We start from the raw sequence: 72,089 nt of genomic DNA on the forward strand, positions 1-72,089 counted from the left end.
GCTAGAAGTCCTAATGTTATTAGTACGTAAACCTTCACACAAATCTTTGTAAAGGACACATTCTGTAAGAAGCCCTGTCTTCTCTGTTGAGTCCGGTTGGTGACATTTCAATTTGAAGGTGTTCTTGACAACCCTTACTTCTATGGATGCTGGATTCGTCTTATATAGCTTAGTTTGTGCCATGGGTTAATCTATTATTGATGGAGGCACCTGGAAGAGATCTATTATGTAGAATACCCAAGGCTGTGAAGAAATTACTACCTTTCAGGAAAGTATTGAGATTTGCCTTCTACGTCACTGCTGCGCACTCAAAAATCTTGACAATCCATGAAGTAAGAATGGGTGATGCGGACGATTAGATATTGCCGCTGTGCAACCTTTTCATCCAAAACAGCAATGTGCTTCAATCAAATTCTTCTAACAAGACTTCTCGACAAGTTTTCGATTCAATGTATTGTTCTTTGAGAGAGCTTGAGCTCAGGGTATCCCAATGCCTTGACGTGCAGTGACGGCTCCTGAAAACATTCATGCTCACAACTCGCTCGCTCATCAAATTAGTAACATTATCGTGTCTGACTGGAGGAATGCCAGCATGGGCAGCATACCGCGGTGTCTGTGCATGATTGTTTATCTCATGACCTCATACGAAGCAATAGGGTGTCTATGCGACAGAATTGTAATGTGTCGACTATAGCAAAACATATGAGTGGCGTACAAGCTCACACAACTTAGACAATAACAGGGTCTGCAGAGGAAAAATAAGATAACAAATAATGCAGTGTATTTCCCCAAAATGATGGAGATTTTGACTCGCATAACGGGAAATGCGAAAGTGATATGATCTAAAAATGTAGTAATGCAGATAAATATTAGATGAAAGTATGTGCAAATTAAGTGAGAAATCATTTTCAAACCAGATTTATCTATCCACACGATACCCAAACTGACACGAAAGTATGATATCGTACACATAAAGTAACGCGCATCATCCCCGAATGTGTTATAATATGCAATGATGGAGAGCCATATAGGCCTACTTTACGTCACAGATAAAAATGATGTCGTATGTTACTATTAAACGTTTGCTTTCTGTGTAACGTAGTCCAACGCATATGATGTATCTTGCATTTATAAGCCATTTCTTCATCGATGTTTCGTGATGTTCATTTGTTCTGTTGGTGGTAATGTGTGTGACCAGGGAGGTGGGATTATCCCACCTCCCTGGTATGACGTTAGCTGCAATAGGCTGCCTGCGATTCTTCTTGATCTTACCAAGACAGCAAAGTGTCCCATCTCTGTGGTGGAGATTGTGCAATGCTCCACTGTGATATAAGAAAACTTCTTGTTTTAGCATACATCTATAAATGATAACAACCCAGCACTCTTAGCTACCGATATGCTTCATTTCCAATTAATTTCTTTCGGTAGGATAGCTGGATTAAGTCCTCTTCTAGTTATAGTGTATCGGTTCGTCGCGATGTAACAAACTGTGACGATATAGGTACATGAGACTGACGTCATTTATAACCAGTGGGTTTATTCATAGTGTACGAGAACTTGTGTGCTCTACATTTAGGTTACGAAAAATGCTTTGAAGTCTGCAAACACCATAATACTTTCCGAGGCTTATGGACTGCGACAATGGACAGTCATAAGTCAAGTGCATCGATGCACCATTACACCAGGTCAGTTTGTTTTTTGGATGTATATCATTTCAATTGTTGAAGTTGATCCATGATCCAAACGATGACGGGACGTTCGTCGCACCGCCATCTCTTCCACCACAAAAATTTAAATCGTAAACGACAGACGTAAACATGGCTTTCATCGTATTTATTCAAGCTGATTGGATTTCAACAACTCGATAAGATATTGGTATCATAACGACCATATTATGTGATTATAGTTCCAAATATGAAATTGAATAGGATTCATGAACGCAAATTATTATTTTTGAATAAACCGAATGGGGATTCAAATTCCTTTCAAAATTGCTGATTTTATTTTTATCGAATCATCCGATCCGATCGAATTACTTTATCGAGATCGGTTTCACGAGACCAGACCTAGAATTTTTGCCGGTAATTCAAAAGGAGAAAATAACAAACAAAAAGAGAAACTCACGCGGACAACAAGAACTGAACCAAGAAATGGGAGATGCGGGGTTTGTTTCTTCAGCTAACGAACTTCATTACGATTGATTTACAGAAACCCCGGTGTATTGGACTTCAGCCGAAATCTCCGCGTCCCGATAGGCTTATTGTGTTACTCCTCCGTCTGGCCTCCAGCACATTAACTTGCGTACGAAGTGGAACAAGGAGCGCGTCTTAATTTTCTACATGTGTGGTTCTAGAACCCGCTGGAATTCATATACCCCGGAGTTGAATTCAAAGGGAAATCTTGATTGATTTTAGTGAGATCGGTTCCAGAAGGACGTACTGGTCCTCCCCGCTTGACGCGAACATACGTAGAGGAAAACATGTCAAGTTGATTGTTTCAGCCCCTTGTCAGCTATGCGCGGGGGCTTTCCACCCTTCCTCAAAACGTGCACTCTATTTCGAAATGAGGCATTCCGCCATAACGATGTGAATATGATAGGTGTCTGGTTGTGGTAGTGAAAGTATTTCAACAACTGGGTTACAGAAGAAAACAACCAAACGATGCTTATCATTAAACACATTTATGCCATGTGACTGACTTTTATAGTTTGCGTGCATGGCGGAGAGTTCAAAGTGTGGGACCGTCGCTTTTAAGGTGACATTGGAACCGTCGCAAAAAGAGAACACAACAAAAACAAAATATAAATATTCTCTTTCATTGTAAGGTTAGTGGTCACAATATAAAATGAATTATCTTGAAGCTAGATGCCATCAGAGATTAGAATCTATGAAAACGAGATTAAAAGCTGGCTTCGTTGAGTGTCAAAGGATTCGGGAACTTGAAGATAACGATTTAATGACTACAATTTTGTGTGGGTATCGTATGTTTGCACTGTGTCCCTCACTTAGCAAGAATAGTACATTAAAGGCTGTTGCTATGGTTACTTCTATTGATGACTCATTCATATTCTGTTCGGCAAAAGTTTCTAAACATTCTTGTCTCGTCTACCAGTGCCCACTGAAAGTGGAGACGGGACACACATGGCGTCCGTCTTTTGTCTATTAAAGTAACCGTAAGACTCGGTTGTGACACTTAGGCCTACTCCAATTGCTGCAAACATTGGAAAGAGAACATGGGTCAAAAGTCATTAAAGATCTTTATGTTACAGATTATCTGCAATTCTTGAAACTTTTCAACTCTATTGTCGCACAGTGAAATATGGTTTTGTTGATCAAATTGACAAAATTATGTTTCTTCTCTTCAAGTATTCAATGTACGACGGAAAGCTCCCGCCCCTATTTTTTTTTTTTTTTTTTTTTTGCAAACCGCTTTTGATTTTTGTTCCATACATCCATTTTACATTAATAGCGTATTAAATCCCTATCACATTATTTTGTCATTCCATTGCCACCTATAACTGCGTCAAACAACAGACAACATCGCAGGCGACAGTTTTAATTTTCATGTTTCCAGGTTTTGTAACGCTTTTATGTAGATCTTTTATGACGTCACGTCTCTTTTTCCGGTTTGATTTTACTACACAGAGAATTTCTTGCGATAATCATGAACGTGAAGTGAAATTTCTCATCAAGTAATGCTTTTATCTCTAACTTTATTTTCCTTTCATTTCATCTGTTAAAAAAAAAAATCAGATAAAAAACAGACAAATCTGCAAAACAAGGTAACAAAATAAAAACCTGTATTGGCTAAACCATGTCAGAGAGTGGTGGAATCAACAGAAACCTAAATGACTTTTTTAAAAGTTTCATTTCAAACCAAAATGATTTAAATATGAATATACATGGAGAGAGAGACAAACGCAGTAAGGAAGACGGTGAACATTACAATGGAAAAATATGCAAGAAGGTCGGCATGTATTCATAAAGCAAGAACGTAATAGTATATAGTATAAATTATTTTTTGAAGAGCCTGAAAAATTAATCTCTCAAAGTTGAAAGACGGGGTAAAGGTAAGGCATTTTATTCATTTATATATACATTTTAGACCTTTTAGTCGTTCATCTCGAAATATCAAAATTATAGGGAATAGGAATAAAGACATCATACTTTGTCTATTATTTTTCTTTCATTTTTCTGGTGGTGAACAGGTGAGAATCTTGCAGAAGTAGTTGGGTTTGGAGATGGGAAAAAGATACATCAGAAATATAACAAGGCCTTCGTATAGTAAGAGATTTATTTGTGTCCCAGTGAGGACTGTTGTCTTAAAATGGCCCCAGGGCCGTCAAGTATAGCTGATGGATGTGGTGATTTGTTGTCGAGACTTGTTATCAAATATGATAGCTGAGAGCATCTTCGTTACTGCCGAAACACCACCCTAGACAATATTAAATATATTGAATAGAAAAGGAAAAAGAATAAACACACCAAAGAGTTTTGAGATCGTGTATAACATCTACACATTTTAGCTTACCGAACGGATCAAAGTTAAAAATGAAACTATGAATGAATTTATTTCAAATGATTTTCCCATCCTTGACATAAAAATGCATTATTGAGTTGAGCAAACTGGTTTAGTCAATGCTTAGGTTGTAAATCCATTCTTTAGAATACTCGAGATTGTCATAGGATAAAAGGTTTCAATAAAATTGACACTCTTTACAGCTGTAATGAAGCGTGCAACTATTATAACCCTTCGGATTTCATCAGACTCGGGGGTAAATATCTCCCATTCAATGTATCACTGTCAAAAAGTATAATTTAAACAAATTTAGAATTTGAAATGGCAATTGCCTCCATACAGTAATAGATCACCTGCTATTGACCATTAATTTTGTTATTATTATTTCTTGGTAACCAGAGGCTACAAGTATGATGGTATTACCATCATGATTGCAAAAGGGGAATACGGTGCCCTTGAAAAGGAAGAACAAAAACAAACAAACAAACAAACAAACCTTGCAGTGCTTGATACATGGTAATTGAGCAATTTTCAAATGAGTATGCAGCCAGTAATTACAACTATATACATCAGTAAGGGGAAGAAAATTCAATTTTTCGTGATTGTTTAAATTTGATTTGATTTGATTTATTCATTCTTTGTATGACATTCCTTTACAATTCCTCTTTTTTCCAGCGATATGATCAAATCATCAAAATCAGTTGTCACATGGGAGATACATGGGAAAGACATTTCATCATAACTCGTTTCTGCATCCATGAACACTGGAAACTAAATTCTTCAAAGACTGGTTGGATATTGGAAAAATATTTCAAATCTTTTTATATCATCCTAACTATGCTTTCATGGCAGTATTCACAGATTACTCATTATTCAAAATCCTCAAATTTTGTTCATGAAACATAAGTGTAAATTCAATAAAATGAACAGTATCTTTTTCGTTCTCCTTGTCTAAGGATGACTCAATCTCAAAGGATCTACAAGACAGACATACATCAGAGATAGGCACAGGTTACGTGCATGAGATAAGTAGACATTATCACTCCTCCTCGATATATATATATATATATATATATAATTCTCTTCATGACTCAGTAGAATCAGGGAGGTGGAAAAAGATTCCACCTCCCTGGTAGAATAAGATAATCATTCATTACTTCTTAATAGAAACAGTTCATTGTGTCAATGAGGCACTTAAAAACAAACAAAAACAAAAACAAAACAAAAAGGCACATGTACTGAAAATGACAAACTGTATGTAACGCGATTTACACATTTTAACTGTTAGGGAAATGGAAATTCAAGACGTTTTAAGAAAGATTATCAGCAATTGAATCTCAATTGTACTCTTTCTTTGCTCGCTTACGACGTCTGACTAGGCCAATCTTCCTTTCAACGTTCATTTCTGACCCTCGATGAGGTTGTTTGTCGACAAGTAAAATGAATCACCGTCAGTTGGTAATGCGGACAGTATACCAAGTCACGTATTGTTTTTGTTCTCGGGATATAAGTTTTCCTATTCCCTTCCTTTTATTTTTGTTTTCCTGTAGAAGGATTCAAAAGTGATTGAAGTGCTGACGACAGCTGTGCAGTGATATTATATTACAAAGGGGGTGGTGGTAACGATATTCAGCAATGTATATGGAAACTTGTAATGATGATATTATACCAAACTGTGGAGATGTATTCGCAGTCTCTGTATATTGTGCCAACTGTGCCATTTTCATGTGAATGTACATTATGTAACTGTTATTGTCATTTGGCTGAATAGATGAATGAATGAATGAATAAATAGATAGATAAATAAATAAGTAAATAATAATGATGATTATGATGATGATAATGATAATAATAATGACAATGATAATAATAATAACAACAAAAATAACAACAATAATAGACATAAAAATAATAATGATAATGTTACTGTCCGTTATGTAAATTTTAAAATTGTCTTCAAAAACCAGCGTCATGTATATTTGTACAATCTTGCACTTTTTCAAATGTTTATATGGTAGATGGTTTAAGGCTTCATGACTAAGCCTGCACTGAAAAAAAAAATATCATATTGAGAATCCTCAAACATAGAACAGGTAACTATCTGACGTGCTCTGACGAAGCATGAAATAATTGTTTTATAGTTTGCGTCACCAACCTCTCCCTCCCTAACTGTCCCCAAAACTAAATAACTAAAAAGAAAAGAGACCAAAAGCTTTCTTTGACGTTGCAATTGAAAGAAATAATACTATTCCTGATGAAAATGCATGTTAGTGTTACAAAAGTTCATATTGGGCGTTTGCATAGATTTCCTCCATCAGGAGGGCAACCAACGCGGGGTGCTGTTCGTTATTCCGAAGGTTCGCTATTCCGAAAGGTCATTATTCCGAAGGGTCGTTAATTCGAAACACGCAATTCCCTATACCTAGAGGTTCGTTAATCCGAAAATGAAAAAGGGTTCGTTAATCCGAAAATTTGTGGCGTTATTCCGAAGGTTCGTTATTCCGAAGATTGGTTAATCCGAAAATGAAATTCGGAACAATGAACCTTCGGAATAACGAATCTTAGGAATAAAGAGCCTTCGGAATAACGAACCTTCGGAATAACGAGCTGCAACCAATACGATTGAAAGATGTATATCCAGTCCTCTTTAGGCGCCCCCCTGATATAGTTATATCTGTCCAAATATACCGTCGATGTTATAACGGTCTTACGTTGGTCCTTTAAATGAAGTATTCTGTTCGCCTGCCTCTCGTATTGGTCACAGGATAAGTTGAAAGATGTGAACTGTCACCATGGTCCTCTCGGTTTAATTAAACTTTGGAGTGCAGGTAATGCACACGTGGCGGATGAAAGGTAATTCTTTCATTATAATGAAGGGCATGAAACTGTGAGGACGGCCAGCGGATAATTCAGATGGTAATGTGGAATGACAGATGTTTAACGTGGTGAGAAATGAAGGGCAGGGTTCACACACTTCTTGTGAAATCTTGTCATATCTAATATCAGTTGTGTTTATCTTTAAATCTCTCTTTCTCTCTTCTTGGTATACCCCTTGTTTTTCTCTCTGTATGTTTGTCTGTTTGTCTGTCTGTCTGGGATCAGTTTGTCTCTCTAACTTTCCAACGTACATCTGTTTCTGCTATGATGTCAGCATGGCTTCCAGTATCGTCGCCGTCACTCTCAAATCGTTGAAGAACCGAGGTCTTTCCCTTCATAGCTCAGTCGATTACACCACGGTGCAGTTATGTGGCAGTGCCCTGATGATGGCTGTAAGTGAGATGAAGTCATAGAATTTTGAGAATATATTATTAAGAATTTCCCACGTTAAAGGACAATTTGATCTATAGCAAACAATAACCACGGACGTTCCGCTCTGGGCGAGTTTATTCCCAGCGTACCACCGTAATTGGTTTCTCCTTCTAACCTGGAACACTCCCTCTTTGTTGTCTGCGCCGCTCTTTATCTAATAATTCGTCTACTTCATCAATTGAAGCCTCGCTGGTTGCATAGCACCAGAATACTTCGGGTTATGTCTTTACAACAGACGTGGCTTCGCAATCATCCATTTAGCAATCGTTGTTAATTGCACCTCTCTGACACGAATTTGAAAAATTAAAAGACGGTCAGGAATTGTTAGGTTTCTCTAATGCTACTTGCAAATTGATAACAATCATCTTCATTTTATTGTCACATTCGCTCCACGCCATTGTTGGCAAAGGAATGTTTGTTCTTCTCAAATTTTAAGCGATGTCATGATAACGAACGAGAACAATGTTTCTTTGAGATCAGAGAAAAGAAGAGAATTTACGGTGATTACGATTCGAATTTGTAGGCCAAATCGGATCTGAGAGCTTTTTACAGACGTATTATATCGGCGACTGCAGGATTTTTTTTTTTAAGAATATGGCATTGGTATTCCCTATAATATGACATGATCATTTTAATTAGAAAGTGAGGATTAAAGTAGTCGAATACAAAAACGACTCAGAGGAAACCTTAAAGGTTACAAGAATTGTCTTCAAGTCTTTAAGGACATCACACTTTTCAGACAAGAAATCACGATCTCAGAAAAAAAGGAAATGTGTCTACATCCACTGCTTAATACGACCTTATTTAAGAATTGACAAGTCACCAATTCAGTGACGTCAGAACGTAAGCGTGATTAACTGAACTGTGTTCGCAAAAGAAGTGACTGTATCAGTTCTACAAGATCAATAATAAAGTTAACAACAACACATGGAGTCGGAAATGATGGGCAGATATACACGGGGTTTAAATTTGAAAAACTCACAGACGTAGATATGCACGTGGAATATGATCGTCATCTGCATAGATCATTTCTTAGTCTCATATATACATGTATATCATATACTTTTTAAAGACAATCTCATCGCAAAGTTCCCGGGTTCTCTTCACTACATACATAAATTCAATTAATTTATTTATTTGTTTATTTATTTATTTATTTATTTATTTATTTATTTATTTATTTATTTATCTATTCATTTATTTATTCATACCTTTTTTATTTTTTATATTCTTTTTTTTTTACAATCTGAAGTCTGCAACGGGCACCATTTTTTCCCTGGATGATTTTTTTTTCTCCTCATTCTTCTTCTTTTTCTTTTTGCACCGTACGACTGTAAAAAGTCGTTTAAGCCACTATCTAACATTATGAAGCAGTGATGAAATAAATGTTCGAATTACCACATTTGATGTACAGTGCATAGTTCAGTTGTAGCTGCACCAAAGAACATCCTACCGTACAAAAATTTTACAATAAAGTCGCTAATATTAGGAGATATCACTAATTTTCTCAGTAAACCGTAATTGTTGACGGTTTAGGTCAAAAATAAAACTATTGTTAACATTTTGCATATCTAACAATACTTGACATTGATTATGCTGATTGCCATTTTCATGTTCGTTATTTTTACCCCTTACTCACAGTTTGGAACTATTTTGAAGCAGTAAAGCTGTTTTGGTTTTTTTTTTTCATTTGCAAATGTCATGAAAGGAGACTGGTGGAGAGACATGTATTTCTGCAGTTGTCAACTTGTTTCTTTTTGCTCTGTTATGATAACGTGGAACAAGAGAGTAATATCTTGTTATGGTATCCCAGTTGTTACCAAGGATTTCGTTCCTGTTTTTCCCAAATGTTCCATCTCCCAGATGTGAAAGTGAGTTGAGTGACGATGGCTGGCTCTGAGCTCGATGAATGTTAATTCATGTCACATTGAACCTGATGCTCACATGGGCGGCCATGTCTCGAGATCGTGTGTTTCTCTATAGCAAAACCTTCCAAAAACTCCTCTCTGTCTGAAAGTGAAACTGAGCATCGCAGGGTATGATAGATTTTGCGAAAGGAATAAATATCAAGATGTCACTGTGAGACCTTGAATTCACATGTTTCGATGCTTGTGTACGCCACCAAAACAAGTCGAAAACTAAGCGTTTGGTATCGACAGCATTTTGTAGAGTTGTACGATTCTTTGAGCAGAGTATTGACTACATTAACATGCTGAATTACCTCTATAAGTATTATCTTTTTTGTTGAAGTGGCATACACACCTGCTTTATGAAGTCTATTAAAGGTCGATGACAATAAGATGATGTTTGTGCAAATCTTTGCATGTTTGAAGAATGACCTTGATTTTGCAAATGAACCAAGGGGCGATGCTAATCAAACATGAAAACAGAACTCAGGTTGTAGTGGCAGGATAGGCAAAAGGTAAAACACACCAGAAATTCCATAAGCCTGATACCAAGAAAATGGTTCTTAAGACGAGATCTATACCAAGCCAAAATTTGAGAGACAGGGAGAGAGGGGGAAAGGGAAGGAGAGAAGGGAATAAGCTGTGTGCAGAGTGCAGGGCATGGCTCTCCCTCTCAGCTCCTTACTCTCGAGACAGCGATCACGTGTGTATTATTTACTCAACGAACAGATTTTCTGTGCGCGACGATCTGGCGAGCTCGTGTAGCGTGACAGATTCCGATCACTAGCAGACGACCGAGACATCGATACTCCGTGGTCTTAACGCCTCTCTTGTATCACATACGTGCCTCCAATTTTTGTCTGAGAGATGTGAAGAATTTGAAATACTTTACTGCTGGACTTGAGGAGAATCCAGTTGGTCTGAATTTGTTCATGGAGCTATGGTGTGTGACGTCAGACTCGTAGATGCAGCGTCTTGAGCTCTGGTATACAATGTATCGTCTTGGGATATAGAAGGCAAAGCGGGGAATCTTGGTGCACTCACTCCACCGGCGTTCAGGGGTCTTATGGAATCTTGATCGTTTCTCGTTATACTGTTTAGCGGGAGAGCCATGCGCGCCAACTCCGTCTGGTTACTCTACCTTTGTTTGCTGGCCGAATTCTCCTGCCAACCAAAACTTGTGTAAGTGTATCATCCTGCTTTGCTCATTTACATCTCAACTGTGTATGATATCAAAAGAAATCCCCTGCATGGGGCTATGACAATGATTCATTAGATGACTTGTTACATGAAAATCACGTGGTTTAGATTAAAAACCGATGAGTAGCGCGTTTAGAATTGACCTTGCCCTTAAGATAAGGGTAAATAATCAGGGATCTCCATCCCGCGGAAAGCACACTAACGACAGGATCCAGAATGGTCAGGGGATCTAAAGTGTCATCTCGGTGACTTCTCGGTTGATAGTTGCTCTTACTCACAAAAGTCATTTGTCGGCTAACTAGGTCTAAGTGGGAACGCTCATGCTTTAATATCCACATTTCTCGCTGTCCCTTCTATCGAAGAAAGACATCTTGAATGGCACGAAAATTGCTGGATTTACTTCTCCTCATGAAGTCATAATTCGTAGTCAAGGTTATGCCAATGTTTGCGTTGTTGATCTGGTCCCCAGTGGAGGAAATCCGCGGTTGATTCTTGCCCCTCCCGGGAACCCATCTTAATAGCCTCAATTGGAACGGGACTGCACCCCGGAGCTTGGCGTGGTCAGCCCCGATGCACTCATCGGACGCCAAGTCCCGCAGGCTTTTGGCGGAACTAGTCCTGATTTCCCTATTAAACTGGGCATTTCTTCGCATTACAGGAATGACTGCCAAAAGCATAGTGCGTTCACCTCAAGAACTTCGCTCACGGACACAACTTATGCGGTAACACAAACCAGGGAAGAAAACTTTCAAAACTTATTCTTTTACACCTGAAAGTTGCAATGATTTTGTATCTTACTATACCACTCCGTTTGATGTCAATACAGCTGCAGTCAATGTCTCCGACATAATGAGGAGTGATTTGATGCTAAAGAGGGGCAAACTCTCACCCCTTCTTGCCGTACGGACCATCCCCGGAGGTCGCGCCCTCGGGATGAGCAATAATCAGTTCGCAAAAAACATGGATGCATGAGAAATATTTTGTATCAATGTTGACTCATAGGTATGCCGTGAAAAAGATACTCGCTCCTATATAGCCCAGCAGGGAAAATTCTGTCAGCATTGTGAATCAGTTGTTCGTATACGCGTATTTTTTGATTGTGCACTCGTTCCTGTAAGACGTAGTTGTAGGAAAGACTTAGGAGATTGAAATGAGTAAAGATTTTTTGTTCTCACATTCATGTGCCTAAAGATGTTTGGAGGAACATTGTTCGAAATTAAAGTAGGCACATTATGTTCAGCACAAAGATGAACGGTGTCACAATGACTCGGTAAAACATGGGAGACGCCATTCATGTAAAAACATCTCCCGTGAAGGTTTACTTCCACTTATTGACACTCTCACAAATGTAAAAGGTGAAAGCGAAACGTAAGACAGATTTGTTTGCTCTAGGATTTTCGTCCAACTTTAAAAGCACAAACAGAACTTCTATTGCCAGGACAACCGAAGAAAAAGATCCGTTGCATTGCCGTTTAATTGACGAGACTCTTTGACTATGGACTGCATTCCAAAGATCTCTGATGAATCGTAACTTTACGAAAGCACGTAATTGACAGATCAAAGTTTTGCTTTTCGAAAACACAGACCAACTCACTATAGGGAAAACGCAAGAATCAGCTTGGTTAGTGACGTATCATTCATAACAAGGTGTGAAATTATCCTTGTTAATTTAGTACAAAATAAGGAATAAATTTTGCAGTGGCCAGACTTATAGCGACTTTTCAACGAAGTACAATAAAAACAGACATCTCAGTATTTTTGTATAGAGCTTATGAAGATTAGACCGACACAATCATGTACAATAGAAGTGAGGATCGGATGAATGAGATGTATAGATGATGTTTGTAAGTATTCACACACACACACACACACACACACACACACACACACACACACAAAGATATGGGGTTTTGTTTCTGTGTGTATGTATGGATGGCATTGGATGGATGCACGTAATGCTGAACAGTGTGTTGATTATGCACAAGCTGCGTATCTAGCTAGGCGGCGCCTCTTTGAGAAAAAAGAACGCCAATCGCTGTCTACATGCACCGACCAAAGTACCAGAGTGAAAGTGTTCATTATTAGTAAGTCAAGCTGTCTATCAATCTATGCACCTTATATCTATATTGTATTGTGCCAATGTGTGTAATAATGAAATATTACTTTGTACGTTTTCACATACACTACATCCAGCACAAATTTCGTGTTCCTGTATTCACATACCTCATGCTTTTGTTTATAGCATGACTTAAGACTGCTATTCTACCACACCTTTGACCTGTACTTTACTTTAGCTCATTATTATTCGTTAATGTGATTATCAATCAATTATGCAACAATATGCCAAGGTTTTTCTAGCTGATACCGAGTGATGATGACACCCCACTGATAAAATGATTGTCAAGTCAGATTCGCGATGATGTTGCGGAACAAGAGCTGATTTCGACCAGCCGATTGTTGTTGTTTTTTCCGTCATGTCGAATGTACTCTTGCTTTAGTGTATAGACATAGATTTTAGTATTTTCCACGGTCAGTAAAGAAGTAAGCGCAATCAAGTGCAAGTTAACACGGAGCTCTGTTTTCAACGATTGTTGTCACCCCCTCCTCTCTTACCACCTTATCGGCATTCAGGCAATGACAGGCAGCCGAGTTGTTTTGCGAAGATGTCCTACCATACTGTCGGTCGGCTCGCCGATTCTGTTTGTAAACCTTGAGCACATTTATCAATTTCCCCACAGGTTGTGAGTAACTCAGGTGGAATGTTCAAACTGGGCTTTGACTTCTATTTTTCGTAATGATTACTGCAGTCTGTGCCGATTCGTTTTGGACGAGGACTCTTGGCTTATCATTTCCTGGCCTCTAGTCTCATGTTACCTCACTAATCTCTCTCAAAGGTCACTGACCTGAATTTTAAAAAGTCTAAAGTTCTAATTTCTTTCCTCATGACATTTAGTCAAAATGTGACTCAATACAAAAAAATTAAGAAATAATTGTTTATAATATCAAGTCCCACGCCCCCAAAGGAGAGATTAAAGACTAAACCGGTGTCTGTGAAATGATTGTTTAATGATATGTCTTTTGAAGCTTGAAGGTGCATCATGTATCTTAGCTTTACAACCAATCACATTTTGATTATATTTTTTACATATTTGGCATAAGCATATTTTGTATTACCATATGTTTTGAACATTTACTTTTTTCTAAATGAAAGCGAATAAATCAAATTAATTGAAATGAAATGAAGGTGCTATGTTATAACCCTTTGTACGACATAAATGCAGCTATCTAACATCTGAAGGTGATTCCTTTGTTATAGGCATAAAGAAGTGCTCTATCGAAATGTAAATATGTAAAACATGGTATATGTAGAGCCATTCTAGAGCTCGTCAAACTGCAGTATGTTTGATACATCCTGCAGTTTGACCAGCTCTAGTGTGTGGCTCAAGCCTTTGAATAGCTTAACTTTGACAAGAATCCTTTCATAAGAATAACTTTTATAAGAATCATTTGAGTTGTTCACAGTATAGGCCGTACAAGCATGCTTTTTAGTTGACCTCTCAATTCTTTTTTTTTTCTCGAATCATAACTTTGTATTTCATAATGATTGTGATATGATTCTTGATTTAACTATGCTGTGTTATGTTTTGTTGGAAAAAAGAATGAAAGTAAATTGAATTGAATTGAAATGAACTTAAGGAGAACAAACATGGCGACATATCTCCTCAATTTTCAGTCCCTCTGTATACCATCTTCCACTGATGCGCCTCTTCGACTTTGTGCTGACGCAATTAGCTCTCACATATCAATAATTTACCCTCATAATCCTCTCTAACTCTTTAGTAATAAAGTCAGTTCCACGAGGAGGCAATAAAAGTTAGGAAAACGAACCGCTTCGTGAAAGTCTCTTGCGTTACTAATGTGACCGCGTCGGAGTGGTATGCGCCTCATGTATTTTGATGGAGTGTGAAACTTCAAATCATTTTAAATTACGATACCTGTACACTTGACGTCTTCCATGCACTCTGAGTACCCCAGGCGGTATGCAGGTCAGATCGAAAGTGTTGTTATGATTTTCAGCCCTTTTCAGCTAAGAATTGACCCAGTCTCTACCATTTTATTCTGATTTCACATATTCATTAAAAGTTTGTCGGTAAAAGAATAATTGTTTTAAACACATAAAGTCATGACATAGTCATTTAGGCGAAGTTGTGAATTCTTAGTTGCCATAGTTTCAAGACTGTTCCATCCCTGCAGAGTGATATACTATTAGTTTTAGTGCTTTATTTCAGGGACGAAAGGCTGACCTTCATGAATAGGCTTGTAAGACACTGATCTCTTCATCTTGCCAAAATGTATACATACGTGACATGTATGTAGTTAGCGTTTTAATCAGTACCTGCTCCATATGCCGTATAATACAGCTTTGTATCCAGACAAGAATAAAATCAATAGGTGACCAAATTGGTTGTCTGTGAGTGTGACTGTGTGAATGCAGTTACAAATGCGACAACTGCTTCCCGGTTTGGATGACAGGAGTGAATTGTTGAAGCCATGACCTTGTTCTATTTGACAATGACAAAATGAAAACGTGGCATCACATTTGCAATCAAATCTTCAATTCATTACTAGACATTCATTTTTAAGGCATGTTATTGTGGCCTACAGGTTTTGTTACTGTCTTGTCGTATCGAAAGCCTCGGTACAAAAACCATTAACTATGAATTAGAGCAAATCTGTCAACAAGGATGTACATGCATGGTCCCCTCATACATTTCAAAACTATTTGTCCTTAAGCTGAAAGATCATATTAATTCTTTTAAGATTAACTTCATAGTCTCCTCTTCATCAAGGTCTTTAGGAATGTAGAAAAAAAAAACAAAAGATGTAAAGGATCATGATTATACTGCTGCCCAAATAAATTTGGTGATGGGAAGAATTAGCTAATATGTACATATAATTGGAAATTATGAACATCCTCCCGTTAATAAGGGCAACCACCTTTCCAGCGTGTATAGGGTGCAACTTTGATTTAATGCCCATCTATCCACCAGAAAAAAAAAAAGATATCCACATCAATTCAGGAATCTGTAAACGTGATGTTAATAAAAGTCACGTGAAAAAAAATGTCTCTCTACTGGCAGAGCACAACGCTTTCAGGGTGTAGGGGAGGGCAGACAAATTCATAAAACCACTAATGATCGTTTCTTTGACGATTTTGTCAACTAATTTGGAGTTTATAACCGTGCCCCTCAAACATCATTAATAATAATTGGTTGATATTCGGAAGCCACGTCAAGGCATTGAAAAATCTAAGTTGAATCAACCGGTTCCTTCTGACAAATGGCAATTCACCATATTTGTATTGGGTGGCAAACCTGGTTCCTGTAAGCAAAAGGTTAAATGACATTCCAAAGAGGTTGCCGTCATTAATATGCTATTTGAATGAACCGTGGATTTTAAGAGACCAATTAGAAAATTTTATGATGTGAAGGTTTATAGCTTTACAACATGATGGTTCCAGACATACAATAGTAAAGTTTAAAGTTCAAAGCGAGGATTATATGCAGTATACCAACGTAATACTATGCTCCAAGTGTGTGGTTGCGTTTGAACCAAAAACAAACAAAAAACAAGGATCTGATTCATTGAATCTGACTTGAATTTTGATTTTTTTTCCCTCCCTAGAACGAATTCGGAAGGGTAACTTATCATAATAGCTATAGTGTTAACACGTATGCCCATGGGAAGTGATGCAATATCTGATTACTGTTGAAAATCTGTTACGACACAAAAAATGGGCTTGTTTGGTTGTTTATTGTTGCTGCTTTTTTGTTTTGTTGTCTTCACAGTTTTTCTTTGTGTGTACGTTTGTGTGAGCGTTCCCCCACCCCGATAATATTTGATTTCTGTAGCAGATCCCATACGGAATAATTATTTGAGCTTATATCCAAGGTATACAAGAGAACTCTCTGTGATGTGATGTGTGTGTGTGTGTGTGTGTGTGTGTGTATGTGTGCGTTTGTGACGGTCATGTAACATGTGCAGAATCATAAGCATTATTTCTATGCCGCTCTGGTACAATTTTGTTATCATTATTGTAGATGTCGTTCACTGATTGTTTCTATTTTTCTTCCTTCACTGATTGTTTCTATTTTTCTTCCTTAATCAAATGTCTATTTGGACATGTCGACCACAAACTACGCATGCAAATGCATACAGCAAGAGAAAACGGAAAGTTATATCATCTGAAACGAATCAAATCGAAGGAAACCACTTATGGATATTGTGCCTCTGTTCAAATACTGTCCACCTAGCGCGTACTTGATTGTGTTTCTGTGTATAAAAAAAAAGGTCTTTGTATCAATCAATCGAATGATTTTTTTTTTTTGCGTCGTTATTTGTCATTTGTTGATGAAATATTTCCCCACAATGAATTCATCTACTCTATAAACTATTATACGCAACTTCTACTGATTCGAGTGATTGAAATGATTTTTGTCATCTGCTCCTAACACAGGGCTCTTTCGTCGGTGGTGGCGCTCGGAGCCAACGTCATCTGCAGTCGAATCCCCGGACTAGCCCCCAGACAGCGCGCCATTTGCCAGAGCAAACCCGACGCCATCGTGGCCATCGGTGAGGGCACACAGAAGGCCGTCAGGGAGTGCCGCTACCAGTTCAGGAATGGCAGGTGGAACTGCACGCTTCCCCAACAGGACAATGTGCTCTTCGCGCAGGAGGTCCCTGCTGGTAGGTCGATGCCGCACGCGAATGAAAGACAATTAGTGCTATGTATTGCTGCATTTTAAATCCTTATTCTCTAATAATCGTGGGGCCTATCACTGATCCACATTGCTCCTCTGTATCAAGGTCGCTCGGAAGTTCGTCTTGATGACTGTGAACAAATACATTAACTAATGGTGTCATATCAAGAATGCACAAAGTGCACTCAGTGATAGAGTATGAATACTGCGAGACGCGTATAAACATAAAGGGAGGGGATTCTGCAGTATTCTTTCTTTAACAGACAGTTGTCATTATCACAACTCAGCTGCTAACAAATGTATGGAGATGTATGATTAGTATTTAATAATTACATAATGATTATCATAACATCTGCGACGTATCTGCTTGAAGAAAAATTTAAGTTTCAGACATACCGTCAGGGCACTTTTACACTAATTTGGTCCGTAACACTCATGACTCCTGACTGCAGTTCAAAATCCAATCTGCTAAGATAAAGTCATCATCGCTTTGTATACTCCCGCGACCTCGATTGTTGTTACTGTTGGAGATGCTGTTGTTTATGTAGCTTCAAGTCGAAGGGAAAGCATTGCAAATGGAATCGCCGACACAGTATTGCCCCGAGAGTTTCATACTTTTCCTCCCGTTTTGTATCATTACTGTAAACCGATTCCCGGGTAGGAAATCGCGAGGCGGCCTTCCGCAAAGCCATCACGTCGGCCGGCATCACGCACGCCATCACCGAGGCATGTATGCAGGGCAACCTCACCAACTGCAGCTGCGACCGAAGCAAAGAGACGGGCGTCACCGACGAGGGATGGCGGTGGGGCGGCTGCAGCGCCGACGTCAAGTATGGACTCCGATTCTCAAGGCTCTTCCTCGATGCTGGCGAGGTGGCGAACAATGCCAGGACGCTCATGAACCTTCACAACAATGAAGTTGGCAGAAAGGTAAAGAACAGACTGACAAAAGGAGATTCTCGATGACAATCATGTTCGTTAGACGGCTAACTGATTAAAGGTCTTTGTATCAATTAATCGAATTATTATTATTATTATTTTTTTTGGTTGAAGATTTGTGTAGTAAGCATAAAACTTCTACTCCTTCTCTGATCATACCAACAGCACAAAGTAGATCTTTAAAACGAAGGCTCCTCAACCGTGCCAACGCAAACGGGATAGAATGATATACGTATAATATATTTCGTACATTCATGACATTGCCTTCAGAACCCCGATGGTTCTCTGTAAAGCGCATGGAGATATCTCATAATTTCAAAGGAAACCAGTTAAAGGAGGATTCTTTTTTTGTGTGTGCTGAACTGAGATAATATGACAATCGTGATTCTGTGACACAAAAATTTGAACTAGCTCTTATCAATTTAACGCAAGTCCCAAGTCTATTCCTGAGTATCATGTGTTAAAGAAATAAAAACGAGTCACCCCTTTTCCCGTAAACTCCCTTATCCGGTGAGTTGGGCGGTGAGTTGGCTCAGTCGGTAGCGCTTCTGCCTCACGATCACGCGACCCGGGTTCGAAGCCGAGTCTGGACTGAGCAATGTTGTGTGTAAGCATACCGTCCCCTCTAGCAAGAGGCAAAACACTCTGTCCCTCGGATAGGACATAAAATGGAGGTCCCCTGTGTGAGAGAGTAACAGCTCATGCACGTTTAAGATCCAGCTTCATTCATTCATCGCAAAGAGCAGGGTATTTAACCCGGTGAAGTGGTCCCGCAACTCACATCCAACTGGACCCCATGGAAGACCAGCTTCGCATAGCTGAATATGGGCTATCCAGCCATCTTCTCAGATGGAAATGAACAAACAAACAAACACATCCCTGTGGTTGTGGCCGATGATCTTCGTGGTTTCATTACCTCAAGGCACGAAAAGATCTCGTCGTTGAGTTGCAGTAAATCAGGTTTTTGATAAAACTTTTGAATTGTGAAAAGTAATTTCTCTCTCGTGTTAGAAATCAGACATTCTAATAAGAGTGAGAAAAGGTATATTATACTTCAAGGGGAAAAAAAAATCTAACACCACCAACAAAAAATCTCTGAGTTGTCACTGTCCTTGTATTATATAACGCAAAAAACAAAACAAAACAAAACAAACCAAAACACCAAAATTACACCACATGATAATTGGGGAAAATAACAATGTTATGAGCAAATGCTATATTAATATCGTTATGAGCAAGTTTTAAGTTGTTTTCTGTTCTACATGACCACAACAAACGCAATACTCACATTAAAAATACAACCTATATACATCACTTTAAGGTTAGGTAATACCCTTAGAGCTTTGTAAAGTTTTGGTCGAAATGCTTGCGTGCCTTATACACCAGACAATGTAAGGCACTGCAAATACCAAGCAGACAGTTAAAGATTGCTGTTACAAACAGACCAGTTGTCGTCAGCACGCACATTTTAACAAAGCTCCCCTCTATAATGACATATAGCATTGTGTATCAATTAGTTTTCATCAACTGAATTCAATGGACTGAGTAATAACAACACGCCGTTCTTCGCAGACCGACAAACCGTGATTATGGCGACTTGTCTAAGGTTTCCTCGACCATCGACGACGCTTATTCATCCGCAAAGCAATTACATCCGCTTTTGTTTGAAGAGAAAGAGGGAAGAGACTTGGCAAGATGGAGAAAGGTTGGGGAAAGATTCCCAAGAGGAGTAGCAGTCATTGTATTCTGCTATCCAATTACAGACATATTACTGGCACTGGGGTTCATAAACACACACACACACACGCACACAAGAGAATGAGAGAGGGGAGAAAAAAAAAGGATAGTGCTTAAAGCAAGGCAGCCAATTGGGCGAAATGTTCTAGGTGATATATTGGTTTGCCAAGTGATAACATTACCGTTATTATTATTATTATTATTTTTTGCTATCGCGCCAAATAGCGACTTATTTCTATCAAGTTACATATAAATTCAACATTTTGATGTTCACCTAATTGCCGTACTTATGTACATGTATATTGTTACATAATATATGCAACCTTTTTTTTTTCAGTAGCATGCTTTGACATAGTAACACCATCATCAATCAAGATGTCTAAGATGGTTTTAAGAAACTAATATGACATAACGGTATTTAAAGTTTACAAGAATGTGGCAGTAAATAAGAAGTGTTTCGTATAATGAGTATGGTCTTAGACAAGAAAACAAAAAACTTCTTAAATCACAAACACCAAACATTCGTAACGTAGTTCACCATGTAAGAGGAATGAGATATGCAAAGCACTCTTTACTTTGAGACACTGATTTGTCCCGTGGTGATTGACCCGCGCTTTACTTCACGTTGCGTATATGAATTTGATTAAACTTTTGTTTGATTGTTTGACGACGTATAGCATACGCGTCTCCGTAGGACTATTCGAGATACCTTCCTACTTTGGTGGCCAGTCTTTCGTTATGTCTGTCATTGTTATGTAAAGTAGCTCGATTGAATCATTTTTTTTTTTTTTTGGTGATAAACAATTTTCTGCAACTTCAGAGACATTCATGATTTTGTTCTTTTATGATATATTTGTCAACTCTTCTTTCGCAGGTCGTAGAGGACCACGTCGATATGGAGTGTAAATGTCATGGTGTGTCCGGCTCGTGCACAACTAAAACTTGCTGGACAACGCTGCCCAGCTTCCGGTCAGTAGGCAACATACTTATGGAGAAGTATGAGAGAACTCTACAGGTGGAGCCCGTAAAGGCCAAGCGAACGCGGAGCCCCACTTTTCTGAAAGTCAAAGACGCACACAATTACAGGAAGCCTCGATTGTCGCACTTGGTCTTCCTGCACCGCTCGCCAAACTACTGCGAGTTGGACGAGAGGAACGGATCGCTTGGGACCGTGGGGCGAAGGTGCAACCGGACGTCGACATCGACGGACAGCTGCGACCTCATGTGCTGCGGCAGGGGCTACAACACGCACCAGTACACGCGAATATGGCAGTGCAACTGCAAATTTTACTGGTGTTGTTACGTCAGATGCAATCAGTGCAGTGAACAGACTGAAGAATACACGTGCAAATGACGGTAAAAGATTGACGATATAATGACAATGATGGCGATGACGATGATGGCGATGACGATTACGAGAAAGATGACGTACAAAAAAGCCACGGATTTGTCATCCGTAAAAGTTTACCAACCATAACCTTTGGCTTTCTTTTGTCATAAGACTACGCTCGTAACTTCGCATAAAGGGATAATAGGTTCCCATTTGTAGAGTTTTTGCAAATCTCGCAACATCTAGAGTTAAGCAATATTAGGAACATATTGTAGGTACCCCTTGAATCACTAACAGGATAGAAATCCTCCATTCGGCAACTCAGCAGCTATCCTCTGGTCTAGGATTGCCGATGTCTTCTGTTTTTCTATATTTCAAGTACGACATCTCAGTCAGTGTCTGATATTCTCTCACGTCCTTTGTTTGTATTATCCCCAACACGCCTTGCCCGGCATCAAATCCGAGAAATAATCAAAAGCCATTGCGTAATATGTTCCTTCACTAATCGTGCAGGATTAGAGGCTAAAAAATCAGATAGAGATGACCAAATCAGTGTGCCCTTTTTCAATTTGCTTCCATCCTGTGTGTACATGTGTGTGTCTTATTCCATTGGACTTCCCGCAGTAAATAATAGTAAATAATGGATTCAATAGCTCACTTCATCGTTTGTGAAAGCATAATGTAACATGGTAAGCTTTTGCAAATTGTGGTAAGATTTGCTAAGAACATCTGTACCATAGACAGGTGTGCAGTTAAGTGTCCGTGGAATTATGAAGTTGACATGTATCATATTGCTGTTATTGGAGATCACTGAATTTGGCACGATCCTACCATTGCACTATTGAACTACATTATGACTGACTAAACCAGCACAGATGGACGCTAAGTCGACAAACTTTACAAGATAGCTCATGAAACAAGTGTTGGTCCAAAGCGGAGTGAACAAAATGTATCACAAAATCTGGTTTGATGTGGGTTTGCACGACTTAGCTTAGTGCCATGCCTCCAAAGTCTGCATTTTTAATCAATCTTTTGAAAACTAAAGATTAGGAAAAGTAAATTGGACTAAACTTCATGTTCACGTTCCTAACTTTGCTTCTAACCCTTGCAAAAAAAAAAAAAAAAATCTGGATAATGCTTATTTGCAAGCGTAAGCTATCACAGTGGTCAACACCATAATATTCTGAAATGTATCAGATCCGTTTGTGTCCGACAAGTCAAAATGTGTGTGCTAGTTTTCCCTGTGTTCTCAATATGTTTCTGTATATTATAGATCCTTGCACATCTAATATTTTAGAAACGCTCAATGAACTAGGTCGAATGGTACTCATCCATTGGTGTCGGAGGAAGGGTTGTGAAAATGATACCCTGCACTGCAGAAATTCCAACCAGGCTTTGGGAATGAGGCTTTGCTGCAAAACGTGGATAGCAGCCTTGATTTGCTTCTCAAAGCGGCCCGAACCCTGTATCAATATTCCTTCCAAAACATGACTGGCTCTTTTGTGTCAATTACAGTTATTTCTATCCGCAGTGTACACACTCCCCTTTATTGACATAACTTATTCCGAACCCCTATAGCCCAGCCAGAAATCTCAACTCCATTCAGGGAGTGATCACTGCCTCGCTAATGTGACCATAAGGACATCTTCTGTGTCACGTAGGCTTAAGATTTGGGTTCAAAAAGGTTGATTTAGGTCTTATCTCGACAGCTATGTGCAAATAGCTCCTAGTTTGGGAATTCGTCATAGGACCTGACGCTGGTTAGAAAGAATAAGGAAAAAGAAAAAGAAAAAAGGAGTAAATTTCGAATAAAAGTGGGTCTTAACCTTCTTCAAGCTAGCAGGCAATGCCGCGGTTGGAATTGCACACGGTCACATAAAATACATGATTATCAAGTATACTCAGATCCCCACAACACAAGACACCACGCAACTCAACACACACAAGCAGTACATTATTTACCACTATCCTAATTCTCTGAATGACAGGAATAAAAAAGGTACTGAAAAGAAAGTTGTAAAGTTATGCGATGCGATTATTCAATATATGCCAAAACCCATAAGTGTCACTCAACTCTTGAATTGGTGGCGGTGATCTGGTCGACCTGTCAAAAGCCGACAGTACTCCGTAAAGAAGTGGTTGATTGTCGTGTGTCACTAGTTATCGTGGTTTTACTTTGTTCGAAAGGATAAAATCAAATAGCGCTTAGGTCTTCCACTGCGGTGCTGCTCGAGAAAGTGCACTCTAAGATTGGGTTCTAATCCAAGCAAGATATTTTTGTTTTGTCTTCTACAGTCATAAGGAGTGGATGTCTGTCTGTAGCAATGAAATTTCTTTTCAAATGCCACTGAGGAATTATTGTGGTAATCGCGCTCAATTTTGAATGAAAGGATTATCATCCAAATGTACATGCACTGTATGAATTACCACAACAACAGCAACAACAACAACAAAGGGATCTTAAAAAACCCACAAATTTTGTACCATCGACAACAGCAGCGTTACGGGTAGACAAATTACCTGCGATAACTTTAAGAAAAGCTCAATTTTGCCGTATATTCATATCGGTTGACAACTATAAGATTATTTGCAATTTCCATGCATTTTAATATGTCCAGTTATGGGAGATCAGTTTCCTCACGGAGATGGGTTTCACCTCCCTGGTTTCTTAGAATGATGCACCCTTGATGTATCTGTTGCTAATCGATCTGAAACAGTGAAACACTTGAATGGAAATATTTAAATGGATATACATATCTTTCATTCAGTGATATCGATATCAATCCATACCAAGAACCTAAATTGCAAAATTCTTATAATATTGCAATTCTCTGTACTATGTATGGATACGTACAATCTCATTTGGGTATACAGTCCGTCTGTTACTCCATATGTGTTGTCATGGTAACTTCAATCGCTGAGTTGTAAGTTTCTTCCTGAAATGGGTCCAGTTCTCTGTTGCAGTAAACATTGTGACTCACTCGAAGTAATAAATGAATTAGAGGCGCACCGAATAATTTTGTTTTATGATTTGTGATCAGCAGCAGTTTTTTTTTATGCAACATGAGGCATTAAACTTGGATATTTTTATTGTTCGTAGAAAGCGTGATCACACTTTATCACGTTCTGCAACTCTGTACAGTCATTTCCCCCTGGGCCTGGTAAGAAGTAACAAAGAGTAATGCTTCAAAGGCAAAGACTTGTGCCCATTTTGTGTCAAAACGTCAACAATAATAATGCAAAGATGAGATACTCTGGAAATTTTTGGCGCTCTTGCATAACATTTGAACCCGATGACACATACTGTGTAGCTCTCTCTCAAGCGAAACCCGCTTGAGAACATCATTTCATACCTTCGTTGAGAATTCGTATCACTACACGAGGGACCATGGAAGTGTTCAAGCATGTCAGACAGACGCCGTGTTTATGCTTCCTGAATAGGATATGAACTTCTCACGCATCATGCCAGGGTTGTGAAAGTGCCATACGAGTCTATGTTCTGTCGTTTACTATTTTGCTTTGACTACTACAGCTGTACCAAATAAAAAACAAATCGAGATCAGTAAGAAAAGAAAAACAGTTGGTGGAAAGTTTGATGCAAATGCACAAGTTGGAATGCAGACACGTTTTGTCGTAAAAGACGAAGTTATTACACGTAGTCGCAGAATAGTAGTTACAGTAGAAGGTGATATAATAGCGTCATCTTTGATATCTTTGGCTGTTTTATTCTTATCTTTGTCAGCGGCAGAGCAACGCGTCTTCTCGACTGAACATTGTGCCTTAGGCGAATGCAGACTATGTCTCGACAAGTTATAGAATATTGGTACAATGAGGTGATGTAATCATAATTTTCTGGAGAGCGAATCCGTGCGAGCTCTCCTCCACCGCGTGTTTTCACGAGTTCAATGATGAACGATAATTACGATCAGCGTAAAGACAATCTAATTTTACATGATGTTAGATGCAAAATATGATTTAAAAAAGACTAAAAAGGATGTATAGGTTTTTGGTGGATCTGATAACATTTTTCCAGAATTTGTCTACGCAAAAGCACTGCAGATTTGATGCACGGGAAGATGCGCTTTCAGTACAAATAGTCTTCCAGTCGAACAGTAGCTAAGGCAGAACCTCTGTGTTGTTTTGTTTTTAGTTTCTCCCATTTACGTGGATTCAAAATGACACCTATTATATAAACTGATAGGTTTAAAGCATTGCACTGCTATTGTTTTTGTACATTTTTATTTTATGCTTGGCCTAAGTCTCACTACCAGGTTTGATTATTACAAGTGTGAGGCCAGAAGACATGTACTCCAATCGTACAAAATGTAACTTCGATTCATTTCTCAATGTATTGACGAAATGTGCCTTCAAAAATTTTAAGTTATGCCACTGATATTTTTCGTGTTAAGATGTTTCTTTTCTATAATGTAATATAAAATCCTTTTATATTGTATAATAAAATTGATTGCCTATATCATACGCAATAACAAAGACTATGGTGTGTTTTAAGTCATCCTATCGGCCTTCTTTTCATATATATATATATATATATATATATATATATATATATATATTATGTATACTCAGTATGATTGGAGATCGGTATAATTAGATATATAGAATAAGAAAAGCCGGTATCTGAACCGAAAGCAAAATAAATGGTAATATTTGCAGTGGTTTAAAAGAGAGACAAATTACGGGAAGATAGATAGGTAGATAGATAGATTAATAGATTATCCTGATAGATAGAAAGATATGAAGATAAATTGATAGATAGAAGTAGAGAAAAAAGTAAGAAAGAGAAATTGATACAATTCAGTCAAAGGTTCGCGGGTTACTGCATGTTATGTGTGAGATGACAGACAACAATACTTTATAAACCGTCTTGTGAGTTCGGGGCAACTATAAAGAGCAACTTTTTTGCAAAACCGGGACAGAAAGTGCATTAAATAATTTATTATTATAATTATCATTAATGGTATCTTTATTCAACAACTCATTGATCGCAGCCAGAGGCTGAATTACAAATGATTTTACAAAAGTGAAAAATATACATACACAGTATTACATAAATATACAAATGTAAAATTACAAAATCAAATCAACACGCACGCTCATACAAAATAAGAACAATTAAAAAAAAGAAAACCCTCAGGCACTGCATACATAAGAAAATAATGAAAGTTTGAATTGACGTGGACCTCTGACCCTAAAATTTTCTAAACATTCACTGCCAATCAGTACATGAATATTCACTAAGTTCCATAAAGGTTACATTGTACCTTGAACCATTTCCGAGATAGGAGGAAAAAATAAAATTGGAATTTTCACTTGATGTTTGACCTTTAACCCTAAATTTCCAAAACAATCTCTGCCAATCAATACATACATATTCACTAAGTTCCATGAGTGTACCTTGAACCATTTCCGATATATATATATATATATATATATATATATATATATATATATAAATGAATGAAATGTTGCGAAACCGGAAAGCACACGAACAACTAGTGTCTGGTCAATCAATTTCGTCATCATTCACTGATTAAGCAAAGGAAGACATCAATATTTTGTGCTATTTTGTGCAAACTATAACTGATGGGAAAACCAAATCCAAAAATTGTATACCAATAACTACTTTATTCCTTTTTTCCTTGTAGAGAACGAAATTTTGAGGATGCAATGAAGATGACGAAGAATGAAATATTGTTGATAAACCATCCTGCAGAACACACAAGATATCAGGACTTGTGACTATATATGTGAGTCATAATAAGCTGTGCATGTAGAAAAAAAATGCAGCCACGAAACAAATCGGTTATAATCATAATACTCTTGAAGAAAATTCATCCAGATTCTAATCCATCCATTATAAATTATCCATTATAAATTATCCACCTAAATTGCATTTCGGTTTAAACGTATACCTCACGAGAGGAAATAATGTGAGCAAATATAATGAAGACAGTCAAAGATTAATGGAAATCGGACAAGAAATGATAAAGTTATAAAATGTTAATATTTCACATTATTATTATTTATTTATTTTTTATTTTTTGGGAATAATATTACAGGTTACAATAACGAATACAAATTAGAAGAAGCAACTACCATGACTACGGCATCGCCTCCCAACTATAGAAATTAATTAATTCCTCCTCGGGATTAGCTATTTTAGAACGATGGGAAATGGCTGTTCCTTTTCAATAAGAACAGCCGAGACCTAAGGTCACCACGTCAGAGTCAGAACTACGAAAATACGTCGCCTTTTTATGAGGTACAGTGTAATGGCAGCACCAGGTCATAGACCATAACTAATTACACAATGAGTATCCAAAACAAGATTTACCTCGTACCGAGAAAGAAATACTGTGTTACTGATACTATAGTATTCATTAGATATGTACAGGGAGTCATCTGTTCAGCGAAGAGTGTTGTTCTGACATTAGCGTCTTGCCATGGTTCTTGCTGTGCATTGCATGCCTTCTGTCCAATATAAACACGAAACTCGACAGGAACAAAGTGAGTTAAACATAGTATTAGTCCAACGATGTGATGCGGGCCCTGCATTTTGCGGGACTCGAACCAAGCATTGTTTGTTTATGAATACAGAGCCCTGACCACCAAACCCAGGTGCTAAAATGTGGCAGCAAAGCTCCTCATGGGAACGTGACACATCCACTTTGGAATACACATTTTTCTTCATGGAATTAGACGATGATAGGTAAAAACTTCAAAAAACATCCGCTTTTAAAACATTGGGGGTATCTGAACTGAATCATTGCCTGCGCATGGGCACAATGACTCACTAATGAACATGAGACAGTATGGTCTCATAGTAAGGTCGCATTTGATACCATTCTTTTGCTCAAGAGTACCTGGAACTCACTCAAAGACAACACAAAAACTTTCAGAAGTACGAAGTCTTCATCTGCTGAGCTGAACCCGTTTGAACTTTGAATGATAAATATATTTTCTAAAACCGAATGCCTTCCGCAGGTGGTTTTGGGTGAAAATGGGGAAAGAATGTAAACTATCACAGGACTACTACATACCTTCCACCTTGTTCAATGTATATGGTTACAGCTCGTTATTCCGAAGGTTCGTTATTCCGAAGGCTCTTTAGTCCGAAGATTCGTTGTTCCGAACGTTCATTGTTCCGAATTTCATTTTCGGATTAACGAATCTTCGGAATAACGAACCTTCGGAATAACGCCAAAAATGTTCAGATCAACGAACTCTTTTTCATTTTCGGATTAACGAATCTCTAGGTATAGGGAATTTGTGTGTTTCGGATTAACGACCCTTCGGAATAGCGAACCTTCGGAATAACGAACAGCACCCATGTATATATGGTACATTCAATTTTCCATTGACACACAATCATTCGTTACCACTAGGCCTATATGCGTATCTGTCGCTCTTATAGCAAAGCTACTGTATTTACCCGATTTATGAGAGAAAAACAAACAGGGATGAAATCAAAGTCACTAACTGAGCAATAATGTTCGTTTACGTTTCAAGAATTAAAGGGCAGTTTATCCTGTATTCACTTCCGGTATAAAATGTATGCATTGTTCACCCATAATGGTTCCATGATTCGTTGGTAAACGGAGAATAACAGTTAAAGAAGAATTCGAACCTGGTATATTTTATTGCTCACAAGTCTCCCCTGTTTACAGTAGCTGCCAATTTTATGACAAATCCCAATATCTTTATCATCTCCCATCTACAGTGGAATACCTTCTGATCATATTCAAAGTACTAAATTGATAAGTAAATAAATTATATGAGTACTTATATGCTTTGTCGAATACACGTTGATATATTCCCGCCCGCGACACCGTCACCATCTTAAACTATGACTATGAATTGCCGTCGTCATCATCACCGCCATCATTATTGTTATCATCATCATCATCATCATCATCATCACCCTCCTCCTCCTCGTCATCATCATCACCATCACCACCACCACCACCACCACCACCATCATCATCCCCAAGAGTATAACCCTGTGCATTGTCTCTGGCAATGCAAAAACTTTCAAGCGGTTTGATTCGGTCATGTTCAGTCTGTGGGGTTGATAAAATCTAGATAATGGTAATCACCAGTCGATACGTCGATACGTAAATTCAAATAATGCCACCCTCTCGAAAAATTGCAGCATTAGCAGAACACTGAATTTTAATCATACCAGAGCACCTCCCTGATCATACTATCATACACATTGTATAGATTAGTCTATGGACGAGCAGAACACAGCCCAGTCAATCGCTTCGAGTAATAACCGTTAGAGGGAGACATTGACCTGTCGCTTTTGGGCACAGTTGAGCGGGACGCGGGACTCCCCTCCACAGAACTCTACACTGTAGAGTTCTGTGCTCCCCTCCCCTATTCTTCTTTCGTTGAGATTGCGCACCACTAAGAACTAACTCTCCTCAATTTAAAAAATGCTCCGCCACGTTCTTATTTTCACTCTTTGTTTATTGTTGTGAATCGCTGATAATCATCAATCAGTGCAAAAGTTGATTGATCGAATCATTTTCATAGCAATTTTTAATAGTTTCGTAGCTTCATCTTTTATAGGACCAAGAGAATATCATCGGTGATACGAAAGAGATAGACCTTTCTCAACTATATATATCTACTGCTAACATTTTCTCAAAATCGTTGAGCGTATTACAAAGTATTGTAGAGTTCAAGGCAAAAAGCTCGGAGCCAAAACTGCAATGCTCACTTTGGGCATAATTATCCGACTTTCCTCAAATATTTACCCGAATCCTTCTGCATTTGCTTAATCCACAATAATATAGTTTAGTTACACCTCCTGTATAGGAAAGAAAAATTTACTTCAAATTCGGGCTTTGAAAAAAAAAAGAGTCTATACACAGTGTAACCATAGTGCAAGAATGAATGAATGAATGAATGAATGAATGAACTATGATGGTTTATCTCTATATCTAAAACGTATATTTGTCCAGCCATTTATCTATCTATTTAACCATAAATATCAAGCATACAGAAATCATTAATTTAACTCAAAGTTAGGTCAGGGGTCATGAACAAATTCATTGATTATAGGCCTACTCTAGTCGTTTGATTAGGAGTTATCATACTGTATTAGAACAGCATAAATCACTATCAGTGCGTTTTTAAATTAACAAGTTGATAACCTCCTGACGTGTCCATACCTTCGGATCAGACTATCTTCATGATGAAAGTGCTGAAATTTGTATGCATGATAAGACATGTACACTTTAATTGCGTCATGTCACCTTACACCGCTCCCGTCACATTTAAAGGCATAATTTACTATTTGCAGATGGAACTAAAACCCCGCATTAGTGCTTTAAAATAGTTCTAAAATGTGAGGTAGGGATAAAAACAGCCACTGTAAAAATTTTGAATCCGCATAATCTATGTTAAGTATTGTTAAATACACAAAATGTGAACAATAATAGTTATGATAAAAATGTTTCCAGGCCAAACCGTCTACAGTCATGGTTTATTGCAGAACCTATCTCCTTATATTTTAGGCTTTATTGCAAACATTTTATATGGTAGGATGTTTTGTGATACAACAGACCTACACATATGGATCAAATGTGATATCTTGAACATTTTTAAAATTCACGACTGCAGCAATGAGTTAAAGGGTCTCAAACACACCCTTTACCAGCGCGTTGGAGGAGTATCAACAAGGGATTTTTACATCCCCTACCAATGACCGACTACACAACCTTGGCCCGAGTGTGTGTGCTTGTGGGCTTGTGGGTGCAACGTGCGTGTCATGTCAGTGCGCCCCTGTGTAAGTTTCGCCTGCGCAGCATGCAGCGAGCGAGGAGCGTGGAAAGGTGTGTGGGCGGTGTCGTCGGGGTCGCTGAGCTGGACCAACCGCACAGAAGAGATTTGCCGTGGTTACCGGCAAATGCACAGTGTACATAAAAACTCCAATATACACAGCGGCAATCTGATTCTGGGTGAAGTAGGTCTACATAAAGAAGGGAAATTTGTGTCACCTCGGTATCGCGAACTGGTTCTTTCCCCAAGGTACCATGCCGAGCCAAACATCTGTCATCATCTGGCATGATTCGATCTAAAAAGCTGCTCAGCTACCGAGCCCCAGGTCGTCTGCTGTTACGGAGAAATCTGACTCACCGACGCGAGGCAAACTTCAGCGCTACAGCACAGGGCGGAATCTGAAGTCTGAAACGATCTATCCCAGATTCGCGCGGCTGCTAAGCCGGTGTCTGTCTTTATTTGGGCTTTTGGTAAAGTTTACACCAGAATATGGCCAGCCAAACCAGTTTACATGATGGAGAGGAAGCAACCACGATGAAAGGGTCTTCTTCAGATGAGCAGCCGGTCTTCGAAAACTGGATGCGAGACTTGCCCGAGAAGCTGCACAACGAACCCCTGAAGAACATCGCGATCCCAGGTGAAAGAAGACGACCCGTGTTTGGTGTGTGCTGCGGTGTGGTGGCTGTTTTGTGTTGTCAGGGCTTGTTAGCAGGGATGCGGTTTACTGACTCATTCCCATCTCAACATATTGAACACATCATTGATTAGTAGATATATTTTCCATAATGACAAAGCAGTTTCACATTATTTGATGAAGGTTTAGATAAAAGGCTGAGTTTACTGGGACTTTGATGATGAATGTAAATTTTTGTGAGATAATCATTTGTTGTTCCTTTATTTTCTTGAATTTAATAGCAGTTTACTTATCATATTCCTTGTATCAAATCATGAATGTTTCATTGACAATGATGTATTAAAAGGCCAAGAATGGTGATCTAATGATGGAAAATGCACTGTAATGTGTCTTGCTATAGAAAAAGGAAAGTGTAAAAAAGTTATATGTGTGGTTTTTGTTAGTCGCACAGAAACTATGCTGTTGAGTTATTAACTTCCAAATTCAGCATATTATGTTTGTATTCATTCTGTGTGTGTGTGTGTGTGTGTGTGTGTATGTATGTGATATGGGGAAGAGCCACAAATATGAGGGCGGGGTTATCTGTGATTCCATATATGCCACTCCCCATTTTCCTCCCCAACTTCCTCGGCACGCACACACACACACACACACATGGCCTTTAACCCATTGGGGATGGGCTGACTTTGCTACAACACACATTTCCCATAGACACTTGCCCGAGTTTACTTGGGACTCGTCCTCAATGGGTTAAGAATGGCCTAAGTACCACCCCTGCTCAGTGTCTTCTAATGATTTATCTTCAATCTACCGTACAGGATCACATGACTCCTTCAGTTACTTCCTTGACTGCAAATCACCAGTGGCCTCAGGATCCCCCGACACCGTTCGCAACTTGGTATCAGTCTTTGGTGATGCTGCGAGAAAGATTGTCCACAATTGGTCAGTTACCCAGTCCCTGGACTTCCAGCAGCAGCTGCAGCTGGGCATTCGCTACTTTGATTTCAGGGTTTCCTTCTGCCGTGATCGAAATGGATTCTTCTTTGTCCATGGGCTGCATGGGAATGAAGTCTGCGAAGGCCTTAGGACCATCAAGGCGTGGCTTGATGATCACCCCAAGGAGGTGGTGCTCTTAGACTTTAACCACCTGTACGACATGGATGGAAAACATGAGCAACTCATTGTGGCCTTGGAGGAAATATTTTCATCAAAACTCTGTCCCCACATGGAGGTCTCGTCCGTATCGCTTCGCATGTTGTGGGAGAATGGATGGCAGGTGCTTCTGATCTACCACGATAGCATAGCTTCCAGCCGAGGCTGCATCTGGCCCGCTCCAAGTATATTCAGCGTGTGGCCAAATACCACAGAACCGGTTCAGATGGTCAACATCCTCAATGCGTACCACACCAGAGGGAGACCGCGTGACCGATTCTACGTGAGCCAGGGTGTGTTGACCCCAACGGGGACAGCCATACTGCAACACATCAGCAGGAGCCTGAGGGATGTCCTTGCCCGTCCGGCAATCAAAAACACCAAGTTTTTCCTTAAAGATAAAAAAATAGGCCCAGAAGGAGTGAATATAGTCATAGCTGACTTTGTTGAAATAGACCATTTCGTTGAAACCGTCCTTGCACTGAATCACTAAAGCTACAGATACAAGACGCATTTAAACAAAAAAGTGAGATATCTATATGAAGAGTTTGTTTGCAAAAACCGATAAGTCCATTTTTGAAGATTTTGAAGTACGGTCTCTGTCATAAAGTACAAAATAATACCTTTTAAATGATATATTGGTCACTACATATAAAGGTATATTTTTGAAGTTATGGTCAAAAGAAGCAAAAACTTTCTTATTATTCTCTTTATATTTCTTGACATTTAATCGCAAATATCTCCATTTGACAAATATGGACTTATCGGTTTTTGCAAACAAACTCTTCATATGACAATAATACCTAATACTAATGTAATGACCACAAGGCATGATGCCAGAAATGCATGGAAAAATAATTCTATAGCATGAACATTGAATCTGATAGTACTTATCTTCTGCCCATCCCTATAGATTGTGAAAAAGAAATGACTACTTAAATGCTTTAAGGTAATCTTGAAAAGAAGAGAAAAAATGTTTAGGCATAGACTGTATATCTGAGTTTGGATATAAAGCTTGATTTCTGAGATGCATTGATTTGATATTGAGCAATGTTAGTATGTTCATGTTTTTGTGCTGAAATGAGTGGTTAGATGCAGAGTTTGTAAGTTTTATGTAAAGCTTTGTACATCCAGCTGATCAACAGAAATAGTACTGCTTTGAAAAAGATTCTGTTTGCCACTGTAAGCATGTTGTACTAGAGTACCAATAGAGGTTTGTGTTCCTCACAAAAAATAGAATAATCTTGCCCCACAGCCTGTGTTTAAGTAGCATTAATCATAATTGCTTGTCAAAACTTGACAACATGGAACAACATGACAACAACTTTACATGACGTGACGACATTAATTAAAATGTCAAAGCACTGCTAGGGAAACCAATGCGGATTCGGGGAAACATTTGTGATGAGCTTTCCAAAACATCTTGATGGGTACAATGTACTTTATATACCTTGCAATGACAATGGTAGAGGTGTTCTATGTTAACATGTGTAATTGTTTTGTTTTTGTTTTGTTTTTTAAAGCAGCCAATTACTGTAATTTTTATGTTTTTCTTTTTAGTGAGGACAATAAGTATCATAAGCAGCATGAAAAGGTTATGTGATCATGCCTGTTCCTCATATTTGGTATTCAAATTTCATGACATCTAAGACATACTTAAGATGCCTGTCATTCCAAATGTAACCATATCCAAGTAGGTTTTTATAACCTTCACAATTATTTGACCAAAATCTCAGCATAGCAAATTTGTAGGGAAAATGCCAGAATAAGTTTTGAATGTCTTCTCATTTGTTTCAAAACTTTGTAAGATGTTTATAAAAATTGATGTATTGATGCATGCATAAATTCTACACAGACGAACTGGTTAGGTAATGTAATGGCATTACATTGCTACATTTCTTAAATATGTGAGGCTCCCATGTCATCATCCCTGTGCAGTGTAATTTGTTTTGGGTTTTTCAGAATATTGATTTCTCTGCTCAATTGGTTTATGTACTCCATGAGATGTGCAGTTATGAAAATCATGTGGAATGCTCCTTTAATTCTCAGTCTGTACTATGTTGGAACGCACCATGATGAATATAAAATGATACAATGCTACTCAAAGTGTTTCCCTCTGTTCTTGGGGGTTCACATAAAACTCATTTTTTTTTTTCTTGCCTATAGCAACAGAAATGTAGTGCTGTCCATAGTGCACTGTAGGTTAGTGAGCAAAATAATGTCACTAATTGCAGTGTAGATAGGCGTGTACTGTATGTGTTCATCTTGGCATGACACTTTGGCATTGTAGAGGTTATGACTTGACCCGATATTGATTTCTGTATGGTTCACTGTGCATGAAGATAGGATTGTCACTGTGTGTCTGAAGGATAATGTTAACTTGTCTGCTGTGACCTTGGTCACATTGATCATCCGCCCGGTGTGATGTTCCATGAAAGGATGGATGAATGTATACATATATTTGTTCTCCCTCCTTGGCGTGTATGGATGAGGTGTGTTCAAGGGTGAATGCACATTCTTCCTCGTGATATACTTAAGTCTGCCTTCATTTCTGCAATGAAAAGAGAGAAATATGCAAACAGGTGATACAGTGTTCAGATGCAGTTTTATATCGTTACGACTATGTGGAATAAAAAATTCAGAATGAGAAAGATAATCATTTTCAGTGCCAGGCACCATATCTATATCGAAGATTATCGTGATTTGCTCTGGTAGAATGATTCACAAATGTCATTTGTAAGTCTGTTATGGATGTCTGTTCTGAATGACAATGAAGTTGCTATGGCTTTTTTTGGCTTCCATGTCCCAGAGAGACTCTATTTCATATTTAATGGTATGTCTTCCCAAGCCTTGAACAAAGACTAATCATGTAATGCATAAATGGCATAAAGGATAAAAGAACAATATACAGTGTACTACACACGTATGGGAACAAATTTGATAAACTTTTAGAGAATCAACTTATTTAAAAGATTTAATTAGCAATTTCAGGCACCAAACAGAAATTATAGGTTAGTCAGCGCATTATCATTTCCATACAAAAGGTATTTTTTTTTACAGCCACTTGTGTACAGAAATTCCTGGAGCTGGAGTAAAATTCCATGATTTCAAACTCACATTGGGTCTTTCCTACCATACTTACCTGTATTCCTTGTAGATCCATGGTTTGAGCAACCAGATCTATACTAGCACAAACAAAACATACTAAGATTTTCCATTTATGATGTCAGCCTAAGTATTTGATGATGCATCAAAGCCTGAATTTCATTAAAAAATAATAAGTTCTTATAAAAGGTTGAAAGGCTATAAACCTGTTTGGCTTCAGTGCTGTTTTTTATTTTTTGCCTAACAAAATTTGATATGTGCTGACAAAACAATGCACCCGACTCATTGCATGACTCATTGAACCATCTTTTCTTCTTATTTTAGAAATCACCCAGTTATGGCCGGCATCAGTTACTGTGGTTGAGAACTGAAAAGGTCCAAGAACTTTGATACTGGTTCTCTCAGGGTTTATACCTCCTCATGAGAATATGTTTTATACTCACCCTTTTATTACTTGTTGGGTACAGAGTTAATATACAGTAATTCCAAAATACACTGTACTTCCCTTGACAGGAATTTTACCCATTTTTAACCATATGCTTCCAGAAGTACATTTTATGTTGTACAATGTGCCGTCATTCCATGCATAATATATCATTCAAATATTACCAAGAGAGCCACAATTGTGGATCATTTGGAACATTTTGAATGCACACATTTACAATGCACACATATTCTCTTCACTTCTTTCATTTTGTATGTATATTTTCATATCCAATATCTTATGTGATTTGTTTTTCAGCAGCGCAATGAGGATAGTCTAGAAGCATGAATTGTGTGATATTTTGTCATTAAAACATAGATTTAACCATGGTACAACTGATTTCGGTGATATTGGAAGTAAAAGAGATGGCATGTGATACATTATGACGGAGAAAGTATCATCAAAGGAGTTTGCCAAATTGAAGAAATAAAATTATGTCTGACATTTGTATTTCTTTTTTAAGTGGGTTGCAGTAGATAATTCAATGTTTGCATTATTTATTCAAGCTGGTGATGTATTTGCTCATATAGATATGTAGCAACTCTGCGGATGAATGGCATCAGCATTGACATGATGAGCCATGCTTGTTTTATTCATCTCAAATCTTGTCATTCTGTAGATGATGAACAAATTATGTGCAATATCTCAAGTGCATTCGGTATAGTATACATGTACAACACATAACTATTTATTCCATACATTTACTGCATACACATAAAATTAAGAGCCACTTTGTGCTAGTCAGGTTCTGGGACCACTATTTTGAATGTACAGTGTGTATCAATTTCAAAACAAACATGGTCCACTGACAATAAAGTTTAAAACATTTGATTAGAAACAGTGTAAAAAAGAAGTTTGACACACGGTATCTGAAGCCAGCTCTTCCTGTGTGAAGATCATATCAATCGACAAAATGTTGAAAATTCTTATCTTTACAGAAAATATCTGACAACTATGTGCATATTTGTCAGGAATATGCCTTGCAAGGACAGAAGGAAAAATAAGGAAAATTAAGTTATTCATTGTTTTTGTATAATTTACCAAACATATATGTAATAAAGATAATATTATTGACAGATGCTAGTATAATTTGAGAACACAATGATAAATGTTTATAAAAGTTAAGCAGACTTTCAAGTACTGTATAGGAAGCTGTCATAATTATATTCATGTAGAATGATGTACTGAGCAATGGTATCATATTCCAATGTATAAGACATAGCTGGTCAGATTATGCAGTATTGATGTACTCTGTTTGCAGTTTTGTGCAGTTTGCTTATTAATAAAATATCATGCTTTGCAAAAGCAATGTTGTGTGTGATGCAAAAGTTTTGTAATTGGCCAAGGAAGAGGTTGTGAGGGATGGTCAAATCAAGGAGTTGATCATATCCTGTTAATCTGTGTACAAGTGGAGTATTGTTCATATTCACATAGGACCTGTAACATCACTTTGTTTGAGTTTGAGTTTATTTATAACAACAACATATGTACAAGAAAGTTTGAATACATAATTTAACACCTCTTTTGTGTTAACCTCAACATCAATACATAGCACCCATAACTGTCCAAACAATCTAAAAAAACATACTGAATATATAATGGATAAATGATTAAGTAATCTAAAACTATTTATCAAAAAAGAGCTTCTGGTGTGAACATACAATAATTGATGGTAATAATGTACACGAGGTTGCTAAAAACCCAGAGATAGCACAGGTGCTAGTATACAGGTGTTGGTCCTTTAACGCGTGTTACATAATGAACAAATAAATGTGTATAAAAAATGCTATAATAACATTGATTTGTAGTACCTTGTCTATACAGACTTATCACAGTTTAAAAAAAAAACAAGAACAAAACAATTGTTTTTGAGCTATGGGAAAAGAAATATCACTATGTTTTAACAAGAGTTTGGTTTTCTTTTAATCGGTCTTCTTGATAGCGTTTGTCCAATGCAACTGTTTCAATGTCCCAAGAATATGCTCATGAAATGCCAAGTGTACCAAAGTTGACTTTTTTTTTTCTTTTTTTTTCTGGAGTCTTGAGAATGAGTAATACAGCGATACTGTAAATGTGGGATATTTTGTGTGTTTTTATTTTTGTGATATATTAATTCATAATACAGTGTAACACAAATGTGCTGTAATATCATCTCCAAGGTGATAAATCACTGACTACATATAATTCGTCATCGTGGTTCTTGCTTGAGAAATTCGACCACTAATGTGAAAAAGTCTGACAAGACTCAATTAGCGAAATTGCCTGAAAAAGATGAAGACACCCATGCAAACAAAGAAATTTGCACATTTGTAGTTGGGGTTCCTATTATTCGCACAATAGGAAGACATTTCTTTGTTTCCATTTTGCCAATTTAAGTGTTTCTTGCAGTGAAATCAGTTTATTATTAAAGTTTTTTCACAATTTAAAGCATCCTACAAATGATACAAGCAACATCATCAGCACATTGAAAAATATGAGCCTATATACTCTAATCAGAGTATCCACAGTGATATGCAATATGATATAATTATATAATGAAAATAAAAATGTTGTTGCACAAAGTGAGAGTTCAGGGAGACATGGGGTGGGGAATATCATATGATATATATCCAGAGTGGTATACTGCAACGTTACCAAATTTTTACATCATGCTTTCTGGCATTCTTTTTTTAAACCCTTCAGCATCTAGCATTATGCTTGGCATAATTAGGTATTATTAAGTGTAACTGTAGCATAATTTTGCACAGAAATAGAATCAGTGTGCACTGTATGTACTGTGCTTCCTTTTTTTGTATAGTTTAGCTTGTCAGCCTTCTCTTTTCTTTCTTTCTTTTGTTATTTTTTTTTTGCATGCTTTTGAAATAATTGGGGGTCAGATAATGTGAGAACTTTTTTTTTCTTCTTGTCACCCGATTTGGCAATAGAAAAACGCAAGGACCTTTTTACTTTTTTGGGGGGTGGGGGGGGGGGTGGGGTGGCGAGGCCGGTGGCGAGGCTCGTCAGCGCATTTACCGGGGATTCCCCCCCCCCCCCCCGTTTTGCTTACTTCACACATGCACGTACCATGGTTCAAAATGTAAAATAGGACCCTACAGCTCACACAAAGGAACATTTTGATCACAGATCGGCATTCGTTTAAGTCTGAACATCTCTTGATTTCATATCCATAACTCACTTTTTCGACTTTTCGTTATCTTATGAAATTCAAAGAATGTTTGGAAAGGTAAAAATTAATAGCAGTACATGTATTACTGTTGGATCGAGTCAGCTGTACCTATTGTGAATTGATAGTCTTTAAAAATATACCCTTTGTGAAAATTATGAATTATTGAATGAACATTTTCTCATATTATGGCAGGATTTGCTTGTGTTAGCATGGTTTTCTTGACAATCCATGTATCTGTTTAGTTATGAAATATATCTCCTCATTTACTATATCACTTATCTACGATTAATTTAGACAAATTCTATATGCTTTTTCTTCATCATGCTTTTATCGTATCTAAGGAGCGTTGAACGGCAGGTTAGACGGGGCATAGTACGTTGTGCATGACGCGTTTAGCGTAACAACGCGAGCGACACACTCCGATATTACACTCCGGTACAATGTCGCCCTAAATTTACTCGCCCGTAGGCCCACTAGCAGTAGCACAATTTCTGCACTGTCTTATTCAAGTGCTACGTTGATTTATAATTGATTACTAATACGTACACTCATTCTTATCATAACCACTTCGGCATCAACGTGAAGCATAATAATGGTTTATATGATATCTATTCATTTATTTATTTACTAGTATTGCTTTTACTTTGACGTCGGTTTTGCCTGTCTGCTGTGACTGATGAAATAAAAATTCAATGTACCAGTTTCACAGCTACTAATATAACCTCTATACTGTATCTATGGAGACACAGTCTAAACCCCCTCCCAGGAGTGGTCGGGGATTCTGTTTACAGAGAATTTGCGTCGAAAATAGAAGAAATATTGGCCTGCTAGTGTCTGCTACCCCCCCCCCCCCCTCAGCTCCCCTCCCCGTTGTCCGCGCCTTCTGCCTTCCACACAATTCCCCCATACACCTTGGCCTTTGAGTGTCTCTCCCCTCGAGTCCCTCTTTCTCTCTCTCTCTCTCTCTCTCTCTCTCTCTGTCCAATATTATGTTTTCCTATCCAGTGTTACAAAATGACGTTATAAGAAGGGATGATAGATACTACTGAAATAAAATGTATCAAAAATGCATTTCATTTCATATCTATCATCAATGGGGCCCTGATACAAGTTATACGGCCATGGATTAGGGTCAGACTATCAACAACGCTTTGGAAAATGGTCAGATAACGACAAGGTTATTACAAGATTTAAAGGGACTATTTATATGGAGGAAGCATTGAAGCAATAGTTATTTTGGCCTATAAAGTGGGAGCCTGCAGCAATTATGATTCTGATTTTACACGGGCCCTTCACTAGAGATCAACAAAGAAGTCACTTATATAAGTGCAAATCGTCGGCCTCATGCCAAAAGGGCCCTAACAGTGTACAAAGTATGTGGTGTTAAAGCCCTTTTGGCATGAGGCCGACGAAATTCTATAGTAATTATAATAGGACCTATAGGTTCACGGTATCGTTCATAAAGGGATCGTCTGTATGAGTTTTGGCTGAGACCTAACTTCAGGTTTCTAATATTTTTAGATGACAGGCCCGGCGGAGCGTTTTCAAAAGTGGGAGGGGGGACACTTCCGTGTTTTCATGAGCTAACAAGCAGAGAGAAAAAAAAAATGGTCTTCAGCTCATCTCTCCCCTTCCACTTCCGGGTTTCTTCAGGTGACAAGTACTTCCGGGTTAAAAAAGTGAAGGGGGGGGGGGAGCAAAGTGATGACACCTTATGTATTTCTTTGTATGGTGCACAAAAAAAGGGGGGCGAGCCCCCCGGCCCCCGGTTCCGCCGGCCATGGATGAGATAATGAGAAACCACTAAGACTTATGAAATATGAAAGAGCATGTAGGCCTAATTCCAAGAGGAATTCAACGTTTTCTATGATGAAAATTGGTTTTGAAATGGCATAAAAGATACTAAACAGAGCAATCCTGGGTAAGGTGGGACCATTGCATGTTGCACTTTTTATTACGATCGCTTTGTTTTTGGATGTCTCAGCCATTCCAAAACTGATTTTCATCAAGTAAAGTTTGGTATTCCTCTTATTTTGGTATGCTCTGTACTACTTCATTAAAAAAGTTTCTTGGTATCTATAAGTAATTGTTAAAAGCCCTATCCTCATCTCCAGCAATACTGTACCATCCCTTTAAAAATGTTGTATATTCGTTTGTTTGTGTTTTTTGTAATTAAAGAAAAGAAGAAAAGTTTCTGTGGGTACCGAGTGTACACAGTCTTGAGATAGCCTTTGACAAATGCTTGGGGGGGGGGGGGGGAGTCGGAACCCACGTAATTAAAGAATGTTTCTCTTATAGGGAAACATCACATTTTAAGAAGTAAGTTTAACCCAGAACTGACTCGAACACAAATCTCCATTCGTCAATCATACAATGACATTGGGGCTTAACATGCAATATTGTTCTCCTTCCTCTCTTTTTTCCTTCTTCTTGTTCTCCTCCACTACCTCCTCCAAATTCTCAGTCTCCTCCTCCTCTTCCTCCTTATTTTTTTCTTCTTCTTCTTCTTCTTCTTCTTCTTCTTCTTCTTCTTCTTCTTCTTTTTTCTTCTTCTTCTTCTTCTTCTTTTTCTTCTTCTTCTTCTTCTTCTTCTTCTTCTTCTTCTTCTTCTTCTTCTTCTTCTTCTTCTTCTTCTTCTTCTTCTTCTTCTTCTCCTCTCAATAAAGTACAGGCCACCATGTGATGTTGTCATCGTATACTACAGACCGAAAGATCAGTCTGTAGTTATCGTCAGGGATATAAATCGGCGGAGATTACATTTGGGTCATTGATCTCTGTGTAACTATGGTCTGGCTTCGCGGAAGAACCGTAAAAGGTTTTTTTTTTTTTTTGTTGTTGTTATATAACTCCTCTGGACAGACTGATTTTCTGTCTACGTTTTGATAGTTATTCATAATATACGACACGCTTAACCATGCCCATGGGCCGCGGTCTAAATTCTGTGGTCGATTAAAATGGGGCGAATAGTTACAGGGCCGAATTAGTTGGAGCGACTTATACATAAATGTATGGCATTCCTGCGCAAGTTGAAGGCTCGCATTGACTTCTCACTGTAGCTGTATGCGTCGTACTCTGGTACTGTAGAGTGTTGATACGTTACTGGTAGTAGCTACTTGGTAGATGGGTTGAGCTGAAAAAACGACGCAGAGTTCCATTTCTACATCTACATACAGACAATACAGCCAAGAAATTGATTCTAGAGACATGTTTGCCGCGTAAAGTAAACGGCCAAGTAAACACCATCATGAATAGGGGGTAAGTATGTTGACAGAGTTGAAACGCTGAAGTTACCTAGCTAAACCGTCATTTTAAAACGTAGTGTCGCATAACATTGCATTGTTGGATTGGGGTATCACTTCAAGTTAGAACCTGCACTCAAAATCAAATGACTGGCTGAATGATGCTATGGTTGATCTCTGACTCTAACAGTAAATGTAGTCTTACTTATAACATAATACAAGTTCTTGTAAAGTTTTAGCATCTGCTTGCATGTTGGTTTTCTCTGCCCTCAACCCACCAAGATGCAAACTAGATCATAGATGTCTAACGTTACACTTGTGTATAATCTTGCAATTTGTGCCATGAAGAAAGAAAATAACCAACATGCAAGCAGATGCTGACTTAATAGTATTACTTAGCTAGGACAACTTGGTTGGGTATCCAATAGTAATACATCAACGCCCTAATGTTTCACTGTCATTGCAAACTTAAAATATCTCACAATTTGCCTGAAATTTTACTCACATGTGTAAAGTCGTAATAGAGTCTATGCAATTTGTGGTACACGCTCCGGAGTCCAAGATAGGACTGCTTCGAGAGCGTGGGGTGTTATTTTGACGCACTCAGTTGCACCGTAATTTTGAAACCGACACCCCTTCTCTCTATTGATAATATGTGTGAAATGCATAATGCTTTTCCAATGTGCACTTAAAATATAATCTACATTATCATTGTTTTGCTGTTGATCCTGTTTTGGTTTTTTTTATAGTAATATTTGGACATCTTTTAATCACCAGTGAAGAATGCAAAACCACTGCGCGTACAATGTAGTCTCATGCATGAATGTTCGTTCTGTATGTGCAGTGCTATATAAATAGATTTTAGAGGGGTTTCAGTTTCAATGTGCAGTGTCGATGTGTTGGACACCTACAATGTACCAACTACCATACTAATCAAATGATAGTGTTACTGGGAGAAAGTGTTTCCCTATAAACAATTCCCTTTGTAAAGTTTAGGGTCTATTTAATGAATTATGTACAATATACAATTTAATCAAACATACAGTGTACAAGCAAGCCATCAAAAAAATGATATGCTCAGGTCACATGCTCAGATTACATGTAAATGAAGTGGAAGAGGATTTCTACATTGTGAATGAATACTGGTATTGCATTGAAATAAAACTTGTTTGAATTGCTCTTTCAGTGAGGGGCTGAGGATTGCTGCTGCAGCAAAGTCTGGAAAGCTGGGTATCTACATGTTTCAAGGTAAGTTTTCCAAAAATGGTTCATTTTCTAAAAGCTAATGCATCAGCTGTGGTTTAATGCTAGTACTGTAGGAAGAGCGCCATACAATACGTAAATCTACAATGTACTTGCTGTCTAACCAGTGGCATGGTAAAAAATGGTATACTCCTTACAAGGTAGAGAAAATGTATTAAGTACCAATTGATGGTCAACAGTAACCCTACAGATAAGAGCAAATGCCGAGTACAAGGTATTTGAATACAATAATAGCTGATTATGTTAAAAAAGAAAAAAGGTGTTGTGTGAATAAACCTTGCCAAGATCCTCGAAATGAATACAAATTAGCCTTAAGTTGTGTTGATGAGATTTTTAAGAGTATCACTTCGATTACAGGACATGTACAATTGTGTGCAGGGTTCAACATTTTTGACTGTTCATATTTAAAGCCAAAGTAATGAGCTGTTCCAATACCATAACTGTCTGTAAGAATTACATACTCTGCATGAATATTACAAACTTAGAAAAAGGATTTTAACAGATATTTCAGCAAAGATGTAGAATTCAATTTCCTCTACTTTTCTTTCTTTAAATGTTTTGGCAGCATTTGTAAAATTCAATTTGGTAGATCTTTAAGCAATTTCAATTTACATTCTCACCTCAATTATGATTCATGTAAATGGACAACAAACCTTTACAGTACCTCGTTTTAATCGCTAGCATCTGCCCAGGGAAATTTCATTTAAAGATGTTCAAAATCAACCTTTCTGAACAGTAATGAGACAAATAATTTTAAAACAAGTCTCATAGAAGCCTCATCCAGTGTGATGAAAAAATCTCTTTCATGTCTTTACCAGTGGCCCATGCGAGCTGCCCCTTTTTAGAAGATAGTAGGTCTCCAGTTCTAGTGTATTTTACCAAAGAGATCAGACTACAGTTGTTGTTTTTTGTAACAACTGATCATGTTCCTATCATGCTTGCACTGTTTAACAAATTCATAATTGTATGATTTCTTTGCAGAACCCAAGCAGAAGACAAAGAAGGTAATCAGACGAAGCATTTGTTACGTATACCTGAAAACCTGTACCAGCATGCATACTTGAAAGAATGTGAAATATTTTTTGTTTGATTTAATATCATTTGATAGCACAACCTTTAGCAAGTCTGACTGTATAATGGGGCTTAATAACTGTTTTATTGTAACAGTATGGAATAGTATTTTGTAAAATGTGACATTGAAACTACACATACAATGTAACTACAATAGTATGTTATTACATTCTTGAAATGGAGCTGCAGAATATGTCAAAACAGAGATATGTTTTATGATACATCATTGCCAAAACTACTTTTCTCTGTATATATCGTATAAGTGACCTATCTATCATGACTTTTCAAATTTCATAAAACAGTTGTAAAGCTTTCAAAAATTAACCAAAAAGTTTGTGGGAAATACTGTATAACAAGAAATTTTTGCATGCATGAAGTTGTCAGGAATTTTGTGAAGAGCCAAGATTCGCAAAAATTGAATGCATGTGAAAGCTTTTGTCTACACAATGCTTGAATGCCAGTGGTGAGGGGGGGCTATATAAGCCCCCCTCGATACATTTCAAGATGATTCTAAAATGCAATTTTTTTTTTTTTTTGCTGAAGTTTCATAAATTTTTTCTTTCACATCTCCATAGGTAATATTAATATATGCTTTTTACTTGTGTCTGTACTCAATCCCTTTTATAGTTTGGTTACAAGTCCAAGACCCAGGCATATCCTGTTCGCAAACAGCTGCCAGGAAATGTTGAAGGAACCAAACAACAACAACCAAACAAGGCAACTGGAGGCAAGGCACAGGAGAGATCAGCCAACACTAGAGCACCTCAGCAGAGAGTAGCTCACCATGGACAAAAGACAGACTCTCGGACGGCCAACAAAGACATCACAAGACAGCAGCCTGCAGGAACTCAGCGCCAGAGGCCAAGAGCTGGCGAAGGAAGGACGGTGAAGAACACTGGAGTTGAGGGCAGTAAGCAGAGAAAAGTGAAGGGGGCAGACACAGTGACCCTTACACAGGACCAGCTGAATATGATCTTAAAGACCATCGACTCTTCGAAAGATGCCACTGGATCTATGAGTATTTCAATAGGTAAGATGCTCGAGTCACTGGTGAAGATTAGTGTTCATAATTTTTTGCATCATGGTGGCATTCAGTGTAGTTGGCCACTTTGGCTCTGCAGAACTTAGCTTCAGTTGTTCTGTTTTTCACAGTTCAATGGTTTCTACTCATCTGGTGTACATTTTTCCCCTCTTACTACTTAGTGCATCATTTGGACAGTTTGTGTAATTTCTGGGGTTTTATTTTATGGCTCTGGTGAATTTTGTAGAATTTAATATATGCTGGTAAGCATAGTAGGTATTTGTGCACAGCATACACCATTTGACAGGGTTTTCTCTTTTACCTAGGTTATATTTTTCGTCTTTTTGTTTTGTCACCTAATAAATTTAACAGTCTAATGTAGAACTCATAGACATTGCTAGCTGCTCCAGGGGGGTGAGGTTGTGGATGATTTAAAGGACATGTCAACTGTCAGGATTGAAGATTCCTTTCGGGAATTAAACCAGAGACTGTGGTTTGATGCAGGCAGACCATTGAAACAATTTAATGCCCAATAATGGGACCCCACAATGTCTGTTTTATGGCATTTACATAACTTAATTTTCCTGTTTGACGTGTCACCACTTTGGAAAGTAGCATTGATAGATCAAGACCTGTCGTGGGGCTTTCATAACAACTTGATGTGTCAGCATTTAGAGAGTCTCTGGAAAATGTCAATGTGAGAGCATATTTATCTTGTGTAGTTCCGATAATCACATGAGAATGAATTTATACAAACTTCACAACAGATATTCTTTCTGCCACATTTGTCTGGTTTCATAACACACTTTGATAGGCTTAGAATTCTCTGTGCAAACACTGGTATTTCAATGCTCATGTTGTGATGAATATTTCATGAAAAAAAAAAATATCAGGGAAAGGTAATGATTGTATCCTTTCAGATGGAGGCACCCTCAAGGTCAATCATGATAAACCCAACAAGCAAGAGGAACCAGTAAAGGATAGCAACAAAGTGGAAGAATCAAAGGATGGAGAAAACATCCTTGCACTGCTTCAAAATGGTCACAAGAGTGCAGAAGATGAAGAAGGAGGAGTAACCAGGTCCTCTCCTCAAGACTCCAACAAACATCAAGTAGGAGGGGGCGTGTCAGAATCTAGGGGCGTGTCGGAATCTAGGAGTGTGTCAGATTCCAGGAGTGAAAAGGTAGCAGTGACTGCCACCTCGGATACTGCAAACCCGAAGATCTCCCCGAGGATTGGACAAGGGGACATAAATCGTAGTATTGGCATTGGTGAGCAGAGCGACCAAGCCCTGAAAGAGAAGAAAAGGCAACTGTGGAAACAGGAACTAGGTGAGTTAGGCAAACTGATTGTTGCTAGAAGAGCAACTTCCCGTAGCAACAACCAATCAGGAAGCAGGATTCTTGCCATTCCAGCAAGAGTTGCTGTCATATCAACTTTGTACAAAATGGGGCCCAGATCCCGTCTCACACCTCTTTTCTTCAGTCATTGTGTTTCGTTTATATCTATGATTAACATCACCACTGCTTTCGGGATGTTTGTTTGCATCTGAACAAATGGAAATCATTTATGGGTGTGACAAACTTGTTAGTTGCTCTATTCTCAGAAACTTTTCTATGCCACTTCTTGCACAAGATATTGTGGAGAAATGATGAATGAGTAGTGAGACAAACTGTGCAATTGATTGAATGTACCTTGCATATGATAATCCTCAATGATCATGATGATCTACGAGCATTAAAGGTATTGTTTACCATTGGGAGCAGCGATTTAAAAGATTTTTGAGATATCACATTTGATGCATATGTGTAGGTCAGCTATACCACAAAACATCCTACCATATAAACTTTTGCAATAAAGCCTAAGATATGAAGAGATGTCACTATTTTTCTCAGTAAACCAAAACAGTAGATGGTTTAATCTAGAAATAATTTTATTATAACTATTGTCCACATTTTACATTTAACAGTACTTAACATTGATTTTACAGATTAACATTTTTACATTGGTTGTTTCTATCCCTAACTTACATTTTAGATCTATTTTGAAGCACAAAAGCTGGGATTTGGTTTCATCTGCAAATGGTTAACAATGCCTTTAACTCCCATTTCCTTCACCCCACAAAAACAAATAAACAAACAAACAAACAAACACTAACAACAACAACAACAACAACAACAAACAGATGCTCAAATAGCAGAGAAGAAAGCTCTACAGGAGAAGGAAGGGAAGGGAAGACACAGGAGGTCAGACCAGCAGTCAGACCCAGTGGAAACCTGGAACCCATGGGGTCAGCCAGGGGGTGGAGCACCTCCCAGAAACTTCCAAAGTAGGAACACAGTACTACCACAGGTAAGGCATCAGCTGCGTCTCGTTCCACTCATATACGCATAGCCATGAGGTTCTGATAGCTGCTTCAAAGTACTACGTAGAATACAGAATCCTTGTATCATCTAGATCTTAAAACACTTCTTGCTGTTTGGTGCTTCCCAATAGTACTGGTTAGTATAATGAGAACGTCTCATTGTTTATTTCAGTAACTTCTCACTCCTGTTATTAATATTTTATGATCTCTTTTTTACCTTTCGCCCATGAGGAATACCTGAACAGGATTTCAAGTTTGGAAAGACTTTGATACTTACAAATTTGTTATTGTGAAGTGTTAAAGATTTCAAAACAAGCATAAAAGTACATATTGTTATGGTATCCTGGGCATGCACAACTGATCCCACATAGAGGCATTTCTTCTTTAATTTACCCAAACTAAAAAATATTGAATGTGGTCGCTTCATATTGTCAATCTTGTCACTTTGAGTGTATAGAGAAGTAAATAGTATGTACTTTGTGTTTTGTTTGTTTGTTCGTGTGTTGCCAGGAAAGTGAAAGTCAGCCAAGTCCAAGGAGGGTAAAACCGGAGTCATCTTCCTCAGAACCTTTGAACCAGTCTATCTCGGGTCTGGGGTACATTGAGAGACAACAACATGTTCCAGCTGCCATGAGAAGCTCATTCATCATTGGAGTAAGTGGGAAAAAATGTGTCTGAGAATGGCAATAAAAAAACCAGCAACACACAAACAAACAAAAAACATTAAATGTTGGTGTAAAAAGGAATAATGATGATAATTACAATGATTTCTTTATAGGGTGTTCTTATTTGTCATGACATGGGGTGCTGATTTGTTGAAGAAACATGGGTAGAATCTTATTTCTTATTTGATTTTTTCGTTATACATATTAGGTCTTGTCCCTGTCTCTCTGTTGGAATAAATCATGCCCATGGCTTGTGACATTTCAGTGTTGGAGTCACTACTCATGACAAATGCCTTTTCATGTTACTAACTGGAGATCCCAATCGTACGACTGGAAACTGGCAAGACTGTGATGTCACACTTCCAGTCTTAAGGTCGTACGACCGGTCGGATCGTATAGTGTGCGGCGGGCTTTACATAAATGGTCAATTTAAAAAAAAGAAAAAAAAAACTTGTCTCTTTTAAAATCCTTTGAGCACTATGAATATTTTGTCAAGCTAAATGCTCAATCAGTGCTATAGTGTTTCAATCAAAATGTTCAGAGGATTTTGATAATAATGAGAGGAAAAAAAGCTCTTAGTGTTATCTATTGATGACATTAGTTCTACCTCTTATAAAAAATGGTAGTTTAGATAGAAAATCAGTCCAAAAGTATTTATTTCTCACTGCACTGATAATCTAAATGTTTAACTAATCCTAACTGTCCAACAAATTTGTCTGACCAGGATTTGTATCAGAGGGGAATGGCCCGGGTATTTCCATTTGTACATTCTAAAAAAGTTTTTGATGTCATAATCTTCAAAAATGTTACTTGACAGTGCCTTGAAATCTGGATACAAACTGATTTTGTGCAAACGTTTGTTTCTCAGATGCAATGAGTGATGCCTCATGACCTCTACTTTCATAGGCATGAAAGAGATGTGCATTATGGATATTAATCAAATTGACTGCCAACCTGTCTGTAGCGACCACTCATCTATAAAGTCTACCTTCTTAGTGATGCATGGTCACATATAGATTCTATATGTGACTGTGCATCACAAAACCAACAAAAAGTCACACCCCATGATTTTACACAAAGGCTCAAAAAAAAGGTGAAATGGGTCAACCAAGTCAATCTTGAGTTTTCCATATTTTCTGAAAGAGTAATTCTTCTGCTGCATTGCCCTTAAGTTTGGGACCATTAAATGAATGGGAAAGTGTGTTTTTAGCAGTTTTTCTGCAGTGTTTTTTTTTTTTTTTCATAGAGTAGTGAGATCAGGTACGTTTTAGAGGCTCCTTTTCATTTCTCAAAAATCCTTTGCTCACTCTTCAATTTCAACTCAAATAACTTTTGAAAGGATAATGCTGTTGCTTTGAAAGTTGACATTAATGATAGACAGATTGTGTTGATAAAGCAACTTTACTTTTAGCTTAATCTGATAATCCCTTCATCGTTGTTGCTGTAGTGGTTTACATCCTTTTTTTGTTCCATTCATCGCAGACCTAGCACACCTTGGTAAAGATTAAGCGCTTGAATAGACCCTGTACTTCAGAGCCTCTTTTCTCAGTACACACTTTTCCAGAGTGTGTGCTTTCTTTCCGATATTTAGTTAGGTTTGGAGAGTCCATTTGAATGGGGTTATACGTCATATTAAAGGTTTAGTCTGTTTTTTTTTAAGAATCTACCCTCAGCTAAAAATCACTGTCGTGGCGACTTTTTGTTGGCTTTGTGATGCAGGGTCACATTATGCTCCCCATGAGTGGCCACTGTACACAGGGTTTGACTGTACACATAATACCTGGCAGTGGTGTGTCATGAGCAAGTTTTTCCTGATTCATTTAACACCAAAGGGTTCAGCAGGACAGAGAACTGGGCACCACTATGACCAGGTCAGGCAGAGGGAGAAGCAGCAGTGGCTAGAAGACTTAGGTAAGAGTGTGATATTAATCGCACAACATACTGACACTTGTAAAAATATACAGTCAACCTCGCCTAATTCGAACTTGTACAAGTTGAATGCTTGGCTAAGTCGAAGATAAATTCGAATATATGGAATATATACATGTGTTGATTCTATTCAGATATATTTTGAAGAATTTTCTGTGGATCCTTATAATTCAGTGTGGGCGAGATTGACTGTACAGAATATTTATATGTTTCACACAATTTGAGCAAAACTAAAACCATATTTTCTTAAAGGAGATGTTTTTTCATGGCCTTGTTTGTCTGCTTGATTTTCCAATGACAAGATAGATTCTGTTTTTGCTCTTTGGTTAAAAGTCTTGTCATGATCTAAGGCTACAAGCATCTTCTGTTGCACTGCTTCTACCTAAAGAAAAGCAAAAGAGAGACGCAAAGGAGAGGAAAGATCGGGAGAAGCTTCGCCAGAGGGAAACCGACTCAGCAGTGATGCAGCACTGGGCTGAGCCCGTGGATCCTCCTCCAATCCAAAGGGCGCCCTCTACTGTCTCCAGAGCCAGAGAGGTATGGCAGGATTCCATGTGTTTCATGCATAGAGGCAAGCCTTTGCCTACATAGAATCCAAGATCCTTATCTCCATAGACCACTGATGTTATGTTTCAAACCTTGTGCACATTTGATCAAGAGTATTCCCCACTGGCAACTGGAATATTTGCCTTGTACTTACCTAAGGGAGCAATTAAGGATTGCTATAATTACAAAATGACATATCCGACACATGCTATTTTGTGACAGAAGATGCTATAAATGTTATATGTCATTTCTTTGAAGTCTTGCCTCAGACTTTCATTGTCATCAAATGTTGTTAGTTTTGGGTGTGTATGTTTATTCATTTCATAAGCAATTCATAAAGCTTGATTACATGTAAATATGCTGTAATGGACTCACTGATTGCTTACAATAATCAGATTATTGATTGATTATTGATTGATTGATTATTTATTGATTATTGATTGATTGTTGATTATTGATTGATTGCTTTAGAGGCAATCATGTTGACAGACATCATACGTGATTGACAAGTCACTCACTGCCCATCATGCAAGCTAAATATCTTACTTACCATCTCAACATGATATTTGTTGCTTCCATATAGGTGCAGGATGACTTCGGCGTGATGAGCAGGACTGGAACAGACAGACCAGAGCAGGTGGAACAGCCAAAGAGTGCCCCTCAAACTGCGGCCCGAACCTCGCCCTCCAATGGTGACGACCAGTCAGTCAGGTTACTATCATTCTCTTATTTCAGTGCTCAGAAAGACACTATCACTGTATAAAAAGCAGATGTATAGAGCATCTAATCAAGTAAAACCTTCCCAAATCAGACATCTTGTATGTGCCTTATTTTTTATTTCACCGTGTATTGATATTTTGAATTTGTGAGTCAGACTGATATTCCCAAAATTAACAACTTCCAGATATGTTATCTGCTGTAAAAGATACGCTTTGTAATATCATCTACAACATGGGAAGTCACTTTCTCGAGAAGGGAGGGCACTCTTTTTTCATTCTGTCACTTTTATCAATTCCCTAAGTTTCTTGGCACTCCTGTTTTGCCAATTTACAAAATTACCAAAAATTGTGATATTTCTTGAATTTATTTGATGAGTTTACTATATTCATCCCGGAAGATGTGTAAGATTATTGTGTAGACAAATCTTTATCAAGGGTCTTAGACAAAGGGAAATGAGTGACATCATGGAAGCATGGAAGTGACATCACAATCACATTTCAACATTCCACAATGTACTGCGGCAGTTTCATTTGTGCACATCTGAGCAAGAGTGTGTATATGTTGTAGGCCTCAATTCTTTGAAACCTACTTCAGTGTTATGCGTTGGGCTATACATGATTTCAATGTGGTATTTGTCTTGCATAAATGTAGCTCATTGTGAAAGTGTCCAATGTGCAGGATGAGGAAAGTTATTTTGATCATTGTAGTCTTTTCTTTTTTTTAGATTATAAATGCTTGAGTGGGATCCATGTCTGTCTCATCACCAAGTTTCACTAGGCACAGCATGTGAGAGAAAGTACTTACCTTTATAGTTTCTGGTTATTTATAGCAATACATTCATTGTCATTTTCACTTTCAGAATGCACATACGACCTTCCAACACACTTGTGGATCCAGCTGAGTTAGACAGAAGAGAGCAACAGGCAAAAAAGCATAGAGAGCACATTGTAAGTTTTCTCTTCGATAAATTTAACCCATGCGTTACCATTAGCAAGTATGCTTCAGTAGATGTCAATGATATCACAGAGTTGTGATGCTTTAAGGGTTAAATTGGAGCAAGAAACACTTTTAATATCTGATAATATCAATAGACCATTTTTGGTGACACGTTCAAATCTTACACATGAATCTTTACAAATTTTACCCATCTGAACAAGGTTGAGATTAGACATGCCTGATTTAGAAGCTGCATATGCACACATATGCGAAATACACTTTGGATGATGCACTATTGCAAAGGGGTAATTCAGGTGTACTTTAATTCACTGCAGGGCTATGGTTAAAACTTGTCTATGTTTGAATTGTGCCTGCGTCAGTTAGCCAAACCATCATCCATCCTCTTGTTGCTAGGCTGCAGTCAAGGCCCAGGTGGAAGAGAAGCAGCGCTTGAAACGGGAGGCGGAGGAGCAGCGTCGCCGGGAGGAGGCCGAGGAGGAGCGTCGGCTGGCCGCGGAGAGGGATCGCCTCGCCCGCCAGTTTGAGATGGAGCGGGACAAGCAGAGGCAGAAGGAGGAGGCAGCCGCGGCCAAACACCGCGCCCTGGTGGAAAGCATGCAGGCAGCCCACGATGAGGCAATGAGGAGCAGGCAGGAGGAGAGGCTGAGGAAGCTACAGAGGCAGGGTCATGATGTGTCCAACCTGAGGAGGAGCTGGGATGGTGAGAGGTCTTGGATATTGTGCCCACTGCTCAAAAATCTCAATTCACTTACTACTGCATCTCATAGAATCCTGTCCAAGCTAAAGGGGAGAATTTTATTTTTTCATTTTTGTGTTTGTGTGTGTTCATTAAAATTATCTATAATATTTCTTTTAATCTTTATCAAATAAATTATGACATGAAAATATGTTCTCTTCATGTTCAATTGATAGATTCATGCTCTTAAATGTTTAGTTGTTGTTTTTTCCAGTGTGGTAGTGTGTCTAATTTTGATAATGTCAATGTTTCTTAATTGATTCTTCCTTGCTTCAGACTTTTGGAGGAAGAAGAGTGCTCCGAAACCCAGGTCAAAAGTATATATCGTTAAGATACCCTATTGCATAATTCGGAAGTGGTTTGATATTCTTTTGCCTAGACATACTGTTACGTACCGTCCCCAGCTATCATACAGTACAGAGGCAAGTGCAGTATCAGTGTCTGATTTAATGCATTTTCCATTTCCATAATTTTGTTTATGGTTTCTGCTCTCAGGCGTCAGTAAGCACTTATCTTTTGAATTCTTCCCCAGAGTGAAAAGCAATATTGGGCTCGTAAAATTATTTTTATGCCCTTTCTGTGAATATAGGTGACAGCTATGGTAAGTTTGGCCACAAGTCTACTTTTAGTGATATTTGTTTTGATTTCAGACAAGCCTTTACCAAACAACTCTCCCAGACTACCAGCTCAATCATCAACAAGCACCCAACAGATTCCCCAACCCACGGCATCTGTCAAGTTTTCCCCCCGCCAGGACCCCAGCCCTCGCCTGGCTCACCCAGCTCACACAGCCAGGGTTGAGGAAGAGGCCCAGGCTGTCAGACTGGCTTCCAGCAGCAGAGATGCTGCCACCTCCCCAATCAATGATGTCTCCACACAAACGGGTAAGTTTCTATATCAATCCCACCAGGTACTTGCCTTTACCCCTAGATAGGTAATCGTGTGTAGACTTGAAACATGAGGGCTCCATATGATAACGTTGCTGGCATGACAAGACCTTGTATCTCAAATTTTAGTGAAAATCACTTTTTGGGATTAATTGTCAGATAATTAGTTAAAGTGATGTCCTGTCCAAATCCTAGCTGTCTTTACCCCAAAATGAAGCCACTGTGGCATGTCAAAGGTCAGGCAATCCCTTTTGATACAGTGCTTTGGCTCCCATATTTTTGTGCTTCCCTGAACATTTGACATTTTTGAGATACAAGGTTTGTCATCCCAACAGTGATAAAGAGTTGAAAATGATTGCTGTTAATTTTGTTCCTAGTGACAGAGCTTCTCTGATTCTACAGGAGGCTTCCTGCAAACTCAAATTTCTCCTCATGTCCAGATAACAGAATATCACAGTCTTCCTGATTTTTGACTCATTTTTAGCTGTAGAGATGCTTGAAAAGCACAAGTTTCTCCCTGATGCTCTGGGATTTCCCTGATCTGGATTGGTGAAGGTTGGCAGTTCTGTAGTGGTGTATTAAACAAACTGATGATGAATTTTAACAACCAGTACTTTAAACATTGGGTCAGAGGAATAATTTTAGAAACTTTTCAGTCTCATTTTGTGGCACGGCAAATTTCATTGTGGCACACTCTGGACCATATTGCCAGGTGAGCCATTGTGCCATACTTTCCAGCTGGGTTCAGCACAGCGTAGTTCACCATTGAAGCATTTAGTCTCATCTCAAGGCTCATTCTGGCTTGCTCTGGCTGCTGTGAAATTTGGGTCAGAATACACCCTGCAAGTTAAAGTGATTCCTCCTTTTTTACCCCAAATGTAGTATATCAATGATATGAGTGTAGCAGGGTTGTTTCATCATGTGCATTTTAATTTCGCGATTCATGGTGCTCGCGAAATTCGTGAATTCGTACTGTGTTAGAGCCTTCACATCATGTTAGCACAAATAGTACATTCCAAAAAACTGTTCCCTTTATTTTTATCAAAATTTGTAGCAGTGAATGTTGCTGACACTACAAGGCAAATATGTGAGACAGTGAACTAAATTATGTGCTTTGATGTGAAGTGGCAAACATGCGCATGTTTTTAAATATTTATTTGTGGAAAAAAAAAAAAACCCTCACTAATGTCTGTCCATCTCTTTATAATTTTGCAGAAATGCCCTCAGAATATATCTCGCCACGTCTGATAGAGGCACTGCGATTGGCAAGTGCGGGAATTGAGTATAAACCCTCCAAAGGAGAAAAAGCAAAAGACAGTAAGAAGACCACCGGAGTGAGCAATGCTCAGAAAAAGAAAGATAAAGGAGCAAAGGACTCTGTCAGAGTAGAAGTAAATCCAGACAATATGAATGGCAAAAAGAGGAGGGAAAGCAACACCAGCAAACCCAAGTGGGGTCAGCCAGCTCAGCGGAAGAAGAAGATGAGCAACTCTGACAAGGACCTGTCGATTGACAGGCAGAAGCGAGAGGAGAGACTGAGGAAGAGGCAGGAGGAGTTACTGGCAGCACAGGAGAGGAACGTTCCAAAGCGGCAGCCAAAACAAACTCGCTTAGCCCGGGAGACCCCGGAGACTGACAGGCATGAGACGCAGACAAAGCCTGTCCCCAAGTCCACCAGTCGGCAAGAAGTGGTGGAGGAGAGAGGACAGCAGGGGAGCCAGCTCAAGAAAGATGTCCTCATGGCGCAAGAGAGAGCGGTTCCCAGGGATGCAACCAGACCAGCGTCCAGTGAAGACAGCTATGGCACGCTGCCTGACACACCCCCACTGAGGAATGGCGATTTTGTTCCCTTCTTGAGGACTACGGATGACGCACTGAGAGCTGAGACCATATCAGCCAGCCCAGCCCCCGACCTAGTCATGCAGCATCAAACGCCAATGGAGCCACCAAACACTGATGGCGTGATGAGGGGAGAGGATCTCGTATCCAGATCACGGCAGTCACGGCTGACAAACAGAGAAATGGTAATGTGGTAGTGTGACTTGATGAGAGTGATGATGTCATTTTATCTCCTTCCTACTCTCTCCTTCTTCCCTCTCCCCTCTGTCTGTCTGTCTGTCTGTTTGTCTCTCTGTTTATCTTTATCATATGTTGGTAATGTATTCTGAGGCAAAACACCATCAAACTCAGTGGCGTAGAAAGATGGTGACACGACATTTGCTCCTGCGACAGTTGCTCCGGTTCTCCAAGGACTCAGGGTTAGGGTTAGGGTTAGGGTTGTGAGAAGGTGGTTTTAGGTTTACTTTGATGTGAGGATCAGGATCAGGGTTGCAGTTGTGTTTATGGGTAGAATTTAGGTTTCGCTTAGTGTGCAAATATTTCATGGGAGCAATTGTTGCAGGAGCAAATGTCATGCAACCATCAAGATAACTTACCCAAGGAAACCTCCACAGAAAGCCTACCTTTGTGCTTAAGCAGAAATCAAATGCCAATCTAATGACCAGATGAGGACATTGGTACAAAGTTGATGCACTTTACTAATTTCTATATGCACAGATTCACAGGAGGCAGAGTTTACTCTCAAAATTTATGTGTTAAGAAGATAGTATGTTCAGTCACTGTGTGCTTTCTTTCCTAATCATAACCTTTGCCCCAGGCTGTATTGAACTGACTTGATCATTCAAACATGCACAGGTAGCAGAAGAAAGTTTATGATGTTTGTGGTCTTTTAGGCCCTATATCTCTCAGTCGCAATTAAGAAACAAGAAAGGATGAGGTTTACTTAACTGAAATGGCATTATCACTTGGTTGTCCAGTGTCACTGAACGTCTCTTTTAGTTATTTGCTTCTTGGCACCATTTTTTGCCTGGACGATGTAGTAGAAAGTTGTGCCTCTCAGGTAACAGTGAGATATGCAAAATTCTGTAAAGCTCTGTGACAGTTCCTTTAAGTGCGTAAACCTAAAAGTCATTTGACATCTGTACTTCATTGAATCTCCATGCAGTGCCATGCTAGTGAAGTTTTGATACTATGCTGCTCATTAGCACTTGCTGAATTTGCCGGCTGACCTTTAACCTCCTCCTGACCTTTGCCCACAGGACCCACTGTTGAACCCAGACAGGTTGAAGGACAAAGAACACAGGCAGGAGCAGATCTTACTCCAGCTCTCCAATCTCAGACAGGTACATACTACACTCATTGCAGTGACTTTAACCCTTTCATCACCACAATCTGAAGATGGCATTGTATACATGAATAGGTCATTAGTATACCTCGGAAGCATTTACACTACAGACAGTGATGTGATGTCACGCATTGTTAAACAACTAAATAATGCCAAATGTGCTATTATATCGTATTGCATTGAGTAGATGAAATAGGTAATTGTTACATTGTAGCTGTTGTAGGCATGGTGGAACCTCATTGTATCGGGGTTGGATATAGCAAGATACCTAATATGACAAGGTAATTTTGCAGGTCCAATTCCTTTTGTATTCTATTGCTTTTATCATTGATATAATGTGATACCCTATATGAGGAAATTCCAGTGGTTCCAAGCAGCTTGTTAACGAGGTTTCCTGTATTATAATCATCATCATTACTATCATTTTCATTATCATAATTATTATTGTTATTGTTGTTGTAATTATTAGTACAGTCCGACCTTGATAATTTGGCCATCTCTTATCTGTACTTCTCTATCATCCAGTTGAGTTTATGTAGTGGAGACAATTTTTTTTTTGGATTTTTTTTTTTAGTGATTTCAAACTCAATTAAAACTTGTGCTAAATAAATATGATAATCCAAACAGAAACACATTCTGAATTGTACAATATAATATTTCAATTTCTGTAAAAACAGAAAAAAAGGGCTATGATTTTAATAGGCTAGCAAATATTACACCACTGTTGCAGTGTACCACTGGGTCACCAGCTACATATACATGTACATAAATATTGTTTATCCGATGTTTGACCAAATCGCTTATCTGGACAAGCACTGGTACCGACATTGCCGTATAGGAGAGGTTGGACTGTGTTATCATTATCATCATTAATATCATGAATGTTCTTATTACAGCACTATCATGACCATCATTTCTTGATATCGAAAAAATTCACAAATGTAGCAAGTGACAGAACTGACATTTAACCATTCTGCTCTGTGCATAGGGTCTCTTGATGAAGCAGCGCGAGATGGAAATAGGCTTGCCGAGTTCTCCACCTGTCATCATGTAGCCTACACCGTCGGGTCCTCCAGGAAACCCGAGTCCTGGCTGTACCGAAGCCCCTTGGAAGACAGTCCTCTGGAGTTCAAGTGAAGCGTTTTGAGTCTTCGAGAAGTTCACACACACAAGGACTAAATACAGACAAACTTGAGTGCATCAAACATGTATGAACCAATTGACCAAGGAAGAAGACTAATTTACTATCAATGTGAATATTGATACAGGAGCAGGTACCTCCCTTTAAATTATCAGAGTGCAGTAGAACCTTGCTATAAAGGTCAGATACAGTCAAACCCGTCTGTAGCGACCACTGTCTATTGCGGCCACCTGCCATATGCGACCACTTAACACAATTCTCCCCAAGAGATAAGCCATGTTAATGACCCTGTCTGTAGAGGCCACCTGTCTAAAATGGCCACTTTTTGTCTCCCTTGGGTGGCCACTATAGACAGGTTTGATTGCATAACAAAACCCTCTAAAGGTGATTTTGATAATTTGCAGGTCCCAAGTCTTTATATTTCTTCCCTTTTGTACCTAGATATAATGAGAAACGTGTTATAACACTATAATTGTCTTCTTTTTTTTTCTTTCAAAAGAAAGTTCCCATGTATGTCTTTGTTTTTATGGGACAAATGGTACATGATGAGAAATATAACAGAAATGTGACAGGATGTCATCATGACATTGTAATAAAAGAGTTAACTTGGTGTGAAACTATTTAGCCATAGAGATCATAGGGAATACCTGTTAGCCTCCTCCCCCAATTAAAAAAAAAAAAAAAAAAAAAATCATACAAGTATCAACAAGCCCGACTACCCGTGTTGGCAATAAAAAGGAATTGACTGTGTGTACAGCGTAATATACATGCATGTACAAATTTCTCTTACCTGTATTGATACCTGGCTGCTGGTCGATAGTGGAAAATAGAAGCATATCTATGGTGTGTCATCTCCTTAAAGTGTACATTTCACTTTCAGTATCTTACTCCCTGGCCGTGTAATAAAGAGATATTAAAGGTAGGGAATCCCATTTGCATGCCTTAAATGAAGATTTGTATAAATACAGTGGTATGTTGAAGAGAGTTTCATTTTAGAAACTCCCATAAAATATTGAAAGTGGAAGGTAACATTTAGTACATTTTTATTGACCGTTAGATTTTGAATTGAATTTTGGTGTGGCTCACCGTAAATTCCTTAAAAAACCTTTGCAGACCCATGCACTGCATGTGTGTCCATCATATTTTGTGAAGAAAGTTAATCAAAACTTACAAACATTTCTATATTCATTCTTGCCACACAAAATGTTATTACATCAGCTCTTATACTTTTAGATTTGTGTGTATAGATAAAAAATACAGAAGACTGCAACAAAAAGGCTCAAGTGTGGCTGACACACAGAACTACTGAGTAGTTAAGAGTTTTGTGTATTATTCAAATTGTAGATAACTGTTGACTTCCAAATTTCTAAGCAGTGGCCTAAACAAGTCCCCTAAGGTTCATATTTAATGTTTTGCTGCATTTTGGGAGGTCTGTAAAAGGTATTACCTACCTTTAAAAGGGGAAAGCCTTCAGAGATACTTGTCAGTGTTGCGTTAGAAAAAAGGAAACTCTACAAGCCCATGCTTTGGCAGACCACCAGATAGAAACATTGCCATGAAATTGCTCTTAGACATTATCTCTGTCCATTAAAAACAGACTCCATAAGATCTGTGCTCCAGTAAGATTTGGACACAGAAATCACTCTACATCCCTGCTTCTCAATTGGTGGAACGTGATGATGATAAAAAAAATGAAGCAAGAAAGATTCATATTTCATGTAACTATGGGCAGCGAAATAATTTGTGGGAGTCAAAGTGGACCGTGATGGGGTTGTAAAAGGTTGAGAAGCGCAACTCTAGATCAATGTTCTATTCATTTTGTGTACTTTGTGAAAGGGATAAACTTGAATGAATATTCAAAGTCTGGCTCTGTAGTTTTGACTACATGAAATGAAGTGATTTTTTTTTTGTGTGTGTTTCTCATGCTTTTTGTGTGGATCTCAACAAGGATATATTTCACATAATTAGTTGTGCATCATGGGCATTAACTGTTTTGTCTCAATAATGATTGTTATGTTGGCAAAGCTATCCTTGACTAACAAGTCGTGAAAACACTATTCTCAAATCTTGATCAGTGGTGGATCCAGAAGGGGTTGCACCGGGCCCACACCCCCTCTTTATTTTTTGTTAAAACAAGAAAATAAATTTAAAAAAAATATAAAGATATAAAAAAAAAATGAGGGGGGCATGTGTGTTCCCCCCCCCCTTAAATTTTTTAAAGGCGCCTCCCCTTTACAGAATTTCTGGATCCACCCCTGTTAATGTCAGTTTTAACATATCGAATATAAAATTTATTCCTCCTAATATTTCAAATTGTCGGGTCATGAAATCAAGAGAACCAGATATCTAAGTGTAATCATTTTTTTTTTTTTTTAAAGTCCATGAAATGTATAAAAAACTTTCCTCGACATACCACCAATTTGATTGAAACAAAGAATGAACTGTGCCCTTGGGAAATAAAGAGTTATGGCGGACTGCGCTGCCTCTTGTTGCTCTTGTTGGTTTTCAAATACAAACTTTTTTCCTATCATATGTTTTTCTATCTAATGTCACTGCTTCTTCCCTCAATTTACACATTGTAGACCATGCTAGTAGAAGTCTTGTGTAAAAGCCAGTGTCATAAGACCTGACCATCACATATGAATGGGATGTCATGTTTAGACATTGGTGTTTAGTGGGTCAAAAGGCTTCCATTTGACAAACGGTTCTATGAAAACTGAGAGTAGACTATTATCTGTTGTGCTAAACCCTTATGTCTATCATGTGCTGAAATTTGGTGTAATCTTTGTAAGTGCCACTCTGCATGAGCAGTGATAAAAGCAAATTGCAGGGTTTTTTTTTTATGAACAGAAAGTATTTGACAGAACATTCTTACTGCCTATGTGAGGGTTGTATGTATTCATTTAGCATTGCTGTTTGGTCTAGCTCAGTAATATGCAATCTGTCACCTGCACTCCCTCAAAACCCTGTTCATTGAAGCTGTGAACACTGCAAATGAAGTTAATCTTGCTGAAAATTGAAAAAAATCGTTTTTTTCTTGTTGCTAGTATTGATATCTTTAACCAATTCCTGTTGAAGTCTTGAAATTCAAAGCTTTTCAAATTTTAAGGCAGGTTGCTATGATATTTGAATTTACCTATTACATGTACTTTAGAATGCGTGATCTCCTGTATGCCATGTTGCATCTACAGTCAACTTTGACTAAGTCAAATCTACTTGGACTGAAGAAATAACTTCATCTTAGAGAAAATTGGACTTATGAGGGATTAAAATCAATGGAATAAAAAGAAAAGAGGACTTGAAAAGACCTTCGACTCAGGCAATTATTCGACTTATGTGAGGTCGACTTAAGCAAGTTTGACTGTATTTCAATGCTGATTTTCTCAGAAATTTCCACATGTTGGGTAGCTAGGTTAAAAAGACATGATGGAAGAAAACATCAATGAAAGGCTTAAAGCGCAAGTGACTTCATTTCATGCCGAACCTAACAGTAAGAAGTTCATCAGAGCCGACTAAATTGGTAATGAATTGCATTTTCAAAGTTTGAAACTGATCAAACCAGAATCAGTGAATAAATTTTGGGGGGACTTTGTTAGGCGTTTGCAGTGAGTGGCAACATGTTATGATGAAATTATCTGTCTGTGTATTATCTTTGAATAATGTAACGTGAGTGAATCATTGATATGTGTTCAGTACTTCCACCATGGCGTACCTTGTGGTATATCAACATGAAGTGTAAATACAGTGTACAGTGAATGCTTCATTGGTAAAGTTGATAGTGTATCTCTGATAGCAACAAATGTAATGAAGAAAATAAAGTTTTAGAGTGTTATATTGTCATTATCAAATTCCTATTGTAACAAATTTGCATGTAAATGCTTATACAGCTGTATTAAATTAATATGAAAAATACATATGGAAGCAATACAACTCTGTTTTTGCATTCTTTATTTTGTGTAGAAAAATCGAGTTTCTGTACCACTTTTGCTCCGGCCAATGCCAAATAACAAATTTAAAATGAGGAACACAATGATGAAGCGAGGGAGGGAAAGAAACAATGACAGAAACTAAGGAAAGACCAAAGATATGAAGATACAAAAGAAAGAAGAAATGATAGAAATAATAGGGGAAATAAAAAGAATGAATGAAATAAAGGGGGGGGGGAGTGAGTGGAAAGAGGGAAGAATAGAAAGGGGAAATGAAAAGGAAGAAGCCTATATTGCTAGAATGATATATACATGTACAACTAAAGTGGCACAAAATCTCTAAATGAAACCAATTTTTTTATCATTTTGTTTTTGTAATTAATGTTCTATTGCATATTGGGGATAAAGAATGCAAGTGCATAACAGTGTAATAGTTTAACCAGATAAAGTGCTTTCATGGGAAAAAGCTTAATTTGATAACAAATTTATGATCAGAAGTGCAAATAAAATACAGTGTATGATATAAATAAATGGGGAAAAAATAGACATACCAAAAATCCGACTGACAGCTAAGCTGTTTTCAACTTCATGATTAATCTCAAATTTTCTATTTACATGTAGTATACTCTAGTCTGCTTTCACGTGCAAACAAGATGCTTTCAAATGGGAGTGACTATAAATAATTTGTCGATCATACTGTGGCCAAAAGAATTCAAAACTAGCATAACTTGTGTTTCCCTGCGATGTCTTTATAGTACTTACTCATATTAGTAACACAAAAATTCTGGAGAAGATGTATTCCAATGTCTTATGTAATTACATATCACTTTTGCAATGATTGACAGATGGTGTTACTGGCATGACAATCTTAATTGGTTTGGAAGTTGTTTTTTGTGGGCATGTCCATGTGATCTGAAGAAAAATGATGGAACAATTGGTAAGAAATACATTGTGCATGGCATGTACTTATATTTAGACATGTTAGATAGTTTATTTGGCAACATATGATGTTGAGGATATCATAAATTAACACAAGTCGACATGCATTTGCATTATATAGTTCCTTTCTCTTGAAATACATAAATATCCAACACGACAGAATGGAATGTATCATATACCAAAAATAAGATGACGAATACTACAAAATACTTTCATTTATAACGGCCATTCTCTCCAGGCACCGTCAGTGCTTTCTTCTTGATGTTGTGTCCCTCTGACGGTATTGTTGGTGTTTTCTCCCTCTCCTTTTTTGTTGTTGTTGTTGTTGTTGTTGTCATTCTTTTTTCTTTGTTATGTGTGAATGTGTGTGCACACACGCTTGTCCAGGTGCACTCGCGTGCGTGCAGCATGTGTGAGTGTAACTGATTGTGTTTGGCCTATCCCCACAAGCATCTGCTTCTTTGTAGGTCCCCCTCATCCCACCCCCCCCCCCCGCCCATAATCGTAATCATCAATTATGAATGTAGCATACTTTAGACTGATTTCAATTAATTTTGTGTTATACAATATCGCTATAGTTTTTATATACTGAATTTACAAATTATGTGCTACTTTTCATTATCATGGATGTATGTTGCAAATACAACACTGTATTAATTTGCTAAGAAATTTAGTAAATGAAATGAAATGAAATGAAGTGAAATGACAGTAAATGCCCCAGCATTTAAATGTCCATCCTACTTGTGTATTTCCTGTGGGAACATGCTTCTACCAGCTGTCATGAGAAGCCCGCTAGTTTTAATTATCTGCCCCTTTCAAGCTTTACTGCCATATGGCTTTCTTTCAGTTTCAGATGCAGCACGTGTAATACCAGTACTCGTAAATATGCATAGATATAGCTCTTAATGACGAGTGTGTCTTAAAATTCACTCAATGCAATTAACCCATAGCCTGGTGAATTTTACATTGGCAACTCTAAATTTCTGATCCTAATAACTTAATGTATAATGTAGAAGAAAGATAAATGGAACCATCCATCGATATATAGATACGTTACTACTGTGTATGGATTATTCTTATCTCCATCTATTTCTCTATCTATCTATCTATCTATCTATCTATCTATCTATCTATCTATCTATCTATCTATCGATCTAACTGTCTAATCTATCTATCTATCTATATTGTTCATATATCGAGTATATAATTATAGAATATAATAATATGACCACTTCTACGAAATGGTTGCATTCATTAGAAAAAGAAATATTAATTACATAAAATTGGAAAGAAAATTACAAACAAAAATTGTAATCTTCTCGATAAGGCCTATATAGGAGCTGTAAGTCAATTCAAAATCGGTTTCAGATTTTAAGATCAGGACAAGTCGGAAAATTCGGTAACAGGAAAACAATTATAATTGACCAACAATCAAAAGACTCAATAATGAAAGATTATTATCTCACTTTACTTCATTAAACACTAAAACGACTAGTAAAAAAGTATATCAATATTATATGGCATCAAACCACGGAATCATGATTTAGTCGTATTTTCTTTTTGATAATACATATTCTTACAACTTGATCAAGATATAATTAGAATAAAAATGTGTTAAATGGTCTTTATAATTTCTTTATCGTTGTCCAACTATCATATCGTGAATTGCTGTAGTCTACTCCCTTTAGTATAGTCTACTTATGCACCGAACTGCCAACATTCATATATTTGGAAAGGATCGATTCATCACAGATAAATATTTACAATGATAATGAACTCGCCAAATCTACATGCATGTACGTTTTGGGTTAAAGTTCTTTTGAGACGGAAATCAACTTTTTTTGCGAACAATCTCCTAACAGTTTTCAACTAATATATCTTTTTGTGCTCTTCATACGCCCCGATGTCAAATGTTGTGACTACGATTAAAAACAAACAAACAAACAAACATCAATTTTGGCCATTCATCTGCGTAAAGAAATGATTGTGAGGAACATTCAGGTTATGAGCGTTAATACGAAGGCTATATAACTTGCTGCGAAGTTATCTTCAAAAAAAAAAAAATGAAATCACGACACGGACAGAAAAAACACCGTTTACTACTCCTACTCTTTCACATCATGATTTGAACTTTGGTTACACAAACTATTGTATGCAAATTATATGTCATCAGCCATTTTTTTTTTTTAAATGATCTGACAAGCATGCAAACCTGAAGAGTTTCAACACACATGATATTAGGTTTGACATGGAAGTGACAAATGAGGATGTTTTCCTTTACGTTTCATCATTGATCCTTCCACCAGATGAATCCATTCTACTACTGGAGACAAAATATAGGAAATTTTAAGATAATAACAGCATAGATCGTCTTTCTTCTACGTTGCAGAGTTCAAAGCCCGTTTCAGCTGTGTTAATTATATTCTTTATTCCAATTTCCAGCATCAATACTTCTCCTTTCTTGGAAGAATTCCCAGCCAACATCAGACTGCCACTTTAGGGCGAAACAATCCATGAAATTATGCTAAATCTTTCTATGCCATATATTTCTATATATTTCTAATAGAAATTCGGCCATTATGTACAAGGGTTCTGTACCAATCCGCACTCAAAGCACTCACCGAGTTAAAGATATTTTGACCTTCGACCCCGCTTCTGTTTCCTTAATTAGATTCACATTAGCACGCTTAATTGGCAAGTCCACAATTACTGACAATATTCTCAAAACATTTACCTAACGCTTGTATTATGAGGAAACGTTTTGTTTTGGCTTGTTTTGTTTGATCATTTTTAATCTATTTTCTCTTTCTCTGTCCCTTCTTCCACATATCTCTCTCTATATATGTATATAATTATACACACTATTATGTTTGTGTATGTTTGTGTGTGTGTGTGGGGGGGGGTTGGTGGATGGGTGCGTTTATATCCATTGTCTTTTATTTTGATCGGCTGGGTGAGCAATAAGGAACTGGGGAGTCACAACTGTCTTCCCTTGGTAACTCATGGCAAACCGGATCTACCTCACATGCAGTCACAGATAGGAAGACAACTGATCCATGTCTCATCGCATTTTCACCTGCCACTCTCTGTAAGGAAAATATATTATGGCTTTACAAACCATTTGCTGTTCTAGATGAGCGACATTATAATGGAAAAGACACGGGGATGCACGAATAGAAATTGCGCAAATATTGATGGAATAAAAATCAAAATTATGGGCATATGTCCAAGTATACTAACTGACCTATGATTTATAATGATCATATCACATTGTCACAGTGGTTCAAAAGTAATATCTTATCTTTGAATCTACAAAAAACGAATTATATACACTTCAAACATCCAAGGAAACTGATTTGTAGTGATACTGAATGTATTCTGAAAATAGATGGTATTCCTCTTGAGAGGACAACATCCACTAAATTCCTTGGAATTATGATTAATGAAACTTTTACTTGGAATGATCATGTGAAATATATTTCATCTCCTATTGCTCGTAATGCTGGAATATTATGTAAACTCAAACATTGTTTATCTTTTGATATTTTGATTATGCTTTATAATGCACTCATCCTACCATATATTTCATATTGTAATATGATATGGGCAAACTCGGTGTCTGCTAACAATACTGTATTAAAATTGCAAAAGAAAGCTATTCGTATATGTGCAAATGCTGGTTATAATGATCACACAGATCCTCTTTTCTTCTGCTTTAAGATCTTAAAGGTAAACGACATCCACACTTTACAAAATGCACTTTTGATGTTCCGCTTTAATACCGATTTATTACCTTCTTCATTTATCGATATGTTCCAGCTGAACTCAGAAATCCATTCCTATCCAACAAGGCAAGCAATGGATGTACACTTGAATAACCCCAAAACACTCCTAGCACACAAATCCGTAAGACATACTGATATTTGGAATAGACTTCCACTTGAATTACGTAACATTAAGTCTATTTATTCATTTAAAAAAGCAGTAAAGAAAATGTTGATTTCACAGTACCGGTGATACCTTCTGTAGAAACACTTGATGACTCATTCTTTGTTCATTGTTGTATCTATTATGTTTATTTCTTTCGGAGTCTCTGCACGTGCGGATGCACCTGCAGTACTGTGCTCCTCTGATCCACTGGGATCCATTCCTTCTCTGTTGTTCATTATTCATGCTATGTCTGGCAAATCATGGTTCTCTATAATGTCATGCCCTGAAAGGGCACGTAGAAATTTACGATGTGTTCATAGATGATTGCTTTTTGTCTTCTTCTTCTCCTTCTCTCTCTTTCTCATTCAATGTAACTTTTACATGACAAAAGCAACAATTATTATGTGAATACATCACTGTAATTTATTAGTGTAAATACAGTATGTGCATGTATGTATGTGTCTAGGTATAGAGGTATGTCGAGTTGATCTGGCGAGTCTAGTATTTGGAGGTTTTATCATCTCCTCCCCTTCCATTCTTTTCTCTCCCCCCCCCCTCTCTCTCTCTCTTTAACCCTTATTCCACGAGCATCATGTTGGACCCTCTTGTTTTTCTTAATTGTAATGTTATTTTTTATCGGTTGCCAAACAGTCAAGCCTTGTGCTTATTATTGGCAATCGTTCTGTATGCAAATTATTAACATGTTACTCTTTATATTATACTAGAGATGTATTGTATAATTGATGAAAATGATGAAAATTGTTGAAAGTATACTACCGGTATTTTGTACTTTGTTGATGAAATTGCAGAAAGTTGATGTATTTAAAAAAAAATGGCATACAGAGAATAAATCAAATCAAATCAAATCAAATCAAATGAAATCAGAACAAATCGATAAATGAGGGGTCATCCCACTAGACCGACACCCACGACTCATACAGCCCACGAGTTCGACACTGAAAACAGGTTCATGAGTCATACAGCTCACGAGTCATACAGCCCATGAGTTCGACACAAACCTTCAAATACAAATTAAGACAGAATTTATTGAATAATTACATTGCGTAAGTCCATTGAAATTTCCTTCTTTTTTGTTTATGTGCCTTTTCCTGCTGTGTTGGTTGTTGTCATTCAAATCAGTTAAGCCTCTCTGTTTGCGCTTTTAAATTCCTTCACACCAGTACCCCTTTTCGTACCCTAAGACTTTGGAACGCGTGAACAGCTGGCTTGTTGTATTCCCCTGGCCTCAGTGCTATACTGGCTGGTAATTCTAATTCCTTCTTTGAATGTTAGTACTTGTATGTTCACTCTTTAGGTTACCCGTATCTCCTCCGAGGACTCGCATGTCGAGTTGTTCTCTTTTCACCATTATTCAAATCATATTATTACACTATTGTCAACATTGTTAAATCAACTGTTCTTACATCTGCAGTATGTGGTTGTCTGTATATCACTATCAATGTATTGAGAAGATTCTGTTAGTGCCCCAGGTATTTTTGCCTTTCATTTTTGTTTCTCTTTATTTTGGTCCTACGTTGCATCCGTGCTCCTCATCTTTACACTCTGTTCAGAATTTGGGACCTACGCTTAACAAGCTCGCTTTTAAGTAGGTTCCATCATATTTCTTTAGCGTCATACATAGAATCAAACGTACGATGATTGACCGCATGTTTTACATGCTTACATTAATTTACTGTACATCCAAGCCGGATATTATGATTCACTATGTTTTTGTTATATTTGATGTACATTCCCTCATTGAAAAATGAATAAATGAATAAATAAATTGAATTGAATTGAATTGAATTGAAATAAAGCCCATGAGTTCGACAGATACAACACGGCGCGTAATGTGTCAGTCTCGTCGGCCTTGTTGGCTTTAGCGTCGAACTCATGGGCTGTATGACACCGTGGGCTGTATGACTTGTGAGCTGTATGACACCGTGGGCTGTATGACTCGTGAGCTGTATGACTTGTGGGCTGTATGACTCGTGGGTGTCGGTCTCGTGACGTGCACCCGAAAATGATAGAACCGGCTTTCCAGATGGGTACGGTTTCAAACACTTGCACTGATTTACTTTTTCGCATGTTTCTCCACGGGACTGACTATTTTCTTTAAGATGTTCTGTAAATACGTGGAATTTAATTCAATTCAACGAATAAAAAAGCACACGAATATATACCCGATAGAGGTTGAAAATGAATCTTCTCACGTGCTCAGAAAGACGGCGGATACATCTATGGCACAAATTCACCACTAGAATATATCATTTTGTGCATCCCGTAAGAACTGACTGGCCTGTAATACCCGGTTACAGCCAATTCGGAAATCTAGCTCTTCAATCTCCTTGGCTACTTACAGGCTCACTCGCATATGACTGATCGGATATTTCGCAATACGCAACTGCCGAAAGCCCCTTGTCTCAATAGGCGTGTCTTCATCAGCCCGAAGTTTCAAGATAGCGCGCTATCTTGCGGTTACCAAAGTAGTCCGATGTCAAAATAGCGCGCTATCTGTGTAGTGAAGACGCAGATAGCGCGCTATTTGATCGGGAAAATTTCCCCCAAAATCTTGGTCTAGTTCGTCAACTAGAGCGCTAATTCGTGAAATAGCGCGCTATCTTGGGTGCGTCTCCATCAGCCCGAAATTTTCTCGATCCCTCCACGCTTCTGGTTAGCCAGCTGGCAATGGAAAGCGCATGTACAAGCAGCTAGTGATTGTGTATAGTACATTACGCGCACGGTGTATTCAAGGATCACATGTGTGTACTATAGGCTTACTGTTGTTGTCATCTTTAAAACCAGGGAGGTTATTTCTCTCACAAAACTCAGTGCCGTGCATGCTAGCTGGGTTTTTTTTTTTTTGTGTGTGTGTGTGTGTGTGTGTGTGTGTAAACTTCTTCTTCTGGTCCACTCTATTCATACCTTAGCTGAAGATTCTTGCAGATTGTGTGCATTTTGGATTTGTTTAAACATTGCAATTCGTTAATTTCATATAAGATGCCTCACTGGACAGAAGAAAGAGTAGCGTTATTAATATCCCTTTGGAGGGAATTTACTGTACTGCTCACCTCCCTGGTTGTAGAATCGTACATACGGTGATATAGGAGATTTTGAGCGGGGAAATCCACTTTCGAACCAGAGTAATATTGCAAAGTGCGCATGCGTCAATTTTCGGACTAATTTCCCGAAGCAGGCTGTTCGAGCTGATGAAGACGCACATTCGCTGTATCGGGCTATTTTCTAAGACCGCAAAATGTCCCGCTAGTTTGAACTTCGGGCTGATGAAGACACGCCTAATTAGTTTCAAACCCAGTACAAAGTGCAACCATGCAATATCGAAATCAGTTCGGGAAACCCACTCACAAGGGGGGCCCCTCCTTATAAGTAACCCGTCCCCCTTATAAGTAACCCCGTCCCCCTTATAAGTAACCCCCGGGGCACCCCTTATAAGGAGTCTCCACGCTTTTTTGCAATGCAACGCGAAAATGAAAGGACTGCGGCAATTCGCTTGATTA

At 38.1% G+C, this 72,089-nt stretch overlaps 3 protein-coding genes across 3 annotated transcripts; all 3 read left to right on the top strand.

Moving 5' to 3' along the window:
* Positions 1-10,845: 10,845 nt before the first annotated feature.
* LOC140238778 (protein Wnt-7b-like) lies at positions 10,846-21,933 on the top strand. The gene is made up of 4 exons (XM_072318677.1): positions 10,846-10,916; positions 17,452-17,681; positions 18,357-18,625; positions 21,246-21,933. Exons 1-4 carry the CDS (start codon positions 10,846-10,848, stop codon positions 21,723-21,725), a joined length of 1,050 nt encoding a protein of 349 aa, XP_072174778.1. The 3' UTR covers positions 21,726-21,933.
* A 9,856-nt stretch (positions 21,934-31,789) lies between these two features.
* LOC140238788 (PI-PLC X domain-containing protein 3-like) lies at positions 31,790-33,790 on the top strand. The gene is made up of 2 exons (XM_072318688.1): positions 31,790-32,148; positions 32,964-33,790. Exons 1-2 carry the CDS (start codon positions 32,001-32,003, stop codon positions 33,788-33,790), a joined length of 975 nt encoding a protein of 324 aa, XP_072174789.1. The 5' UTR covers positions 31,790-32,000.
* A 9,436-nt stretch (positions 33,791-43,226) lies between these two features.
* LOC140246127 (uncharacterized) lies at positions 43,227-60,467 on the top strand. Its single transcript, XM_072325567.1, has 16 exons — positions 43,227-43,307; positions 44,478-44,539; positions 45,536-45,558; positions 46,253-46,655; positions 47,567-47,977; positions 48,832-48,998; positions 49,522-49,665; positions 51,509-51,587; positions 51,994-52,142; positions 52,735-52,862; positions 53,731-53,818; positions 54,222-54,528; positions 55,215-55,448; positions 56,667-57,475; positions 58,550-58,633; positions 59,624-60,467. The coding sequence occupies exons 1-16, from the start codon at positions 43,297-43,299 to the stop codon at positions 59,687-59,689; spliced, it is 3,165 nt and encodes a 1,054-aa protein (XP_072181668.1). The 5' UTR covers positions 43,227-43,296; the 3' UTR covers positions 59,690-60,467.
* Positions 60,468-72,089: the final 11,622 nt, after the last annotated feature.

Source organism: Diadema setosum, chromosome 2 (assembly GCF_964275005.1).
Source record: "Diadema setosum chromosome 2, eeDiaSeto1, whole genome shotgun sequence".
NCBI lineage: Eukaryota > Metazoa > Echinodermata > Echinoidea > Diadematoida > Diadematidae > Diadema > Diadema setosum.

Bases quoted from the DNA above. Each gene is read 5' to 3' on its own strand.
- LOC140238788 (XM_072318688.1), top strand. From the start codon at position 32,001: ATGGCCAGCCAAACCAGTTTACATGATGGAGAGGAAGCAACCACGATG. The intron at 32,149-32,963 runs GTGAAAGAAGAC...TCTACCGTACAG, and splicing joins GAAGAACATCGCGATCCCAG to GATCACATGACTCCTTCAGT.
- LOC140246127 (XM_072325567.1), top strand. The intron at 48,999-49,521 runs GTAAGGCATCAG...GTGTGTTGCCAG, and splicing joins GGAACACAGTACTACCACAG to GAAAGTGAAAGTCAGCCAAG. The intron at 53,819-54,221 runs GTAAGTTTTCTC...TCTTGTTGCTAG, and splicing joins AAAAGCATAGAGAGCACATT to GCTGCAGTCAAGGCCCAGGT.
- LOC140238778 (XM_072318677.1), top strand. From the start codon at position 10,846: ATGCGCGCCAACTCCGTCTGGTTACTCTACCTTTGTTTGCTGGCCGAA. The intron at 10,917-17,451 runs GTAAGTGTATCA...CTCCTAACACAG, and splicing joins TCCTGCCAACCAAAACTTGT to GGCTCTTTCGTCGGTGGTGG. The intron at 18,626-21,245 runs GTAAAGAACAGA...CTTCTTTCGCAG, and splicing joins ACAATGAAGTTGGCAGAAAG to GTCGTAGAGGACCACGTCGA.